This window comes from Pleurodeles waltl, chromosome 6, assembly GCF_031143425.1.
Source record: "Pleurodeles waltl isolate 20211129_DDA chromosome 6, aPleWal1.hap1.20221129, whole genome shotgun sequence".
NCBI lineage: Eukaryota > Metazoa > Chordata > Amphibia > Caudata > Salamandridae > Pleurodeles > Pleurodeles waltl.
This window is the reverse complement of record NC_090445.1, coordinates 603,971,543-604,039,360: the sequence shown is the minus strand read 5'-3', so window position 1 is coordinate 604,039,360 and position 67,818 is coordinate 603,971,543. Positions and strand designations below refer to the sequence as shown.

General features: G+C 43.8%; 1 protein-coding gene across 1 annotated transcript; it reads right to left on the bottom strand.

Moving 5' to 3' along the window:
• Window positions 1–7,101: 7,101 nt before the first annotated feature.
• TMEM167B (transmembrane protein 167B) lies at window positions 7,102–34,928 on the bottom strand. The gene is made up of 3 exons (XM_069238872.1): window positions 34,791–34,928; window positions 31,715–31,846; window positions 7,102–9,380 (listed from the first exon to the last, which is right to left on the bottom strand). Exons 1-3 carry the CDS (start codon window positions 34,798–34,800, stop codon window positions 9,298–9,300), a joined length of 225 nt encoding a protein of 74 aa, XP_069094973.1. The 5' UTR covers window positions 34,801–34,928; the 3' UTR covers window positions 7,102–9,297.
• Window positions 34,929–67,818: the final 32,890 nt, after the last annotated feature.

Below are 67,818 nucleotides of genomic sequence, written 5' to 3'. Positions count from 1 at the left end.
CTGACATCACAACAGCCATCCTCCTGGGAAACCTGGAGGGTGAAACACAATTATCTTCAATAAACACATTCACTGCTCCCTTACCAAACCAGACTTCAAGAAACTGCAACACCTGCCGTTGAAACTCAGCATCTCCAACACCACAACCCTAGGAGGAGCACTGCTCTACTGAACACCATGGCCAAGAGCCAAATTTAGAACTCCATTGTAGACATTGTTGACCCCCCCCCCCCCCCCACACCCCCTTCAGTTTTTAACTCTACTTCCTTCATCCTGCTCTTTGACCTCAATTTCCACCTGGAGAAACTCGCTGACCCAAACAACACCAACCTACTGGCCAACATGATCACAATCGGACTCTCCCAATGGGTGAAGGACACCATACACACCACCAGCTGTCTGCTACACCCAGTTATCATTAAATTTGTCAACATCTCATTAGACAACCCCATCCCGCTCACCTGGACCTACCATTCCCTAGACCTCTTCAATCTACACTTCAACCACCCACAAAGAACTGCCCCACTAAGACCACCATCCACAGCAAACAAACTTGATCATCATCATCTCTGGAAAAAAGCTGGTCCTCTGAACACCGCCCATTGCACCAAGATTACCTCGCCCATGCTATCAAAAACTTTAATCACTGAATCATTTACTGTGTAAACACCCTGGCACCTCTCAGAATGATGACCACCGCAACTACCAGAGCACAATCAAGCTGGTACAACAGTGATCTTCGATGTACCAAGCACCACTTCACACCCCAACTGAACCCCTCCTCTCGGGCAGCACTCCTTCAAGACAATGAAAGCTCTCCAGAACCCACCCTGACCTGCTCGCCTACCATCACAAACATGTGAACCACCACAGCCTTATGATCCATATTTTCAGGAGCCCCATCAGGCCCCTGCATCCACTTTGCTCTCGTAAGAGGACTCAAGACCATCTGCATTGCTTTCACCCTGATCCGCAATGGCTACCTTCCAGACTTCTGGAAACACACCACCATGCTTCCGCTACTGAAGAAACCCATTGAGCACCCGTCATCACCAGCTAATTACATACCCATCTCTCTGCTACACTACCCAGCTAAAGTCTTGGACAAACTCATCAACAAGAGACTAGCAAACAACCTGAATGACAACCACCTTCTGAACCCTTCCCAATCAGGCTTTAGATCAAACCAAAGCACTGAAACCAACCTAATCACCACCACTGACAACATCAAGACCATCATGGAACTAGGCGACACTGCGGTCAACATCCTCCTTAACATCTCTGCAGCATTCAATAGTCTCCCACCTGATCTTCATCCAACATCTCAACAAGTAAGGTATCCAAGGAACAGCTCGTCAATGGATCAGCTCCTTCACAGGACACACACAGAATGTCAGCCTAGCCCCGACACCTCAAACCCACTGAGCTGATCAGTGGTGTCCCCCAGGGATCATCACTCAAAAACAATGTTCTTTAATATCTACATGGCCTCATTCACCAACATCATGAAACTTACAGAATCAACATCTTCTCCTATGCTGATGACACGAAACTCAATAAATATGTACCCAGCTACCTCTGTATAAGGCTCTGGTACGCAGAGAATAATATTACCTTATGCAGGGTACAGATGTAATGATTTATGTATGTGGCATTTCTACAGTGCAAACCTAGCCAAATGCCATGAATTTGTCAGTTTGTTCTTTCTGTAACACTTCACTTCCACAATGTTGGATCTGCATGAAAAATTGTCTTAGCTAGATCATTATTATTTAGTTCTCTTTATTGGCATTTATGTATGAGCAAGACCTGAATTGGGCCACAGTAAGCATTGATTTTGTAATGGGTGCATACATTACTAGTAAGAAAAAATAGGGGCTTCAAAATAGTAAATGATATAACAGAAAAGGTATACCTTCTAATAGTGGTACAGGAAGTGCAGAGAAACATCCTTTTCAGTTGCAGTGATCAGAGGCAACCCAGCCCCACATCTCATTACACAGCCTTATCTTGGACTCCCCTCATGATCAGCCTTATTGTAAAGCATTCTACAACCCAATACCATGGATACATCAGTTCCCATAGTCCAGACCAGTGTGGGCGTTCTTCCTGAAAGACTAATTTGCTCATTCAGCTCTGTCCCAGTCGGTTTAACCACCCCCACCCCACACCCCCAATGTGTCCTCCCACTCCTGTGTACCTTCATGTTCTGGCTCCTCCAATGGCAGCTCATGCTCGTCTTCCCCTGAAATGTTCTCCCAACTCTACCGAGTATGCACACTCTGGGGGGGACTCCTCAAGTGACAAACTTTTCACTGCTCAGAGTCGTGTGAGCACCGTTACCCAGAATCCCTGTAACCTGGGACATTCCAAAGCCATGTGTAGGAAGGAAGCCCTTCTCCCTCTGCATCTTGGGCAGTCTGCACTCCTACCCTCACACATTTGACTAAGCTTAATTGGCGTTAGGTTTTTATTTTGCATTATTATTATTATTTTTTTTAATGATTTCAAGCCTCATCAAACAATACTGATAGCAATTTAGTCACTTCTGGCATCCTCTCAATCACCCAGTGTATTTCACTACAAACCTTGTAGCCAACTTTATAATGCCTTCATCTAAGGAAAGTTCAGATTATTAATGAATTGCATTCTTCAGTCATTTTTTGTAGAGGCACTAATAGTTATAGAGTATTTACTATTTGAAAATTACATTTATGTGTCAATGGATTTGGTTGCATATAATTTTGCTACAATAAAGCGATCTACGAAATTCTGTTTGTGCTGCACCCACCAAAAAGAAGTATGGACACCCAGTGAAAACTGATGTTGTCCCTGCAGGTAGAAACATTGGCCATCAAGGGCTTTAGAAATGTCCCTCCTCAGGTCAGTCAGATGCACCTTTTTTTGTGGTTGTGTATTTTGCATCAAACTGAGTTGGTGTCACAGCAACCAGCAGTCTTGTTCAGCAAGGGTTATTACTGCTTGTAGTGAAATGTGTGTTTTTGACCACTGACTTTGTGTTGCATCACTTTGCACCTGGATTATTGTTCAATGTTCACCAATCACAGATTACATTTTGTATTCAGTTTAGCTGCCTATTGAGTTTATTCTAGCATTAGACACTGCCATGTTAAAGGCTGCACATTGTAAACTGTGCTAGTTTTCGTATTCTTTCTCACCAAAGAGCTAGGACATATCATCGAACAAACTAAATACATATTATGGAGGAGGTAGGCAGTCAGCACAATAAGAATGTACCAGACTCATGTTTTTTAGTGCAAGCAGGGAACAGTTTGGCCTTGAGAGAGACAATTTGGGAGACTGGCCAGTTCCAACCTGTTTTTTTCAACTCTGACCTACATTAGCCAGCTGTTTGAATATTTCTTTTTATGGGAGGGGTTTTTCCAGAAACCCCTTCTCGGGTTCTTTAAGATATAAAAAGGTGGCCCTGCTCAGTAGCGGTGGAATTTCCAAGACCTTGGTCAGGATTAGACGTCAAATGCCTGACATTTATCCCGTGAGGGTGGATTTCTCTTTCTCTCAGTTCAACGGGGTCGTCATCTTGCTGGCATGAGAAAGATGAAGAGCTTGGCAGGCCCTACGGTGATTAATTTTTACTTTATTCTTTGCTTAAACATAACTACATATATTTGCTGTATACATTGCAGTTGAGAATCATTTTGGTATATTTTCCTTTCATTGCTGTGACTATTTTTAAACATGTGCTTTCGACCTACTAATCTACCTTTTTAGGAACCTCGTGGTGAAATCATAAATGTCTTCTTTGAACTGAGAAGTGCATTCCAGAGGTTTTTTCAGCTCAGTCATTAGTGAAAGCAAAACACTGCTCTGATGTAGTCTTGTGGCACTGCAAGACTCATGTAAATACCTTAAATAGCCTAAGATTTCTTTTTTTGTAAAGAAATATATTATTCACTTACCTGAAATTCTGGATTCTTCTAGTACTTTCACTGGACGTCAAGTGCAAGGCAGAGTTTTTACCCATATTAACCAAACTAAGGTGGAGTCATTCTTTGCCATCAATCAGGTATTCATAAATCCAGGATGGTACTTATTCACTCATGCCACATTCTGGCAAAATCATGTATGAAGTTTGACCACAAGAAAGATGTGTTGCATCGTATTCAAGAAACTATTTTTTGTTGTGTTCCTCTTCCCCCTTGTTTTTGTTTTCGGTCCCTATTTTCTCTCTTAAGGATTTTATCTTCTGTGGGAACCTGTTATAGATTTCTTTGTTCCAGTACTGCTCTTGGTTGTGCTATCCGGTCATCAACATTAGCCATCTTCTACCCTTCTGAAATAATCCATTCAATGAGGAGTTTTTTGTGCAATGAGGATTTCTCCTATTGTTAGCGCCTCCTTTTGAAAAACTACTGTTATCATTTAGGCATTCTGCTCAGGAGGTGACAGCCTTGACTACAGGAGAGAGTTGTTCATACATTTGGCAATCTAAGAAGGACAATATGGTCTATTACATCCAGCTCTTGTTAACTTCAACTTTGTTTCAGAAAACGTTTAGTTTGAAAATCAAAATGCAGTCCTCTGTGACATTCTTAAATAAATTCCATTTTTTTTTTTTTATAGATTGTTCTTTTTAAAAAGTTCTAACAGTTTTGTTAGGCAGGGACACGTAGAAATATTTGATACGTTTGTGTTCTTCTAATGGAAAAATACGTAGCTTGCAAGTGAAAAGTACATTTCTTACAACAGGATTGGCACAAATAACTTGGCAGTAGGGGCTCATGTTGTAAACGAGTTGGTAGATGCAATTTTCAGTTCTTCTTGAAACATGTTTTTGAACAATCAATATTTATGAACTAGAAATAAAAAAAAGGTCACTTTGAAGCCGCTCTAGGCAAGCAATTTCTTAACAGTGAAGCAAGGGTTTTCTGCTTAATAAATAGTGTATACTTAGTTCAGGCTTGTGTTTTAACAAATTTTTCCTTGTTTGCTTATTCTGATTCTGCTTTCAGAAACGTATTGTGTGCACATTCAGATATTTGTCCTCTCCATATTCTTCATTTACTTTCTTTAGTAATTCAGGACTAGCTGTCAATTTTTCTTGTGATGTTATGAATCCCGTTTTGTTGCAGCAGCAATGGGAATAGCTGAGGGTTTCATTTCTTTCAAACAACTTTGCTCGGCAGGATTACCATGTATTTTTTGTTATCAGGGAGTGTGCAGTTCTAGCAGAGTACTTTATGAGAAAAAGCCATTTTCCATTTACACCAGGATGCACAAATATTTTGAACGGCCATTTTGTTTTGCAAACTCAACATATAGCGTAATCTAATTATGTATTAACAAATATGTTGTACTAAATAAGCCACACCGTCTGGGGGATCTCATTCATACTCAACAATTCTAAAACCACTTTTCAAGGTAAAGAAGTTTAGTTTGGACTGCAGTGACTAGAAAGGTGTTCCAGGACCATAAGCATGCTTACTCCCTAACACCCATAGGTCTTCACATTGTAAGGGTGATGGGTACCAGGTTCTCACTAGCAAATCACAACTGCCAAGGCACATAGGCAATGATTTTGTCCCCAGGGTAGCATGGCAAAGATATATGCAGACTTCTGTAAACAACTCATGACCATTTCAAGAGGGCCTATAAATCCAGTGAAGGCGGCCCACCACCTAAGTGAGATAAGTTTGACAACTATTCTTAGACAGGCAAGGAGAAAGTAAATGTTTGCCACTAACAAAATGTTTGCCACTAACAAAACGTTTGCTACCACAGCTTTATCTAGTCTTATCTAGATAGACCCTAAGATTTTCAATTAAATATGCTAGAGTGATAGTGTGTTCAAAATTCAGAGGTGGCCAACAAATGATAACTTTTGCTCATTTACATTGGAGGCAGCTCTTATACTTCCATTATTCAATTTCCGACAAACATTTAAAATCCTATACAATCTGCCATCTGTTGTATCTTAACCAAGATCCGAGTATCAAAAGCATAAGGAAGAAAGTGAAATCCATGCCACAAAATTATATTCTTCAAATTCTTCAATATCTCCTTACATACGTTAAGGATGCTGAGGCGAGAAGGGAGTGTTGAGGCACAACATACCCAACTTAAAACCACTTGGACACAAAAGGGCTCAGTTTTACCTTGTGATCTCTCCTCCCAAGAAAGGGTTTAAATCAGGCCAGACTATCCAGTTACTAATGAATAAATGCCCATGGTCCACCATATCAAAACGCTGGAGAGATGCAGTAGGTCTCTTGCATCTAACAACTCCCTAAGTAAGGGATTTTTAGGATCCAGGAGATAAAACAACTATCGGGTGTACACTTTTGCCAGGAACTTAGTAAAAACCGGAATACCTGCAAGTAGTCCATAATGAGCCAGAATGCCACGACTCAATGAAGATGTTTTCGACAAAGGTATAACTAGGGCCCTTCTTCAAAAGATTGGTTAGGCACTGCTGAAAAATATGAATCAAATATTCGACTGTGAACCTTTTTTCAAAATTATTATGGCAATTTTATGTTACAAACATTATTGATATCGTCACTAGTCTGCATCATTCAAATATGTTTTAATACTCGATACACTGGAAGGATGGCGACGCCCTTTAAACTATACTTTATGTAGATTTCGTTTTAGCAACTTGTCATAATATTTGATGTTATTTTTCTTTATTACTTTTTCTTTAGCATTAAACGCTTTATAAATCAAATGCTTTACAATCCATGTTTAACCCCATTTTTTGCAGAACTCTGTGCTTTTCAACCTTTCAAACATAACAACTTCCTGGTTTCTGTTTCAGGTTACGGAAATCGTAAAAATGTTTTATGTAGGCACGTAATGCATTGCTCGCTCTAGTAGCTAGTTTACTAGGAAAAATATCGCCCACACAAATAACTAATTTAATTATCGGCAAAATTACCTCATTGAATATTAGACTTCCCTGGAAACACTCTGCGAACACGCTCGCCATAATCTTTGATGTCTGAGGAGACACAAACTCAACAAACAGAGACCCATGCAAAAGTATACATAGTTTATATTCAGAAAAAGACTGCATTTTTTAAAGCATTTTTATTGTACAAGTTTCCGAAAAAGCAGATATAAATTCTTCAAATAGTTTTATTTTTTTTAATTAAAGATCCCAAAAGTTTTTTTTACATCTGTAAACAAATAAACCAGCTGGCCATTCTAAGTATTTCATTTCAGGTGTGCTGGTAGTGGGGTCTTGGGCAAAATTGCAGTTGGAGATGCCACCGAACGAATGACAGAAAATCAGACTGATGATGAATTCTGTGTATGGTGGAATTACCCTGTTAAAGGGGCAGAGTCACACCACATAGCACACAAAGAAACCAAGCGTTTTGTGAAGGACTTCTAGAGGCCAGACAGCAGATCAAGAATTACTGATGGGTATTTTCAAGCAGTTCGAGTGCCCAAACTGCAGCCCATACCGATTTGTACTAGGACAGCTAATTATACTGCTTGAAACATTTTGTAGTTTCAGGAACTGCACTAGAACCAATTAGAATTAGCCACAAGGTTGAAGCCAATCAGATTTTCAGTGGCCACATCTGCATCCTACGCAGGAGGGAAAGTGGCCGTGTGTGGCACTACAAATATCAAATGCAGCATCACTTGGTTTCCATTGTGTCCGTCAAAAAAATGTAACAGGCATATTTCACGTCTTTTGCAGATCAGTGAGTCTTCAACCAACCCTACTTGGTAAGGCATCTAGTTAAATACCCCATATTGCAGTGTTCCATACTAACAGGTCTTTAAATATTAGACCACCAATAAATCATTCCATCCCACTTTTGGAAGCCAACAGCCCACAGAATATCATTGCAAACTAAGGTTCACATGAACCAGACCAGAATAGGGAAAGTGGGAGAAACCTTCAGCAGCATGGAAAACAGAATTGCTGCTTGCACCTTGAGGACTACACAAGACAAATAAGTGTTTAGCTCGAAAATCGCCCACTAGCTATAATTGGGAAGGAGTTCACTGTTACATTTGGAGATAGTAACCCCCAGTCTCTACACCAGTGTTTTAAATGAGCAGGTACTATCCGCTACTGAGTACATGCAATTCTTTAATTTGGAAGGCAGAATACCTGCACTTCTGCAATACATTTAATGGTGGACTACCAGTACTTCTCAGGAGCAAACAGGTAGTCGAAGGAGTACCTGCACTTCTATATTTCCATTTAAAGCACTGCTTTACACTATAGGGAAATGTCTGGTTTCAGTCCAGTGAAAGAACCTGGATGACTAGGACAATGTATAATGTCATCAATAACTTACGTTGGCAAGAGGTTTGTGTGTTTGAGGTGGGTACAGAACAGAATATTATGTTTAATAAACGTGCATTGTTGATTGAGAAATGTTTAAGTTAAATAGGTTTATGACTTACCCGTGGGTTGACATACTACACAAAACAAACTTGTGATTTCTGCACCACTTCCAAGGGATTCTGCTGTTTGACATAAGAGTATCTTTCAGAACATTCATTGGAGCAATACTGCTAGTCAAAATGATTGAGGCACCCCATTCTACCACGGGCTCGCTACAAAACCTCAATGTCAAAGAAATCGTAAATGTTTATATATGTTGAGGAGAGTGAAGCTGTCAACACGTACATGAAAGGATGAATCATACACACAGTTTTTATGGTAATTTATAGAACAGAACTGCCAAGTGATCACAGATTCCAGTTTATATCGTCAACTGTGCAATTTTCCACGAACGTATTACAACAATGGATGCTAAACTTGCACTGTAGATAGACCACACTTTTACTTATTTGTAACAAGTCATATTTATCTTTAGCTATTATATGTAGTGTTCATTTTGGGTCTTGTCGTCAACCTATACAGTCTGGTTAATAGGAAAGACTTAGTTATCACGGTGCATAACCGGCAAAAAGGAAAGAAGTCTCTATGTCTCGATGAAGAACTGGGGAAATGAAATAAGGCGGTGGACTGGTGCCAGAAACCCCAAGCTCATCCAGGTTCCAAAGACCTCATCAACAGACCCAGCATGGAAGACATTCAGAAATATCCAAATATCGAGGACAGGAGATGCTGCTGCTGAAGTGACAAAACCGGTCTTCGGACAATGGCAACGGAATCTTAGCAAGGAAGCGAGGAGAAGGAAAGCTACTGCTTAGGGCCTCATAGACGGCAGGTTGTCACTGTCTGACTCGAAGCAAGAATAATGCAGTTCCTTTGGCAGAATCCAACAGTTTTTCCTTTGTCCCATCCTTGGTCTTGCCATCATGCATTTTAAGTTTTTGGTTTTATTTTATAAACAAGACATAAAATGCCATCACAATGCATGAAACTGCCACAGCCAGGTGGAGCCTAGAACCGATGACTGCAGCTGGAAGGTAAAAAGACAGAAGCAAGTTAGATATCACATACAGGGAGTGCAGAATTATTAGGCAAATGAGTATTTTGACCACATCATCCTCTTTATGCATGTTGTCTTACTCCAAGCTGTATAGGCTCGAAAGCCTACTACCAATTAAGCATATTAGGTGATGTGCATCTCTGTAATGAGAAGGGGTGTGGTCTAATGACATCAACACCCTATATCAGGTGTGCATAATTATTAGGCAACTTCCTTTCCTTTGGCAAAATGGGTCAAAAGAAGGACTTGACAGGCTCAGAAAAGTCAAAAATAGTGAGATATCTTGCAGAGGGATGCAGCACTCTTAAAATTGCAAAGCTTCTGAAGCGTGATCATCGAACAATCAAGCGTTTCATTCAAAATAGTCAACAGGGTCGCAAAAAGCGTGTGGAAAAACCAACGCGCAAAATAACTGCCCATGAACTGAGAAAAGTCAAGCGTGCAGCTGCCACGATGCCACTTGCCACCAGTTTGGCCATATTTCAGAGCTGCAACATCACTGGAGTGCCCAAAAGCACAAGGTGTGCAATACTCAGAGACATGGCCAAGGTAAGAAAGGCTGAAAGATGACCACCACTGAACAAGACACACAAGCTGAAACGTCAAGACTGGGCCAAGAAATATCTCAAGACTGATTTTTCTAAGGTTTATGGACTGATGAAATGAGAGTGAGTCTTGATGGGCCAGATGGATGGGCCCGTGGCTGGATTGGTAAAGGGCAGAGAGCTCCAGTCCGACTCAGACGCCAGCAAGGTGGAGGTGGAGTACTGGTTTGGGCTGGTATCATCAAAGATGAGCTTGTGGGGCCTTTTCGGGTTGAGGATGGAGTCAAGCTCAACTCCCAGTCCTACTGCCAGTTCCTGGAAGACACCTTCTTCAAGCAGTGGTACAGGAAGAAGTCTGCATCCTTCAAGAAAAACATGATTTTCATGCAGGACAATGCTCCATCACACGCGTCCAAGTACTCCACAGCGTGGCTGGCAAGAAAGGGTATAAAAGAAGGAAATCTAATGACATGGCCTCCTTGTTCACCTGATCTGAACCCCATTGAGAACCTGTGGTCCATCATCAAATGTGAGATTTACAAGGAAGGAAAACAGTACACCTCTCTGAACAGTGTCTGGGAGGCTGTGGTTGCTGCTGCACGCAATGTTGATGGTGAACAGATCAAAACACTGACAGAATCCATGGATGGCAGGCTTTTGAGTGTCCTTGCAAAGAAAGGTGGCTATATTGGTCACTGATTTGTTTTTGTTTTGTTTTTGAATGTCAGAAATGTATATTTGTGAATGTTGAGATGTTATATTGGTTTCACTGGTAATAATAAGTAATTGAAATGGGTATATATTTTTTTTTGTTAAGTTGCCTAATAATTATGCACAGTGATAGTCACCTGCACACACAGATATCCCCCTAACATAGCTAAAACTAAAAACAAACTAAAAACTACTTCCAAAAATATTCAGCTTTGATATTAATGAGTTTTTTGGGTTCATTGAGAACATGGTTGTTGTTCAATAATAAAATTAATCCTCAAAAATACAACTTGCCTAATAATTCTGCACTCCCTGTATAGCGAGCAAAGTTGTATACAGTGAGTGATGCTACTAACTTAACCACGTTGTTTAGGCCCTTTTTACAAGTGGCCTCGTAATTCAGCTGGGGCTTGGTAACACAGTTTCCAGCCCCAAAAGAAGTATGAGATTTTTATTTTTTATTTCACCTGGTGTTGTATACTAGTGAAAGTCTTGTCCAAAATGAAGAGTTACCCGGGTGAATCCTCATTTCTCAGTAGCCTGCCGGGGTCTTAAAGGGCTGGATTTCCTCCAAATCCAGAATTACTAGTACTTAAACTATAGGTGACTCCAGGGGTGGGGAAAATCCAGAACATTACACGGGCCACTTTCAAGTAAGGCCTCTGTCTCAAGATCAGAGTTCATGAAAAGGAACGGATGCAGAACACGTTAAGAAGTGTTCAAATTACCAATTAGCACAGCCACTGGAATTAAGCTATTTTGTGGATGCAGTGCTTTCCCCGGAATTATGGATTTGCCGCATTTGGTACATAGTTCATCAACAGATGCATAATCTACAGATTTCCACAAAAATGTTTCTAGCTCACATGGATCAAGTGTCTACTAAAAGCGTGAGGACAGGTGTTGCTGCAAACTGGAAGGACTACACAAAGGGTTCCCTTTCTCATTCTTATTTCTGGATTTGGGCGTTAAAGTGTAGCTAATGAGGTGAGACCTTTGTCCAGATAGTGTTAACATATGTAAAAAATCCAAAATAATGATTTGATACTGAACACTAAATGTACCTTTTCTTGCCAATGTAGTAAGCGCTATATAAATACGATTACAATACAATACATAGCCCACCACATAATTTGGCCCTTCCGTGTTGCATAGTTCCAGTGCCCCTGCCAATAAGTGAAACATAGCACAGGCAGCATAAAATGTGCAGTGATCAACTCAAACCATATGCTATTCACATTCTGGCCTGAATTAATGTATTAAGAGAGCACTGATTATTTATCCCAAATGTCCCATTAATGCCGAAGCAGGCAACCGCCCATTTTGATCACAAGCCCCAATTATTTTCCCTTCATGAGTGTTGACTGGGGCCTCCATTTTCCTGCTTCTATTCATACTGCTCCCTATTCTAGTTTGTTTATTCGTCCAACCACCTCATATTATTTTTTTCTTTTTGGGATAGCTTGTCCCAGTGCAAACCACCGTTTCAGTGGCAATGCTCCAGTTCAAGTTGCAAGATCATTCTTTATGCAGCAGTGCTGTGCCAGGTCTTGTTTTACCCACCATGAGATGCAGGTTCTAGAAACGTTTCTGGTACAGATTAATGGGCTAGTTTCGACGTATCTCAAATATACGGGGGCGTTTCTAGCCTCGGCGTTTGTTCGATCACTACATCTGTTTATTTTAGGACTTCAAACCAATGTACATTAGTCTAGGGCAGAAGCAAAGCATGTGTGTATAAATGTCCCGCTCAATGAGCTGCCACATACCCATATCAAAGACGTACTCTGTATGTACGGTCTACGGGGCATTTCTAACTGGACCAGACTAAAACCTGACCTTGAAGATACATCTCTATTGTGTCAGGGCCTCTTACCAGTTCGCCTCTACGATTTACCCAACATCTGCCTATAATTGGGATTTCAAGCTTACACGTTCTCTTTCATGTCAACCTAGAAGCAAACAGTATATATCCCACGGCTGTTTTCAGTGATGTTCATCCCTTTTGCACTCCATGACCTTGGTGAATGGCGAAGCTCTATGCCTTTGAATGTGAGGAGCTGGCACCTCTTGACAGATGAAGATGCATCACGAAAGGGGCACCTCACACAGCCAATCACACGATCCTTTCACAAATATACATCACACAAAAGAGCATAGGCAGATCTCAACATGTGCACATGAGAACGTTTGGAGAAGTATCGGACCTTTGTCCGTCTCAATATACTCAATGTGCCTCGCAAGTCAAACAATCAGCATCAATAATCCATTCCAACAGAGCCGTGGATACACGTGAGGCATGTTACTGTGAATATAAAGGTGTCAAACTGACAGTTTTTTCTTCGGAGGCCCATCTCAGTTCCGAACACTTTCACATGCCCCTCGCCCATGCCAGGAAATGTCCGCAGTGCTATCGCAACACGATTAGTGCTCTCCGAGTGGGGTTTGAAGGTGATTGCCAATTCGTTGAAATCACAAAACGAATCCACTTCTAACTCACCTCACTGAGGTACACCACCACGCTCGTCACAAGTAAAACATGTACTGGCCAAGTCAGTCCTATTCGCTTTGCCAATATTTTTTAGCCATGTTGTACAGCACTGTGGCAGCTTTGAGCGAAGCTTTAAAAATAAAAATAAATTAAAAAGCACAATGACAAGCCATTGTCATTTGTAGGCGCTCATTTTATTTGTTTCTTTCTACTGATCTCAGATCGAGCAGTAAATAACAAAAACAGCCATGCGAATGCATTTCTTTTTTTGTTGGTTTTAAACAGTGAGAAACTGTGTAAAACAAATTAAGTATGAATGGTTTGCAGGAGTGGGTGGCGGGGTGCAAGGTGGGTGAGGGGAAAAGAAAAACACAGGGTGGAGAACACTGGGCACATGGAGGAACAAATGGGCGAAAGGGAGCAGCGAGGAGCACAGGAGGACAGAGCATACAGGTGAGAGAGCAACACAAGTGCAGACAGTGGTGATAGAAGCAGATGGGCGAGAGAAAGCAACACGGAGGGAGGAGCACTCACGGAGTGACAAAACAAACAGAAAAAAATATAGTTCCCCAAAAGAGAGCAGCGGAAACAAGCCAATCAGCGATGGTAAAGAGGCTCCTGGGATGGACAAACACAAGACTGTTAAGATGGGACACGAAAAGCCATCAAATAAGAATCAGAAAAAGCATTTGCAATGCAAATGGTCTCGCTTTTATATGAGTTAGAGCTATTGGCTGAGATTACTAGTGATCACACTTTTTTATAGCAATGTGAAACTGAAACTCGGTTATAACAAGCGCCATATATAAAAGCAAGCTATGGCAATTATTGTTACTTACACCTCCATTTCAAAAGCTCCAACTGCATTCCAGTGCCAAGACGCTGCCTATCAGAGCACAGCATTTCATTTACCACATTGCACTTTTGATGTAGTTTATCAGAGGCTTTGGAATCCACGTCTAATAATAGCTGGGCACCAAAGGGTTAACGAATATCAATCAATCAGCAACCGCGCAGTTTGCATCTTTGACACAAGGTCAACAGATAAACAGGAATTAATTGCAGGCGCTGACATCACTAAAGTTGTCGCCTCCTGCCGAGTTTAAGAATGCTGGAGTGCCTAGAAGGAGGGGTAGCGTACACGGGGTGACTAATTCTCAAATATATTGACAGAAAGCCCTAACTTGGGCAGGTGTGTGGATTAAAATGTTTCGTTGATTAAAAACCTTTGCATTGGCACGTAATAGGTGCATGTGTAATTTATAGATTGAGTAAACACCCAAGGACATTTTCCATTCACAGTAAAAGGAAAATATAGAGTTTTCATAAGACAAAAATATTTTCACTGGCACGTGATCTTTGCATGCAGTTAGTAAGGAAAATGTGGTTATGCAGAAAAAGTTAATGTACGCTTTTCTTTTTAAGCATATCAATTTATAGAGTGCAGCAGTTCACCCGAGGGTCTCCAGGTAGTGGCACACAAAAACAAGCATTTGTGATGTAATAGGTCTCACATTTTCTTGAGTTAGAGCTATTGGCATTGTAAATTCATAACTGAGCTGGATCTAAAAAGTATGTCTCCATCAAGTACAGACATTTGTAGAGAAACAGAAAAAGTGAATTTTAACACACAGACAGACAAGTGCCTCGATGCTAGTGAGCAGCACTACAACATTCTGTGTGCATCTGAAAAGTAATATCAAGTATCATATTAAAAAATCATGTACCTTCCCTCTTCTGCATCACTTTGGGTTGTTCCAGCAACAGAAAGGCAGTAAAAGTGCTGCTCAAGCTGCAACACAATGCCCACAGAAGAGTTACTAACTATATTGTCAGCTTATCATGAACCAAGACGCAGTTTCATGGCATCTGCCGTCTATGGTTAAATTGGTAACACAAACAAAATCCAGCCTTAAAGATGGGACTTTGTGTTTGACACAAGAATTGCAACCATGCGTGTAACATGCAGTATGGTGAATTAAGCTAAAAATAATGCTTCCCTTTGACTAACATGTACATACAATGTAACTAAAGTAGGCAGAAGGAAAAATGAATTTAAAAAGCAGTAAATATTTACCCCCCCACCCAAAGGAAAAAGGGAAAACAAAACAAAGTTTTACTGTTTTGCAAAGCCACAGTTGCACAGCAGCAGCCGAGCGTAGAAAAAAATTGTAACAAATCAGCCAGCTGTAAAAACGTTGCGGAATGTATTGAGCATTTTAAGAGGCGATCAATAATGTGCGTGAAATTATGTTAGGTGAACACATTTATTTATACAAAAAACGATGCAGTCCTAAAGAAATTGTGCATGTACTGGAAGGAAGCAGAGGTTCAAATTAATCTGATAAACCTCATCTGCAGCTCGTTTTATTGCTTGTTCTTGGCAGGTAGGGAATGGGGAAATGCGGCCACCCGTAATGAAAACGACCTCACAGACCAATGTAACTCATTTATAATGACAAACCGTCTTTTAAAACCATCCCAGTCTTCCTGAAAATGTGCAAAAACGTTTTTACAGCTAAGCATTTACGTGGCTGGACGTTTGTAAAAAAGTAAAGACTGTACATGGTTTACAAATGTGAAAGCAAATGTCATCAAACGCATATATTTTGAAATGCACCCAAACACAGCATTCATAAGTAAAACATGCCACATAACATTGTCGACCGGAGACCTGGATACAAGTTCTATTTATAGTAGAGGTGTGGGGAAGCTTAAAAAAAAAAAAGTTTCAGCGTGCTCTCCCCCTAAGAACCAAAACAAAATATAAACCAGAGACATACGCGGACTAAAACATTCCGTTTTCCAAATAAAAAGCGTCATACTCGGTTTACAAATAATAAAGTAAACACAGTCAGGCATATTTATTTGTAAAGGCACACAAACACAACATTCAGAAAACACGAGGAGACACCAGAACTAGCCCGGAATAAAAGTTACTGTGTGCCCTCCCAGTAAAAACAAAACAGTAGTGAAAACACAGAGACTTGACATGCCTAAAACACGCAGCAAATACTGCATGTGCTTTAGCTACAAGTCTGGTTCAGCCGCTTGCTGCTCCACGAGGCCCAGTGTCAAAAGAAAAAAATAGTGCACAAACGTAAGACAAATAGGCAGAAGTGAAAGGCAACAAGTAACAGGGCCAGTCCTCATGGGCATGAGCAACACACCAAAAGGAGGGACAAATGTAAGGAATTGCCCACAAGGCTTTTAAAAGGGCACACAAAGGAATAAATTACAAGACATGAGCGTGCTCTGAGCCCAGAGTTAAGCTACACCATGCCTCGAAGAGGCAGCGCACACGCTTCCTAGGCGAAACCTAAAAATGGAGGTGGGCGAGCCGAGCTGTGCAGAACGGAAGAAAGATGGGGCCGCCGTACATAAAAAAAAAAAAAAAAAAAAAAATAATAGTTTGACCCAACAACAGATGAAAAATGCAGGCGGAAGGAAACTGTAGTTGGGCTGTGCTCCTCTTCAAAAACGGAAGTGACGTATAGCTGCATTAACTACTTAGGAGGCAGCAAAGAAGAGCAACACTGGACTAAATCCATGGTAAGCAGCAGGCGGGACCAAAGTCCTTTATTCAATAAAACGGGTCTTTCAAACATTGCATGCGCGCTGCCTAGGCTCAACCTAAAAAGGAGTGTGACAGTAAAGCCAAACAATTTTAAGCAATGGGCAGGCTGCAGCCCATGTATATTCTTGGTAGACCCACAATATGTCTTTCTCAACCTGCCTGGACCTAAAGAACGACCTTAATACTGTTTAATAAAGATTACAATAATAGTGGTGCACCAAGAGTAATCAAACACAAAGTCCAATAGTATTCAGAATTCCTATATCTTCTTTAGTTCATTCCAAAACTTTTTTTCATTTACAACCAATTACAGCCACAGCCAATGCGTTTTGTTAAAAAATTAACTTCTTCAGGGCTTATCAGTTCAAATTAAATATGTATCCTCTGTGTATCCAAATAGAGGGACAATTTATGTCTAGCACAGTAACATCCTTCTTTTCATATCTCAATTTCTTAATCATAAGCCACTGGTCTACTTTTCAAAGCAGCCCGTGCCCCTTATCCTGGTAGGCACTCAGCGGCTTACCGCAATACACCTGCCAGGATAAGCGACATGGATTCTGGTGTCAACATGTGATATGTCAAATCCTGATTGTGATGAGTGAGGTGGGGAACACTATTTGCCCTATATGATACTGTTCCATATGAAGCTGCTTTGAAAAATATACACTGGGCAAACAAATAAGAAACTGATACGAAAATAAGGATGTGTTACAGGCTAAAGAAGTATTAGGCCTTACCAAAGGTAGCACCCATGTCTGTCACTCAAAATCTGGGCGCAGCAGAGAGCAGGCACCTCAGATCTAAGGCAGAGTCCAGACAAATAAAGCAACAGTCAGCCCCTCAAATATCTAGGTCCAATCTGATGCATTGTTTGATAAGTCAAAGCTGAGCCCATAAACTTGAATTGTGCTGCAATGGCAAACAATGTCAACAGACCCTGTTGACATTGTTTGCCCATTGCAGCACAAGAATGATGCACAGGAATGATGTAATCTCACGCATAGTCTGAAGATCGCCCCGAGTTCTGATTTTGCAGGCAGAAAGGCAATTTAAAGTGAGCTAAAATAATCCAATTTGAGCAGCTAAACAGCCATGCGAGAACCTCACAAGCTTGCGTGCCTATATCTGTGTAAAGGTTAAAAAAACAAAAAAAAACAATAGAGAATCAAATATGAACGAACGTTTCAGCACATTTGCCTTTGCACTGTACAATACAAACATAATTAAAAATGGTGGAAGCAAATATCCTAAAATATTTCATACATTAGTGTTTTGAACTAATAGTAATGTTGGTAGACATGGTCAATAAGTAGTAAATCATGGAATATAGAAGGTTGTATTGGTCACTTGGGAAGATGTGGATGAGAGGAGTAGGGATCAAGCAAGCTGTTTAGAAGCAGAACAAGACTTCAGAGTGTTGTGTAAGTAGATGACCATTATCAGTGCTTGAAAAGTAAACAACTACCATTAATCCTATAGGTTTAGTAACAACTTACTAGATCTATCAGGTCTCACTTGACCTTATTTTCTTAAGGTAGGCATAACATGCATATTCTAGGTAGGAGTTTTCGAATTTGTAAAAAATAAATAAAAAAAAACACCTTCATTAATCTGGGAGTGAATCCGCTGTAATGATCTGTGTTTGATCCCATGGGCACAGGTTTACATATCTCAGTGGGTCCACTCTGTGTTTCTTCCTTCAAAGGTTGATTAAAACGGATGCCGCTGATTTGGATAACAATGAGTTATTGGTCAATAGCACTAAGTACCCTTGTGGTGAAAGGGCACTCTAAAAGTACGGATTTTCATCATGGGATGGAACAGAGATGGGGCAGACATATGAAGGAGCTTTGGATGTGACTGACTCTGCTCAAACTACATTGATATTTGAGCCTCAAGGCAGATGTAGGAATGATGCTTGCCCAGCCAGAATTTCCCATACGGATCCTAACATGCAACTCATTGCGCCCAGCACTACAAATCATTGAATGACATGTGACTGAATTTAAATGAGCCTAATCAGGCTTTCAGAAGCAAAAAGGTCATGTACCAGACCTTTACTAGCCTCTTGGTATTTTACAGGTGCTCTTGGCATCTGGCCAAATGTTCCTCGGTCCTGTCAGTCTACCAATGAAAAGTAGACACGAAAGCAGTACTGTCAATTTGCTTTATGTAAGGTGCGAGAGTCTTAACTAGTGTAGGCCTTTGATGTATGGGATGCACAAGAGCAATCTAATACGCTCAATTGGAACCAAAGTGCATAAAATTACCAAACATCATTGGTTCATTCATTTGCATGGCGTAACAATTTTGTGCCAGCAATCTGAAGTCATAAATAACGCACTAAGTCTTCAGAATGTATCAACAATAGTCTTTAATCCTTTAAAACAATTATCGTCAAAACATATGCTACTGCCATGTATGTATTTACTCATATACAGTAGGAAATATGTGTTCAGTGTCCCCTGTGATCACACAAAGCATATAACAATGGTTGGTGTACAGACATGAAAACAATCGACCAAGATGAACACAATATTTACAAGCTAGGTGAAATATTCATGCTATTCACAGAGCATCTATTTCATTTAGCGCAAAGGAGCTGATTTTTTACGGTGTCTGACATTTCAAACCCGTTTCTAAATTCTAAGATCATCATCAGGACTGATTAAGAACAAGCACACACGTTTTTAAGGATGAAATCCCCCACAAAAAAAAAAACATACCCCAGTCTAAAGTAGAGATAAGGTGTCGCAAGCTATCCATTACTAAGGATCAAAATTATTACTTGCAGGTTGAGCATGCATAGTCACTGGGGTAAGCATAACTCTTATTGCCTGGAGGACTCATTATGATGTCACTTTTTTATTTGAACCGAGCTCTCATTGGCATGCCAGGCAGCGTTAGAAATTATACATTACTTGTGAAGTTCTATACCTCAAACATAAAATCAGTTACTCACTGGAGAGCAAACAAGGCACCATAAGCGTCCAGAGGGGGAATTAATAATGAGAAGCTTGAGTAACACTGCTCTGAGGGATTTGTGAATAGTTAATGCAAAGTTTTTCCACAAAGGAACCTAATACGTTATCCTTTGCTTGCGTTCCCAGGTGACCACTCCGAGCTTCGTGGATGCTGAAAGTTGCCAACTGCCACACAGGGATCAAATTCTTCATATCTAAAGGGTCTTTTTCTGGCCAGCATTTTCTAGACTGAAATCAGAGAAAACAAAAGAAGTTGTTTTCCCAGAACACTGCTTTCCCCTCACATTCGCAAACCTCAAACCCATCACAGAACCACCTTTGGTTGCTAACGCTCAGCATCCCAGCAGTAATCCTGTAGGCCAGCCAGAAGGGTGCCAGTTGCAACATGGTTGTCACACTTGGGATGTACAACTTTATTTATGTTAGCTATCAGTCTGTCTGCACATTCCTTGGGAGGAATTCTGAAAACCCTAATTTCTGTCCTTTTATGCAAACGGTCCAAAACCTTCATCATGGTGCCCAAATTGAATGGCTTCACTTGTGTAGGCTTTCCATTCCTTTCAGGTCAGCAAAGAGAAGTTAAACCTCACCTGACAGCATTTCAAAGCTCGCCGCCACTTCTTTCTAGGACTCATTGTTTCTTCTATAACAGCCAACTGCTCAGAATTTTTCGAGCTATGCCAAAAGTGTCTTCACGCCTATAGCAATTTCTCCCATTTTTTTTTTTAATGAAGGTCACCACATATGACAATGGATTGGAGTATGGCTTTCTCACTGCATGTTAATTCCACCTCCTTCAAGGTTCCTTCAGATGCTCTACATCAGTGATCTTGCGAGTCAGAGACCTGTAGGCACAGATGAACTGCTCCTGTACATATATGTGTGGTATTGGTATAGTATGATTATAGCCAAAGGCAGTGAACCACTGTACAAGGTCAAAAGCAGCAATGATAAAGTCAACAAGTGATTTGACAGGTAGCTGGTTTGCAAGCAGTCACTGAATCTGAATGTAGCGTTTGATAAAAAAGGTGTGACTTTCCTGATTTGGATAAAGGCTGGGCACTACTCGTGGATATGAGGATGTTGTTTCAGATCCTGGACGTGTGGACAGAAAAGGCCTGTTGCTTTGCTCCACCCCACCACCCCAGCCCCCCCCCCCTTTTTCTTTCTTAAACAGTTCTTGGTCTCCAGTCTGATGGCACTCTTGTTGCTTGGAGGGACGGGTGGGGGAAAAAATAAAAAATAAAAAAATAAATCACCACAGATGGCGAGTTTCTCATTCAGATAGGGGGATATTAGTCATGACTGGTTTTGTAAATGATGCAGCTGCCTCTAAAGACGGTGCGAACCAGCAAGAGGGTGATGTGGTTATAGCCACTATCCTACCCTCTCTCAGCAGGCCGACCGCTATGCAATAGCTAAATCCTCAGCTCCTCCCTGCAAGAAATGAAGGCTTTGGGTCATGTCCCCTTAAGTCTGGGAGACTGGCTTTCAGGCAGACATCAGCCCTGATAACACAGCAGGCCTACGAGTACTCTGTGGAGCCCTTCCTATCTTGGTCATGAAGAACCTGAAACTGAGAAAAACTGGGGCTGTTTGGACTGCACTTTAATATACGCTTTTACAAACAAGGAATGTGGAACCACTGCCTAATGTTTCAAAACCGTACATCTTTCAAATGTAATATTCAGCCTGCTCTCCAGACTCTGTGAAAAGTGGTGAAGTACAATGGGGCTGGCTCAAAGCAAAATGTACCCAAAACATAGGCACATCGCTGCCATCACCTTACTGAAGTAGTAATCAGTGACAAAAGGGCAGGACCTACCTAGAAAGTTCCTCACCATGAACAGCAGAAACTACTGCCCCACTATTCACCCTCAACATTTACCAAATAGTGGTATGCTTCAAGAACTAATTAGCAGTCCCCTAGCTATGCTCATCACATTTTTTGGATTTACAGTAATCTCGTATACCGATGACACCCAAATTGTGCTCTAAATATCCAGCAATCCGGATGAGACAGCTACCAGATTCAATAGCTGTATGAGGCATATTGACAACTGGATGAAAAGTAAAACTCAGGGAAAACTGAGGTATTTCTTGGCAACAACATTTCCTTCTGGACTCCCAGCTGGTGGGCACAAGAACTGGGTACGTTGCCAACTCCAGTGAGGAAAGTTATGAATCTGGAGACTCTATCTGATACCAAGCAGCCCTTTGAAAAGCAGGTTAATGCAGCTTTTTTTACTGTGAAGATTGTTAGGAATATATGTCCCTTTATTCCTTATGGACATTCAAAAATCTATAGTGACCTCATTTCTTATCCAAATTGGATTACTGCAATACTCAGTTTTTGAACATGCAGCAAAAACTCTTCCATAAACTGCAGATTCTGCGGAACACAGCAGCATGTCTGCTACTGGGGATCCCCAGACATCAATCAGCCTCTCAGGCTTTAGTCAAGCTCAATTGGCTGGCTATTAAAAAGCGCATTGAATTCCAGGCCTTTAAAGCCTTGCATAACTCGGGCCCTGAATACCTTAAATGAAAGTTTACCTGGTATACCCCTCCCAGAGCGAGCCAAGTACAGGGATGTGGAATTCCTATCGCCCAATGCCCCGGACATAATGCTTGGAGTCAAGGGCAACAAGGTTTAATGTTTCCTTTGTCCGTGGGACAAGTAGGCCCAACCTCCTGCAGCACAAACCCTTTGGGTGCCAGTTTACAGAGAAGCCAACTGTCTGCAGTTGAGATAAAGTGTGTCCATAATTTAATGCTGTTCAACTTGTATTTAAGGTTCATTAAGGAAAAGCCTTCATTACTAGTGTGAGCGCTGTGAATAAACCTTTTAAGGTCACATTACACGACAGAGTAGTTCCAGTTAAAAAAAAAAGTGTACATACATGTTTGAAAAGTTAAACAATATGAAGTATAATCAGGGCTGAGTTAGAGCTATTTTTAGGTTTCACTGGACCCTTCTGGAAGTGGACAAAAAGAGGTGTTCTGGTCAGTCAGAAACTGAATTAGCAATTAAGATGCCTCTAAATCTTATTCTTGTCACATTTGCTCTGTGTTCAGAGACAGAGGTCAAAAGTTAATTTGTCTTCTAGCAGTGCAAATACTTTTCCTTGTGACTGCAGAGTTCCAGGAATTTGTCAGGTGAGCTGTCTGACCTATGTGAAATGAAAGACTTTTGGTATCAGGTTTTTCCTAACACACAATGTTTATATAACTAAGTCAACTTCACAAACATTTCCAAATATATTTCAGTAGCTGTGAAAGACCATTTTTTGTACTTCTATGTGATGAAAAAATATTTTAATAGGGTGGAAAAAAAAAACAAAAAAACACTGGAACACTTTACTTGGTGATGTGCAAATGTTAAATGTTTTCGGAAACCCAATTTTCACAGATTATTGTTCATACACTATATAGTTTTATCAGTAAAACTGCACGTTAGGGGAAGGTTTTGGGACATTTCTTGGAAATTTACTGTCTGTAAATGACAGTGCGCTACCACATTAGGCTTTAGTATATATTTATTGAAAGTGAGGGTTTAAACATAAACTGACAAACACTCCTGCCCTGATGGCAAAGCTATTAGTAAACTAAGAGGCAAGTCATGCATGGATCACGTGTACCCTACATGTGGGCTAGATTTATTATACATTGAGCAAACGTTTAGTGTATTTAATCAAAACAAAAGAGGATTTTTTTTTTTTTTTTTTTTTAACACAGCAGAAATGCTGAACTCACATATTTGAAGGTGCACTCATGTGAGAATGAAGAAAGATGACTAAAATTCTGTATTTGCCTAGGATCACACAACTTGAGACCCGTTTCAGGGTCAAAAACATTATAGTTAGGTTGAGTAGATTATTCAAGCTACTCGACCTGTAGGTCTAGTAACATTTTTATGATTTCCGAGGCCTTATAATGCCCCCAGAATGCTCTCTGATTTGATGCAAATGTTTGCAGAAGCTTGTAAGCAAGAATGATGATTCTTTGCTCTCAAAATAAAATGTTCAGAAAAAAAATGTAGGAAACAAAACGTTTTGCTACTATGAACTTTTAGGTGCTATTACTTTGAAGCATCATTTAGTAAAATGCGTTGATGCATGCTAGTATTTCCAAAAAATATTCCTAATGGAAAATCAGTGTAACCATTTTCAACACGCTTATGAGAACCATGAAAATAAGCAAGCACTGGCAAAGCCAACCAATCCGAGATTTTTTGTGAGTCTTTTGGTTTTGTCAATGCACGTCTTCATTTGACATGTCTTTTGTAACACTTTATTGTTGTGGGAGCTGCCAGGTCCTCACCATTGTAACAAACACTGGCGAAAAGGAAAAAAATTAAGTTTTTGGTCTAAAAAAAAAAAAAAAAGCACACATTGCCACCAGTGGCGTAACAGAGGTCCTGCAGCCCCTCTCCAGGGTGGGTTTCCTCACACAACACCTGCCTTGAGAGAGTCTGGAGGGGGGGGGGTGGGTTCAGCCACTGATTGCCACAGTAGTTCCTGGCACTGAACAAAACTACTTTGTGTGCCAATATGTTGCCTGTAGAAGAGCAGAATGAGATCACTCACAGTAAAGCCAGCCGATCGATAGAGAAATGGAAGTTTAATAAAAACAAAATGTCTTTGTTAATGCCAGACCTAATTAGGGACCCAATTCTTTAAAAAAGTCAAAAAAGTGCACCTATGGTATATGTCTTTGGGTTAGTGTCTTTAATGAATTCACAAGAACTTACAGAATTAGACCAGGAAATCGTACTCCTAGAAAACATTTGTGAACTGTATTATAGCACAAGCAAATATGAATGTGTAGATTTGCTCATGTGAAAATCTATTGACCGTTTACAAGTTCACTTTCCCTTCAACCACTTTTTTTCCCAACGCTGGAAGAACTTCTACTTCTGCCATTGTCAGGAGTAAATTTCCAACCTTTCTCATTATGGGAAAAGATTAGAGGAGAGCTGGTGAAAATCCTTAAAACATGCAAGTTAGTAGGTTTGCAGACTCAAAGGCATTCCGGCCCTGCAACTATTGCTTACTGCTTCCGCCAGCCCCAGTATGTAGATCTGCTGAAGGGTGGCAAAATAAGGAAATTGCTATAGTAGGGATTGAAATTGCAAGTATTTAAGCCCTACTATAGTAGTAGCCCTGGCATAAACAGAGAGGCTATTATCAGAGTTCCTACATAATGAGATTGCTGCAATAATTTGTCACCGCACTACGTGGCACCAAAGAGATGAGTTTTTTTTTTTTTTTTTCCTTACAGGACAAGTAGATTTAAGAAGAAACCTGTCCCATGGACAAGCAGATATTTGATTAAATTCTGCACCCCTGCAAGTACATTGTCGTTCCCAAGTTTAGACGAGCTTCTTGGGGTGGCAGGAGGTTCATAATTGGTACAGCCAAATTAAGGAACTCATTTCACCTTGATTTAAAAGAAAGCTCAAATCTCCTCTCATTCAGAAAATTGTTAGAAACATGGCTCTTGTTAAGTAGCCCGATTTTCCAGCATGTCTTCATGCAGAAGAAGTGCCAAAACGCCTTCGTATAATTGAGCATGTTATAAATATACATTTCTTTTCGCTAACAGGGTCCAAACTGAATTTCTAAAGGTATCGCCGACACCATTCCCCTCCCTTCACCCACAGAATTCAGGCAATAAACTTGGCGGAACCTGTCCTGATCCTCCATCTTGTGCCATGCTACACCAGGGACATACAAAATGGATACCATTGGACCCGATACTCAGACACACCAGCTCCTATTACCTTACATGGCCTACATAGACACACGTACTAAGTTTCACATATCAGTTGAACTTTACATGACAGTAGACCGAGCTCACATTGACAGACAAAAAGGTTTAGTCACACTCCAAATTAACAAAAAACACTACACTGCCATGGCTGCTTTATGTGCTTCACCTAAGGCCTATACAAGTGTTCACTGTCTGTGAGGGCATGTTTGGTGCACTTTCCCAGCCAGAGGACAGGTTCTGGCCCTCATACTGAAAAGGCGCAGCCTGGGCCTCTGCACATACACTGTGGTGTTGAGGTGAACACATACCACCTTGGTTATTTCTTGTAGGATTTTTGGGGGGGCAAGGGTCTGAGGGAGCCCTGGATTTGATTTGAGCAATAAGCTTTGATCACTCCCTTCTTTAGTAAGAAAGGGGAAACTCACTGAACGCCTCTTTGCTAGACCCTATTAATTCATCTCCTATCGCTTAAGTTATTATTGCGACTCATGTCAAAATCTCCATACACTGGCTCAACTTTATCTTTAAAAAAAAACACGGCTGAATTGTCGCACAGCAACTCACCAGGAGACGCTGTGCTAGTTGCATTGTGGCTGGAAACCAGATTGATTGTTTTAAAAAGTTCTCGTCAAATGTTTTGCTAGGTTAATTTTATCATTAAAATACTGAGTTTTCTCTGACATAATTACATTTTTATAATCCTGAATAAATTGGTTGTATTTGCTTCTTTCAACTGGATTATAATTTCTTCTCCAAATCCTCTCTTGCCTACAACTTTTGTTTGTGTGCCATAAGATTCAGGGAAACCCAGGAAGCCATTGGCTTGGATTTATTACTTTTTGTGAGTTTGAGAAGGGCCAGCTTTGATACTGCTGCATTGATTCAATCAGCATACTTATCTGTATCAACATTTGTATCATTCGCCACAATGGGTTGGGTAACTGTCAAGATATCTGTAAGTTCAATTATACTGATTTTGTTCCATGGCTGTGTTTTTATGGCCTGCGCTGTTCTGCCAGGTAGGGAGTTCGGGGTAGGGATCTTTCATCTGAAGCACACAGCTTTATGGTTCGACCATGTTATTGTTAGTATGGCTTCAAGCCTGGATGACTTGTAAGAACTAAACCACCACAGAGAGAGAGAGAGCTATATCGGGGGAGACTATTATTGGAGAAACGTACCTGCCTCAGTCTATCACTTACACTGAAGAGGTGCGATCCCCAATATGTATGGTGTTTGAAACATTATTTCAAGTCACATGAGAGGAGAGGAAATCACTCAGTCTCATCTTATCCACCTCTTAATCCCTAGTCATGGATTTATGCCTTGAGGCACATAAGGGCCACTGAACCCAACGTTGTCCTCCATTTCTTAGTTTGATGTTTTTAATCATACCGAGGATACCACTTAATAAAGAGATATCTTGTGGTTTACCCTCAGATATTTTTAGTAATAGCTATCTGCAACCCAGGTAATTGTCCAGAAGATCTAATATTTAAGGAATCCCTCAAGTAAGACCAACCTGGGGTCGGGTCGGGTCCGCTCTGGTATTACTATCTTGCCAGGGTGGGATGAGTTTGGCTATGATGAAGCATGCCACAATACGTAAGCGAGCCTTCCTCATCCAATTTTTGGAACGGTCTAAATCAGTGGTTCCCAACCTGGGGGACCGCGACTGCTTAGAAAATTAAATGATATTAACAGATTAGGCCCACAGCTTTCAGTAATGACTCAGTGGGGGGTCCCTGGATTACAATAATGGTACAGTGGGGGTCCCTGGGTTCCAGTAATGATAAAGTGGGGGTCCACAGAAGTGAAAAAGGTTGGGAACCACTGGTCTAAATCCATGACTAGGGATTAGGAGGCCGATAAGATGAGATACCATGACTGATTTGATCTCCTTTCATGTAACTTGAAAAAAAATGCCATCTAAGACATGGCTAGCCTTATGTGTAGCAACATTCACCAGTTGTCTAAGATTGAAACAGCTCAGATTATCAATGAGTTGTTTTAATTCTTTGTTGGTGGGATCGTCCAAATGGAAGTTAAAGTCGCCTAAAATGGTATAATTTGAATATTGCAAGCTGAATTCAGTAAATTCACCTAAGGACATTAAAAAGTTAGCTTTAGGGTGCGGGCCTATAGATCAAAAGACTCTTAAGGGTTAAGATATTTGTCAATTTGCAACTTAAGGTGAGTGCCTCTCTGTCTATAATGCTTGTTGGTTTGCATAAAATCTCTAGATGATCTCAGTAGACGACCGCTAAGCTGCCTCTGCGTATGGAGACGCGGTCTACTCTAGCAATGGCATAGTCCACTGGGATGACAGCGGTTAAATCAGGATCTGAGGTCTCATCCGCCCAAGTATCAGTTAAAAAAAAGCTAGGTGTAGGGCGCAGATGGCTAAATGGTAAAAAAAAAAAAAAAAAAAAGAAGTCATATTTAAGTTTGATGACTGATCGTGTAATAATCAATACACAATTCATTGTCAGTGTGTCAGCAGCTGGAAGAGAAACTGGGTAATTTTCTATATTTCCAACTAAAATGACTAAATGCAGATTTTGCATTTATTATCGAAACTTGGTTCAAATCCCATTCAAAGTTTGGCATTGAAACAGACATGCCCATGCATCATTGCAGTGTCTCAGTGGTCCCCAGACTGATCATCAAAGTAATTACTCTCCCCAGGGCTCCCCTTTACCCTGACCCTCAGCCCCTAATGGTAGAAGTATAGGCAGACATTGGGTCAAGCTTTCCTTAATCAGCAACTTCTACATCACTTCAAAAATTATCTCCAAACTCGGATATGGTCACTCTTTCACAATTAGCACGGGCGGCTCCTCCGCTAAGGTTTGTTGGGCCGGCCAAACGGACATGCTCACTTTGCATTACTCCACCAGCTGTATTTCACACCTGGTAGGAGAAAGTGCACAGGGTGTCACCCCCTCTGTGAGCACCAAAGCAGGGGGTTCACACCAATCACGACACTGCTGTCGTACTAGTGACAGCAGCGCCGTGATTGGCTGAGGGGAGTCTGGAAGCCTGTGCACTTCTGGACGATAAGGAAGACTGAGAAGACAAGCGCGTCTCCGACCTCAACAGGTAAGTGGCTTTTAAAAAAAAAATTCTTGTTTTTTTTCCTCATTCCCACCCTGCCACCCCAGTTTAGTGGCAGCTGCCAATGAATTGGCATATCCAAGCCTATGATGAACCCCTACCCAAAAAGAAACTATCAAATTTAAACATACCCACCAATCATTACCTAGTTTTCTGCTGAACTTAAGGAAAGTAAACTAACATGTAATGACTCAAACATACCTGGAGAACATCCTACCATCCTTTAGTCAAAATCAACTATCGGCAGGCTCTGGTAAACACAGGAGTGTTTGCTCTGCCAAATCTAACCTTGGTGGTCTCATTATTACTCAGGCCCCCAGGTAACAGTATGGCACTTTTTATGTATTTAGGTCTCTCTCTAAAAATGCAATTGTTGTTGCTTTATCTGCTCTCCATCTCAAACTCTCTGCGACAATATATCAATTTTTTCAAAAATATTTTTACATTTTTTAAGGTTAACTCCTTACAGGTACCGCTATCGGAAACTTTGTCAACAGACTTGCTTCAACGTGACAATTTTGTTCGTAGTGAGGACTCTTCTGTTCACAGCAAAGTGTCCTCACCTAAATCAGGCTGCCCTTTGGAGCCTTATTCCACCAAACTCCTTCAACTATGGTCACCACACAATGTTCCTGTGTTCACCTCTCTTTAAACTCTGTTTTCTGGAACAGTTCGGGAAATTTGGAAGCAGGCATTAGTTGTCCCTCTCATGAAAAAACCCTCTACCATGAACTTCACCTATTTCTCATATGCTGCGGAAACCAAATTGATCATCAGACTTGGGGGTGATTTTTTCACCCTCAAATATGGGGGTCAAACACTGTATGGTGGAAAACACTCACTGTATAAAAGACAATTCCATGGTGCGGAATTCCTCCAAAACCTAGGTGATGGTTTTTGGTAATTCGCTCATCTGGGACTCTGAATGGTGGTCATATTCACTGGGGACCTTCATCTACACCTTGTCTTCCTATAATCTTGGCATTCTTTTTGACAACTCACTTTCAACAACAAATCATCAAACTCATCTCTACAATGTTGAAAATCCAACAATTTAAAAAAAAGTTTTCCTTTTGATCAATGATTTTTAATTCAATCTACCATCCTATCCAGACTAGAATATTATAATTCTTTATACCCTGGTCTTCTTCAAAAACAGCTCTATAGACTCCAATATATCAAGAATGCAGCCACTCGTCTCTTACTCAGCATATAGAAATATAGACCTACGCTGATCCATCTTTGCACATTACATTGGCTTCCTTTAGAAAAAAAAGTTGCATGTCTGAAGTTTTTTTTATTTTTTTTATAAAGGCAATAGAGTGAACGGGCCAACATACATCAATAAACTTTTTCTGCTTTAGGCACCCTCTTGCTCGACTAGATCTTAATCTGCCAATTTTATTCAAGTCCCCTGCATCAAGAAATCCAGAAAAGCCAGAACCTCCTTTCGGTTCCTTACAGCCTCTATGGAATAAGCTTCCTTTGTCTCGACCATGTGCTTGTCCCATCTAAAATGCAGGAAACATCTGAAATCATCCCTCTTCTAGGTCCCACTCTGCTCCACTTTCTCAGCATTTTCAATTACAGTGACTAGATACCACTTGTTGGTAGCAGCGCGCTCTATAAAACACCCACTGATTTATTCAACTCAGGAAAGCTACCCTACTGTTTGCAAGGGAGTTTTGCTTCAACTTAACGTCTGCTCTGCCACGAAAATATCCGGTTGGGCCACATTACTGGCCTGTTCTATTGATTCTAAGCAGATGTAGGAAGGCAGATGAGACACCTTCAAAGAACCACCAAGCCTGTTTGGCTACATCTCTGATATACTAGGAAAGGGCAGCAGGGCAAAATCAAAAATGTGTTAAACCAGATGTGTTTTTAAGCTTTTTTTCTGTAACTTATTTGTGTTCTACAAGATGTCTGCAAAGGAATGGAGTTATTTATTCATGTATAACCCACATATTCATATAGATATACTTCCACCTATACTTACAGAATAGCGTATAGTAAACTGCTGTAAAACAACTTAAAAAAATTACGGAATGAAAAGAAAGGTTTAAAAAGGCATACCTTTTCATGTTATTATCCATATTTTATATTGAACAAACTGATGTTGGAGATGCATTAACATTACCATATATATATAACATTGTATATCAGTTTTGTAATAATTTGCTTTATTAGTGCTCTGGAGGAAGTGCCTAAACTCTATATTAAGTATAACAACACATGGAAATGCAAAAAAAAATATTTGATCTCATTTTCAGCCGCTGTAAAAAACACCTGCATCTTTAAAATTCAGAGGCAGTGATTTGCTTAGAAATTAAAGTGTACGCATTTTAAAACAATCTGGAAGTTCCTTTCACAGGCACTAACTTAATAAATGTGATGCTTGAATGTCTTAGAAAGATAAGTGCAGATAACATTTAGGTAAGAGTAAGTGATGCTTATGGATCACAGTCATATGTGCCTTGATCGCCCCATTTAAAAACTTAATATCAGAATAGTGCAATTCGGGTGTTTTAAAGGGTTTTCAGTGATTAAGGGTGTTCACACCTTAGTTTCTGCTGCCTCTTGTTAATGTGAATTTCCTGCCTAATACAACACAACTTCTGATGGAATTGTGCAGATCACAAATACACATTAACCCCTTAAACCTTTAAGAAGAGAGATAACCGCCTATAGCATTTATAGTTAGGTTATCTATGATGCAGCAATCTATCGAGTAGAATAATTGGCGACTATTTCCTAACAGAACACATGAATGTAACTGCAATCAAGGCCTTGAAAGTGTACAAAACAACTCGAATTAATTTTTTTTACAACAATTAAATATTTAAGGTTAAACAAGTTAACAAAACTCGTTATGGTCAGTATCACTAGGGATTATTTTTCAGGTATATGCTCAATTGTATAAGGCAGACTATGATTTCAAAGTCACTTCTAAGTTAAAGGCATATACTGTAAAATATCTGAGCAAGTGTGATCGGACTACAGAATCTATAAGAAAAGAAAAAAAATCACATTTTATATTACATGAACATATTATCCGTTTTTCAATAGAAGCATAATTTATTTTGTAGTTTACATCTTACCTTTGTAAAACACGCCCCATACACCCTTTTTCTCAGAAAGCAGCCAACTTTTCAGACGAGGCACCTTCTTGAAGTAGGCACATGTGCATACGAAGAGCAGACCAAAAACTAGTATTCCATCTAAGGAGTATACTAATGGGGAAAAGGGAAAAAAAAAATATCAGCAAAGCCCTCCGTGGGGCAGCACCGAACAACAATTCAGACCTGCAACGGCATGTTCCATTAAATCCATAACCAACCCATAACTACGTAAAAGCAGAAATAAACTCTTCCCACTACACTGCCTCTACTGACTGGGAGGGCAGAACAAATAACGGATCCAAATCCTACCAGGGCATGGACCATCTGCACAAATGCCACAACAAGGACTAGCACATTGTCATGATAAAAGACAAAGACCCTCATTGAAGGCCTCACTACTGTACTGCACAACTAGATCACATGCTAACAAACCAACATACCTTTCATTGTCAAAAGATACGACAAAGACTCCTACCAACAAATCTCATCTCCAGCAATCACAATGGGGACTCCACCAAGGCCCGGCTGCTAATGGTTTCAAAAGAAGCCTGCACTCCAACACCCCCCTTCCTGATCTGAATCCAAACAAAGGCCAGATCATCATGCTAATAATGTATTTATTAATAGTGGCATTTGAGAATTGTTCACTATCACAGGACACAACAGTGTGTGTGCTCCCAGTTTCACAGACCATAAGAAACCTCTTGTACAAACTTCTTACCAACAGGGGTCACAAGAATGTACCCCAACCTCTGTTGTGACAACAGCCCCTACTCTACCACTTAACATAAACTTGTTCTCCATGACCATCTACAAAACAACAATATCTAGTAAATTACAAACTGTGTGACTACACATAAAATGGGAGGATCCTCATGAAAGGCAATGAAAATAATAATAACCTCCTACAAACGTGCTGCTGCTGGAGAGCATAAGAAACTCCACTGATCAATAAACATGAAATGGTAACCCACTATGAACGGAGCATGGCCAGGGATGCTATGAAGGAACATGAAAATTACACCCACATCACAGCCAGGGAACGTACCACAAATTCCCAACTAAAAGAGAACACAGTTGGAATATTCACTGTGACATCCTTAGAACAGAGTTGCCACCGAACATGACAAGTGCATTCCACGGCGATTAAAAGTGACAGGGAAGCTCCTCTAAGAGGGAACGCAACAGGGCAATGCCACCTACCTCAAAGACAGATAACCTGGTACTCTTACAAATTCCATATCCGCCCCTAACACACATTGTGGAATTTACCATTTTGTCTGTTCAACATTTACCTTATTCTCTTACTGGACCAGATAAGATCATTCATCCTACTTGAACAACTATACAGATGATACCTTCATATTTAAAAAAAAATGAGTGGCCCAGGAGAACTCTACAGGTCAAGGCTTGACCGCTGTATCCCTGCCATACATGATGACGCCATACACAGAATAGACAGTAACCCCAATTCCAATCTAGCACGGGGAGAAGATTGCCTGAGACTAAATAACTTCTTTACCCAGTTACATACAATAATGCTTAGTCTCTTTAAATAATGCTTAGTCTCTTTAAAGAAGCAGAATTCAAACAAAATCATCTGCACAGGCCAAAAACGGTATACTACAATGGCCCGTTTCGGACTGTACTTCTCCTTGTTATTTAAAGTTCAAAATAAAGTAGCAAAGTATAATGAAAATAACAACAGAGACGCCACAGTCTCGAGGGTCGTTGTGCAGCAAGCTAATATGAAGCCCAATTTTGATAAAACATGGTAGAAGTGCTAGATACCTAGTGGTAGGTGACTGGGTTATGATTGAAAATCTTGTCAGGAATAAGAAAGGTAAATCGAAGTTTGGTACACCTGTACAAGTAGAAAGAGTAATTAAATGTGCTGCACTGGTGTTTGGAAAAGGGTGGCGGAAAACAGACATTTAGTGAAAATTATTCCAGAACAAGTGAGTGTCATGCGTAAAAGAAAAGGTTATGTTCAAGATACTGACTGGGCACAGTGGTTAAAACCTACAAATGCACGTGTTGAAACAGGTAACTATGCAGATGGGAATTCGGTGCGTGCAGGCGTGACTTCACAGGAAGATGTTAATTCTACCCTAAACACGTCAGCAATGAGTTCAGTGGGTACTCCTATTAGAAGAATGCCCAAAAGGTTTAATGATTTTGTACTCTCATAAGTTTTTGATGATACTGTTGTTGGTTCATGTAATTATTTAATTGCAACGCATTAGTATACATTTTTATTTTATAAGGGGGAAGGTGATGTAATGGTGTACTGATCAAATGTGTTTATATTTGAAGTGTTCTCTGCATGCATCACTGTTGTGATTGTACTGTTCCAAGTGCCGCACGGCTGGACAGTGATGACAGGTAGTTAGTTGCTCGGATATAAACTGACCGGACGTATCGCGTCATGGGTGTGGACACTAGATAAACTCAAATTCCCATTCATCTATAACCTTTGTCGGATAGTTTGCATTGACGCTTACTACAAACCCTCAGCAGATAAATATGAAAAAAGCCATACCATGAAGTTATATTATTGTGACCGTGTGCAAGGGACCACAACAAAAATCCAAAATCATAGAACACACTGCGCAGACCCCACTGCCCATAATCATGAAATGACCTTAGCTACCAGAAAAATGGGAACAAGTCTTCAATGTGAGTGAACGTTATAGGAAGCCCTGCTAGAAATAAAATGGCATAAACCGCACTGGGAGGACTATGTAAGTAGCCATATCAACATACGAAAACGTGTATGCTCCCCATCGCCAATAGTCACCTACATGGCACCAGTGGAACAATGCAAAACGCTCAGAAGGACACGACAGAAATCCCTCTCTCTCGCCAACACTAGGCGCATACCACATCCAATACTAATCTGCTCCAGTCCCAGCTGGCAATGAATACGACAAGGTCCAACCCTCTGTCCAAATTCTTGATAGTTAACAGTAGAGACTGAGCACAAAAGTGCTCTCGATTTTACAGCAAGGACCACACTGAAACCCAACCAAGGAGCCCTCGCACTGCCCCTTACCGTTGGTCATGGCGGCTCCGTCCCGTGAGCAGCGCCCACCGGACTACAGAGCCGGAATTTTAGGCCTGTCGCGCACCTCTCGGTACCAAACTCTCCCTCACTTCCGGGTCCAGTTGGCAGGAGGCGGAGTCACGCAGGCACGGACGCCACTAGACGCACGATCGAGGTTTTTGCCTCGATTTAGACCCCAGAGCAACGCGTGCTCGGATTGGGCGCGAGTCTGCCTTCACCCATTGGATACTGCACACAGTATGAAGACGCCACCGGCGCACCGCTTTTCTGATTTCGGAAGTTCATGAGTAAGCAAGTGGTCGGCGCTTACTGTTTCTGGGGCGCAGTTATGCCCATAATTCGAGGAGAATGGGCTGGGTGTAGGGTTACTTATTTGCCGTTTTTTACCGTCATGACAATTATTTTAATGTCTCGACCACTGCAACAAGAACGTCACCTACAGCCGTTTTTTTATGACCAGTGCATACTTAAAATAGCAAACCTAAGAGGAAAGCACTAGGTGCCATGACTAATAGCTTAAGTAAACATATCCATGCTGAAAATTAATAGGTACGATTTTATTTAAAGTTCTATTTTAATATCATAGCCAGGTCTTTGTAGAATCTTAAAACATATCAAAATCGTAAATATTTATATTTGGGAAAGGGGGCCACCTAGTGGTGTGGATTGGGGTGTTAGATGGGGGGGCTCAAACAGTTTGAATATTGGAAGCATGAGTCAGATTCATACTAGGGAGTCATTTTTCTGAAGAGTATGTGATCAGTGATGTAGTTTAAAGCAATTTGGGCCAATAAAATTGCCTTTAAGCATAATATTCTTTATGGGGATTAAGGCAGAAATGAGTAACGAAAAGTGTGGGAACTGTGATCCTGATTACAGAGGGTGAGGTGCGAAACATAGCTAAATTCAATTCTAAGGTTTTTATTGAGCGCATAGCTACCTGAAACTGATTCCCTGCGCTTACAGCCCTGGCTTAAGTCGTGAGCTATTAGACAAATAAATGTGTTTTGAGTTGGTCACTAAAACTTAAAAGGTTGTCATTTGTCCTAAGGCTGGTAGTTAGGGACCACCAGAGTTTTGGGGCAAGATAAGAGAACGTGCGGCCTCCGGCTCTCTTGATTTTGGGGATGGCGAGGAGAGATAAGTGGTTTGACCTCAGTTCTCTGTTAGTGCTGTCGGGGTTTATGAGGTGATGGAGAATCTGCGTGCCGACCTTGTGTTTTTCCCGATGCGCAATGCAGCATGCTTTGAATTGTATTCTTTTATTTACTCGTCACCAGTGCGGGCATGTCCAGCCTTCTATTTCTTTGTAAGGTAACACGTATAGGGTAATCATCAATTACCCTTAGAGGTCGACATGACTCTTTGGACTCGGATAGGAGTAAGATATCATCCTAAAAGTCAACATCAACAAGATCAAATCAATAAACATCACTTTCAATATTCCTGTCGGTAATTTTATGTACAATTACCTAAGTGGCCATGAATCACCATACCGGCTTAGTAAAGCTCAAACATTTATTGCCCTTTAGATCAACAATACTAAGATCACGTAAAATGATAAAAAATATAGGAATAATACAGATTGGTCAAACCTTTGAAAAAATCTTAACCTGGACAGAATGTCTATCATTAAACGTTCAAGAACCACCATGCAGAATTACAACAATAACACATGAATGATAGAGACGGAATACGTTTAGTTATCGTAGATGACATTATTTACATTCAATTTATATGACAGTCGAATTTAGAATTTGGTATCCTTAACTATTACTCTAATTCGATAAGCATGTTTGGACTTCATGAAAAAAAATAAAGGAGACAAAAATGAATTTGGAAAATATCTGACTATGGTGCTAACCAAAAATAGTGCTTGGATTTTCTAAAGAGAGAAAGCATAAAAATCTGCAAGAAAGACAACTGCACATTTGGTTATACCTCTCCTAAATTGATCAGCAAGCAGCGATGTCTGCATCAGTGAGCATCTTCTGGTCTTCTTCATTGGGCAATGACATCATAGGGAACAGTTCAGTATTGTTTGGCCTTAATTCATCTGAACTGACAGAATCATAGATAAAAAGCTAAGGTACAGGAACACATCAATTCACTAGCTGAGAAAAGGAAAATCTGCACTTACATCACTTCAGTTTTGCTATATTAAATCAGTAGAAAGCAACTAACTAAGCTTCTATTGGTCAGACTATGGGGCGGTTTAGATCAGAACCAGGAAGGCAGACAAATGTTACAACATAAAAACATAACTTTCCCACAGTGTACAAGCTACACATGATATTGAAATATTATTTGAGGTCAGCATTATGTGAATAATGAACATTAAGCTTCTAGAAATTGCAGAGATAGAAAACATTGCACAAGCTTTTAAAATGTACAATTAGCTTTAGGCCTTTTTTGTAGGCCCACATTTAATAAACATATAATTCATATTTTATATCAAATAATCATTTAATTAATTTACATTGGCATTCATATTAATGTGGATTAATATAGCCTTAGAGCCCACCGTAGCGGCCTCTAACGGCCATTACAGGGCCCGCTTCAGCGTTAAAGGCCCGATTAAGATCCCTCGGGCTCCGTGAGGACTTTGTTCACAGCTGTTGCTGTGAACAAAGAGAACATTGGAATGTTGATGCTCGAGCTTTTATTGGCCAGTAAAAGACCAGAGCACTCCATTGTCTGCAATGGAGCTCCCAACATTCCAATGTTCTAATATAACCTTAGAGCCCACCGCAGTGGGTTCTACCGGGCATTAAAGGGCTGCTCCAGCTTTAAAGGACCGAGCTAAAGGCGAGGGCTTCTGAAAAGGGAGCGGGTCTTAAATTGCTGGTAGAGCCCGCTATGGCGGGCTCTAAGGCTATTAGAAGATTCTGCCACTAGAGGGCAGAATGTTCTAATAAATAAAACAAAGTCCTCACGGAGCCCGAGGGAATTAAAATCCCTTCGGGCTCCATGAGGCTTTTGTTCACAGCTATTGCTGTGAACAAAGAGAACTGTGGAATGTTGATGCTTGGGCTTTTATGGGCCAGTAAAAGCTCAGAGCACTCGAGGAGTGGGCTTTTAATTGCCGGTAGAGCCCGCTATGGCGGGCTCTAAGGCTATATTAGAACATTGGAATGGAGCTTCTAACATTCCAATGTTCTAATATATTATAAAACATTTCAACGTTAATCATCGTTATTCATTGTTAAACGTACACGGTTTATGGTGTTCGCCATCTTTGCCACTTTACATGTTGCACATTTTAAACACACATTTATTTCAACACAGATTTTGAATACACACTTTATTCTTTTCATTAGTAGTTTAATACTTTACATTTTTTTATGAATTAACTTGCTCTCTAACAATCTCTCCTCTGACGACTGTAGCCCTCATTATGACATTGGCGGGTGGCAGAGGCCGCCTGCCAATGCCATACCACCATCAGGCCGAACCTCGCCGGCCCTATTATGGTTTCCCCGCTGGGCCAGCGGGCGTAAACAGTGTTTCTGCTCACCGGCCAGAGGGGAACAGGGCCTTAGCATTGTAATGTGGCGTGCAGTAGAATGCGCAATAATGCTGTGCATGGGGGCCCCTGTACTGCCCATGCCATGTGCAGCCCCCGAGTTTCCCATACCGCCAGACTTTCAGTTGGCAGTGTTTACCGCCATGGACAGGCTGGTGGATGGGTACTCGTAATCCCTAGGGCAGCACTGCTTGTAGCGCTGCCCTGGCGGATTACAACCGCCGGGAACGCTAGGCTGCATGCTGGCGGCAGCTTGGAGGTTGGACCGTGGTGGCTCCGCCACAGTCATAATGTCGCGGTCATGTCGCCACTTTGGCGGCAGTCCGACTGTGACCCCGGCTGGGTTGTCACAAAATATACTTATTAATACTTGGCAGTCAGTTTAAAATGTAGTTTGTCTAAAATATCTGTTGTTTCTCCGTTTTCTCCAGTTTTCAGTTTTTCTTAAATCATGAAAGTATCTGCTTCTCATTTTTTCCTCCTCTGTTCATTTTTCACCCTTTGTCTTTTTATCAGTATGTTCAGTTTGTAAAATCCGATTATAAAAATGACACATACAACCACAATTAATAATGGTTTCAATGTTTTTCCCACAATACCCTGACCAAGATTACCCAGCCAATTTTTCACTTCAGTAACACCTTTACCAATATTTTCCCATATCCCTGGCTCTTTCAGATCTTTTAAATCTGAATTTGAATCTGCCAGTTTCTTATTAAAATGTCTAATTCCTTTACTATTGTCAGGTATTTATGTACAACAATGTTTTGCTTTCAGCAAAAAGTCCCATGTAGTCTTAAAAACAAATACATGTATGCACTCACTCGTTCCCACAAACTTAGAATCAGTTCTGGATTGATATCTATATGTGCAACGCTTTCCTACATGTTGAAAATCTAAAGCAAGCTTACCTTGCATTTTAGTCACACTAAATGCATAATAATTTCTAAATGTCCTCTTCACTAACCCTTTCTCTATTTTCTCCTTCAATGCTTTTCTCCTGTCATCAGTTTGATCTAGAAAAGATTTTTAAATTGGTGAAAGCAAGCACGTGAAGTTCTTCCTATGAGCAAAAGCAGTACCAAATGTTGGTGTAGGCTCAAATAAACCACGAACAATATGAATATTTCTCTCTTTAGCTGTCTTACTCAAGTGTTGGTTAATTGGAAAAAAAGAAAACACTACATCAGAGTTAGAGTAGAAATATTGTATGTACTCTTGATTATAAAGCCTTGTTAGTAAAAAAACTGCAACTAATTCCATATGTTAATGGCAAGCTATGATATGTAATTCCTTCCTGCACTGATGAAGGAATCTGCGTGCAAACATAACATTTTGTCACATTCACTGTCTCAACATATTCATACAGAAAGCAATAGAAAACATTAGAAGAACATCAAAGGCAGAGACACTAAACCAAACAGTGTATATGTAAAATGATTACGAAAGAGGAGGCGTGAGACTTACACTTTGTGAAACTGAAGTTGATCATAATTGTGTAATAACTCAACACAAGTTCAGCCTTTTACAACCAGGACTGTGACCCGAAGGTTGCCCAGTGTCCCATGTGTGCTTAGGGAACATCACTCAAGCATGCAACCTTCTGCCTACCCCAAGACCAGTGGATTCTGTGAGGTACAGGAGAGAGCTAGGAGGAAGCAAGGTCTAGAAGAAACCCTGTTGCAAGAGTCTGAGGGGCGGAGTTTGAAATTAGGATGCATCCGGACCGCAGCACCGATCGGACTGCCTGTTCACGTTCAAGAGACATAATCCCTTTACTATAGAAGGGGGGCCATGGAATTTAAGGGCCTTCACCCTATGACAATGCTTCAGTAGAGACCATAGCAGTGCTATGGCCTGAAGTGGGACACTGCCTTAAGTGAGAGACACAACCACTGCACAGCAGGGCAGCAACAGGAACTTAAGAACCGTCACTGGTGCAGCAATGTGGAAAAAATAGGGCAGTAGCTGTGACCCCCAAGCAGGTTACCTCCTAAGGTGAGTAACACAACCGCAGTATGACAGGAAGGGGCTGCGGGGATGCAAGGGCGATCGCCTTGGTACAGTGCTGCTGGAGAAGACAGGTTTGTCCACCTAAGCAGTGGTGTAACCAGAATTGCACCTTCACCTAGAGTGCATGAAAGCGACCTCAGATTTGTAAGAGGAAGCCTTGAGCACCAGCGTGGATCGAGACTCACAGAGTAAGTGGAACTTGTATGTGCAGAGCTGTTACAACTATATCAGAACCCAAGGGACTTTACTGTCAACTTGGAGTAGCAGCGTGAAAATCCAAGTCAAGAGCTGGTTACAAATAGGCTGCTGTTCCTTGCCAACACCAGCCACTGCAGATTTCGGCACCAGACTACTGAATGTTTCTGGAGCTGCCGCTAGGTCTCCCATGGCATGGGTAAGATCAACCTTTGTGGTGCAGAGTCCATGGTTGCCAGCTGGTCCAACTTTAGCACTGAGGGCACTAGGACACATTGCCCTTATCCAGATTATTGTGGGACTTTAAAGACTCATATTCACTAGTAGGATTTTGAGTGGAAATCACCTCACTAGAATGGGGAATAACCTCTTTGTATAACAGAGGGAGGGAGACAAGGGAGCCACACAAACACAGGTGGACTGCAGTCCTCAAAAAGACTGTATTATTTTGTGCGTTCCATATTCTACCTTGTGTATGAAGCCAAATACACATTACATTCAATACGAGTATTTGAATGGACGTTGCTCTTTCTGTTGGTGTGGCACAGCATCACACGCTGCAAACCACCAAAGTTGTTAGGTGAGTGCGGGGCAGGTGTTTTCCCGTGGTAGGTGGTGGGCACCTGTGCCTCCAGCTCACCTGATATTCCTGCAGGAGTGAGCTGGAGTGCGAGTCCCCACTGCACCACCGGGCACAAACCCGACCTAGAAACAGTCAAAGCAACCCTTGCCCAATGGGAAACAAGGGGAATGGGAAGAGAAAAATAACACTGCCTCTGCCTCTAGGTTCTCTGGATTCCATTTAACATTGTGTTCAGGAATTTTCATTCTGCTGCTATTCCCTATGAGACAGAGATACTTGGGTTAGTCTTATACGTGCAAATGATGTTCTCCTCCCTAAACCCCAAAGTAATGTATGGTACTCTTGTAATCCCTCTTCCTTGCTTGCACTTGATATCTCAGTAAGTGTTCTGTTAGAGTGCAGGAATAAGTAGCAACAGAAACTCTGGAAGTGGCAATCCTTGATGACCATAAATACAAGTGGATATTAAACCTTAACACAGGTATGCAAATATTTACAACACTGATGTAGGTAATGTTTTAAATGGAATGAAATGCACCATTTAAGTAAAGTGGTCAACTACTACCAATATAGTGGTATTGCCTTTCAAGGTTTTTGGGAGGTCTACTTTGAAGTCTAAAGAGACTGTGTGCTATGGGGCAGGAGGAACAGGCAAAGGAGTAAAACCTGCTGGGGCTTGATGTGACCTTGTGCTTTGAGGACAAATGGCACAATTCTGGATGAAAGTCATGTCTGCAGAGATGGTTGTTTCTTTTAACCTGGGTGCCCTGCCATTGATGATGTGTGACACTATTCTAAAGCCTGTTTCTGTAACATGACAGTGGGAACATATAATGCACCTTGTGTGTACACTGACTCATTGATAGACTGGACTTGATGCATGTGACTTATGGTCTTAGCTTCTTCGTTTTCTTGTTCTACTGAAACTTGTTGTAGAACGTTTTGGCCTGTGTATCCAAGGGAATGATGTTTGAGAGCTTGTGGCTGACCTATGTAATCATGTCCTAAACGTGATAGAGCATCTACCTTGCCTTGCCTGTAACCAAGTTGGACGTGTATTACAAATTCATAATCATTAAAAAATGGCGTCTACCGAAATTGCCTTGTAGACAAGGCATGAGCAGACTTGCGCAATTTCAGATTTCTGTGATCTGTCAGAATAGTAACAGTATGAAGACTTCCTAACAGGTAGTGCCTCCACTCCTCAAAAGCTTTTTTGATTGCCAACAACTCTATCACCTACTGCACATTTTGCTTCTGCAGCATAAATTTGTGTGAAAAGTAGGCAGCTGGGTGTAATTCTCCTATAGCTCTGTTTCTTTGTGAAATAACTCCTCCCTCTGCCACTTGTGAAGCATCTGCCTATACAATGTAATATTGATTAGAATCTGGATGTCGTAAAATGGGTGCCAGAATGAAACATCTTTTAAGTTGTTGAAAAGCATTTTCCACCTGCATGTCCCATTGAAACTTAACACATTTTTCTAGCAATTTAGAAGTGGATAAACCAATGTGGAAAAATGATCAATGAATCTCTGATAAAAACTGATGAAGCCAAAAAAACTTTGAACGTCGTTTAAACTTTGAGGAGCTCTCCATTGTACTATGGCTGCAACTTTTTGTGGGTCTATTTCAGTCCCTTGTGAGGATATTACATATCCTAGAAAATTTCCTTTGTGCACTTGAAACTCACCTTTTTTCCAATTTAATGTATAAATTGTTTTCACACAATTTCTGGAGAACATTTTTTACATGTTGTACATGTTCAGTGATATTGTCAGAGTAAATCAGAAGATCATCAAAATAAGCCACTTCATAGTAATCCAGACATTCTCTCAGTACTTTATTAAGGAAGTACTGAAGTGCAGTGCGTGTATTGCACAGCCGGAAGTGCATGACCAAGTATTATATAGACCAAATTTAGTGTGAAATGCAGTCTTCCACTCATACCCTTCTCTGACATGCACTAGATGGTAAGCACACCTTGTCTAACTTGGTGACTATTTTTGCTGTCTTAATATGATCCAGAAGGGTTATCAATGGTAATATTTTTTTTATTATTATTGTTACCGGGTTTAATGCTCAGTAGTCTATATATGCGTGGTTAATGCTCGGTAGTCTTTATACACTCCGAGTTCACCCCATTTCTTAGAACAAAAAATAATGGAGAACGGCAGGGGACCAAGATGGTCTAATGAAACCTATTTCCAGCATTTCATCTAGATATTGCCATAGGTGACAGTTTTCTTTCTCAGTCAAAGGCATATATCCTACTTCAAGGGATTTGTGCACCAGGTTGTAAATCAAAACAACAATAGTAGGGTCAATGAGGAGATATAGTTGTTCCCTTTTTCCTACATCCTCAAACTACCGGTAACAAGGAGGTAAACTACTTGGCTTGTCTGCATTGCCTCAATAGTACCTAACACTGTGGTGTCTTTTATTACTGATTTCTTACAGTGAATATCACAATAGTCATAACAGAAGGTGAGAGTTTGTTTAACCCAGTCAATGGTTGGATTATGAGATTGAATCCAAGGAATACCTAATATGGTTTGAAGTTGTGGTGCTTTTATTATGTCAAAGCAATTCTTCTCTACATGCCTTCCTTGTAACGTCAGAGTCAGATCTTCGGTACAGTGAGTTAAAGAACCGGTAGTCAGCTCACTCCCGTCAATGGTTTTCACCACCTCGATGTTTTTCCTAGGGGGAATAGGAACACTGTGACTGTTATCTAAATCAATAGCTAAAAAATTATCAGTGGCTCCTGAATCTTTCAAAATGCGTAATGTCATTTATGTGGAACCCCATTTCAACTATGCAGTTATGTAAAAATGTTGATACTCCTGATCTGAACTTGTCCGAGCCACTGTCTTGGAGACTACGGGCCTCATTACAAGTTTGGCGGTCTCAGGACCGCCATGTTTGCGGTTGTACTGCCAACAGTCTGGCGGAGAAGACTGACAAATCATGACTACGGCGGTGTTCCCAACAGAATACAGCCAAAGCACTGCCGGCACCACAACTGCGGTCAGACCGCCATGGAGGACGGAAGGCACCTGCAAGGCAACAGAAAACATTTTTCCACCGGGCAGATTACGAGGTTGTACACCGCCAAGGTTTCCGCCGCGGTGCACCACCACTGAAACCCTGGCAGAAACGAACTGCATAAAAGGAGACACTCACTTTCAGGACGCCATACTCGTCCAGAGCTGCCATGGAACCACAACTAGACGTCATCCCGCTGCTCCTGCTCGCCCAAAGCCTTTGGAATATTCGCCGACGACGACGACAGCAACCATAAGAACACACACTTGCCTGTTACTGTTGTATATTGTCAATGTTTGTACATTCACACAACATACCATTGGGAAGGGGGTGAGAGGCGACACTCACAAGTAACTTTACATTGACGTGCACACCAACATACAGCCACACACACCCACACATACACAGTACACACACTACGCCCACCACACACACACACACACACTTCAAAAACATACACGCACGGAAACACCTCACAGGCCCAGTCACACATAATACCACACAACACATCACAACCACACCATCTTCAATACATTGGCCAGCACTCACAATAGTCTCTACCTAGGGACACATCACATATACAACACAACATACAAGCAACAGGGAATGAACACACACAGTCACACAACCATAGAACTTACCAATCGGTATACACTTCACACACACAGCACATTGTATCTATCATACCATGCACTAAACATTTACACAGCTAAAGCACACAAAGCCACACAGCACAGCAACAAACACATGTCAACACAAACACCACTTTCCAACATACACATGCCCATCACACAACACACACCCTATCACTGAGGGACAAAAGCACCGCACACAACCTCACATACTGCCCAAACAGTACAGGTAGCACAAGTACCACACACACACAATTACTGACACAACCAATGTCAGCCAGGAACAACTCTACCCGAGGAAAAAAATACAGGACAAGATGTAACCTCGAAACCAACAACTGGTTGGTTAGATTATATTTAGAAATAATCAGTGTAAAAGTCAAAGGCCGTAGGCCAGTCCATAGGTGTAAGTTTTTGTACACACAATGCACATATGGGTGCCCCGAACTTGACTCCTGACTGCCATGTAACCTTCACAGGTAGAGGCATTAAGGGAGCAGGCAAACACCTCAGGGATTATCTTGGGAGGGATGCAGGGGGAGTTTGGGTTTAGGCTTGGGAGGGTGCCTTTGGGATGCGGCTTGGGAGGGTGGGGTTTAAGTTTAGACTTAGAGGAGGGTTGGGTTTTCTTGGGAGGGGGTTGACTTCTTGGCAGGGGGAGGGACATGGCTACTTGCAGGGGGTAGGAGAGGCCTTGGAGATGGAAGGGATGGACTCGGGGAAGGAAAATTAACATTTAGGGGTCTCATTGGGGGAGAGGAGCAGGGAAAAGGGCAAACTCCGAAAGGAAAGCTTTCTTACACCCACGGGGATGGTCATAGCAAAAGGGTTTGGGTATAGAGGGAGAGGGAGTGGTTGTCTAAGGTGCTGGTGTGAATGTCTTGGGTGCATGTTTGTGGGAGGTATGCTTGTGGGTACTGGGTGTCTGTTGGGTGGGTATTGAGGACGTTTATGTCTTGGGATGAGGGGCGGTGTAGGTGCTGGGGGATGCCGTGGTGGGGTGGTGACTGCAGGTGAGGTGGATGTGCTGCATGTAGCAGTGTCAGTGGTTGTGGTGTCAGCAGGTGGAGGGACTGGGGTGGATGTCTGAGGGTCTGCTGTGGTGCTGTCTGTGGATAGGATAGGTGTAGTGGCTGGATCTGTGAATGTTGGTGTGTCAGGTGTGCTGTCTGTGAAGCTGGGGGTAGTAGGGGTGTCAGGGCAGATTGTCACTGTTGCTTCTGAATGTTGCTTGTGTGTATGACGGTGGTGTGTCTTGTGGTGCTTATGTTTGTCTTAGCTACCCTTGGATGTTGAGGTGGATGCATGCCTGTCTGTTTATGTGCTTTGGCTGGGTTGGGGAAGAGGGGTTTGGGATTGGGAAGAGGAAGGTGTAGGGGAGATGGTAAACAAAGGGTGACTGGCTGCCCTCAGTGTGGAGGCTAGAGCCTGAAAGGATCTCTGTAGGCCAACCAGTGTACCATGAATGCCCTCCAGGAACACATTACTCTGTTGGGTTTGAGTTGCCAGTCCGTGGCTGGCATTCACAATGGTCGACTGACCCACAGAGTTGGACCGCAGGAGGTCAATAGACTCCTCACTGAGGGAAGCAGGGCTAACAGGGGCTCGGGCAAAGGAGATGTCCACCCTCTTGGGTGAATGGGCACAGCCAACTGGGTGGGAAGCTACAAGGAGAGCGGTGGTAAAAAGGGGGTGGCGGACAGAGATGGTGCTGGGGTGGTCCCAGATGGGTCCGCCACTGCCAGGGAGTGTCCACTGGAGGAGGATTCAGAAGATGATGGCATGGATCCTGTCTCCCCTGTGACAATCCCCTCGCCCTCTGGGCCACTGAGTCCCTCGATGTCAGTATTCTCATGACTGGAGGTCCCGTAGCCAGCAGCTTCCCCACTCGGCTGTTCCTGCTGATGATGGAAAACAGAGAGAGAGGTAGGGTCATCACATTATTTTCATACACTCACATCACACTATACACATCCCTAACATTACATCTAGGTGTACTACACCCCCAGGTAGAACCAATTTGGTGTCAACATCATGTCACAAAAATATATAATCCACACCCCTATATAACAACTATGACACACACCACATAAGCCACGTATCTCACAACAAAATACCATCCTATCAGTACAGCTATCACACTAACCATTCCATCACAAGCTGACTTGGCAACATGATTTTGGGTCCCTATCCACAGCAACATTGTAAAACAACAACTAAGCTATGGGAAATAGTGGTAACTTTGATGTCCACACAACACAGATACCGAATCTACACGTACCCATAACATGACTTGATGTCATGTTTCAGAAAATGAACCTCATCAAATGCTTAACACAAGACCGCATGTTGCATACAAGCCAAAATCATTTCATATCACAGTGTTTACAACCTACACAATTGAAATTGCTCACATGCACCTACTCTATTTGGCATATCCAAATTTGGAGTATGAGAGTCTAAATCCATGTCACTACCACATGTACCAAGAGTGTTGTGGAAAATAATTATACAGACTTTGTGGACCAACTTATCTTAGTCATTCTCCACCTGAAACAAAGTCATGTACACTTATAGGGGCCTACATAGCTCACAGGATTTATCCACAGACAACCACAGGTAGCATACCAGCACCTTAAATACAATGGACACCTGTTATGTGCATAAAGGCCACTAACAGTTCAACTAATCACGAGTGGGAACATCAATAGCCCGTTATTTAAGTGGCAACATCACTATCCACACTTCAGACATGAGTAATCTTACATCTGTATAGGAAAATTTCAGTCCCATAAAGCACTTCTGAGATTACCATGATAGAGACATACGCCTTGAGGCAAGGCAAATAACTGACTACACATACCATTCCACCAACATGTGAATGTGAACTACCATACCTACAACACAATTGAGTCAGTGAAAACAATAGGATTCCATACAAAAAGCCTTCAAAACATATTCACAATAGCACAAGTAAGTATGTTTTTGTTGCACCACAATGTTGATATATGGTGGAACCTAACAATATACAAATTGTGTTGGCAAAAGTGTAGATTGTACCTATTCATAAGATGTCTTGGCCTATTTAGCATGCCCACAACACATTGGATTAGGAAATTCCTGTGTAGCCACCTACCATCCAAAGAACACACATGGTAGTAAAATGGGGCTCTAATATTAATGATATGGGTTGAATTAGGAGTCTAGTTATACCACCATGGTTTCCAACATGTCGGATGTTCATTCTGATAAAACATTACAGGTGCCAATGTAAAGTCCTCACTTATCAATGGGGACACCTCCTAACAGGTATGAGTAAGTGTAGCAAGTGTGGCATGTGAAATGTCAGATTGAGATCACAGCCTCACAATAAGTTGACACTCATTTGAAACCTCAGAAATAGTAGGACTGGTTTTAACTTGTCAGACTCTATGTTGCACATAGAGAAGGATCAAGGGGCATTGGAATGGACAGAGGGCAAAGACTAGGACAACTTACCATCAGGAATCTGTAGGTCGCGAGGATCAACCGGCAGGGTATATAGAGCAGTATAGTGGTACACATATGACACAGTCATATGTACTTCCATATGTGCTGTTGTACAGAAGGAATAACATAGGTGAGTAATATGTCCCTATACACAATACTATGTGCTCACCTGTGTACCAATGTTGAGGTCTGTACAGCTAGGTGTTCCTAGGAGATCTTTTACCTTTTGCACTTACCACATTGTCACATCTTAGATTCTTTCACATCGTACACTGACCTGGTGGCAGAGGGATGTAAATGAGTGTAGTCAGTACTTACCCCCTTGTGGCTGCTGTGCTGCCCTCAAACGCCCATCCAACTCAGGGTAGGCCACTGCCAATGCGCAGGCTATTAGGGGGGTCAAGATCCGATAGGCACCCTTTCCTGCCTGGGAGGACATCCCCAGCTGGGCCTCTACGGTCTTCCGGGCCCAGCATCTCAGGTCTTCCCACCACTTCCTACAGTGGGTTCTCTGCTGGCTGTGGAGCCCCCAGGGTCTGCACTTTCTTGGCGATCGCATGCCAGATCCCCTTTTCTGATGGGTGTTGACGTTCATAGATGACACGGAGAAGAGGAGAAAGTCATGTTCAAATGCTCCATCCCAAAACAAGCAGGGTGAAATCATAAGTTAGTGCAAGTAGGCAAACATACCCTTCCTCACATTTCAACCTCTTTTTCAACTTACCATCTGCAGTCAGGCCATGGGTGAAGTGGAGTCAGCCATAGAACATGCATAACCAGTACCAGGTGTTGGCTAGAAACATATAACCAGACCACTAGACTGTCCGTAAAATTGTATATCTTAACAACTATTTGTCACACCACCATTAATGTTAATGCTGTAATGTATTTTTGTGGATCAGGGTACATACATCACACACTACCTACTACGTATCAGGGGTAATAATCTTTCGGTGCACATGTTCACATGTCTATCTATACACACATAATAGCTCATCCCTAGTTCCTGCACATTTCATCTACATCATCATACACTCTACCATTTACCCATTAGTATTGCATTGGACTCACCTGCGCCTCTGGTGTACCATACAGCTGTTCATACAGGGGTAGGACCTTCTCCACAAGCTTGTACAGCTCTTCTGGAGAGAAGGCATGGCCCTATCACCTGCAGGACATGATATGATTGCTCTCAGAGGTAGTACATAGCAGCTCAGGTCATGGAGGTCTTGCTGGCAGCAGTGTCAGGAGTCAAAGGTTCTGTAGAAGATGGCGGTCACGTCCGCCATGTACAGGACCGTCACGGCTGGCGGACATCTCCATTGGCCCAAGTCCACCAAAGGCAGCAATGTATTCCAGTGGCAATGCACACAATGGTTGTAACCGCCTACCACCATGACGACATCCGCCAGCGGAGTCAAGTCACTTCCTGATGTCCATTACAGTAGGTCAGACAGCTGCCATTTTAGGGCTCATATATGTATATTGAAGTAATGAAAGGTGTGTCATTTTCTTAAAACTCATATCTATGATCATGTGTTGAGTGCTGGCTTTATGTTTACAAGTATCAGTGTGCATGTCATTAGTAGAGGATGTGAAAACGAGGTATTTTGGGTAATTTACATGAAACAGTGTTTATCCAAACACAAAGCTCCCTTTATTGATAATTCAATATGTTACCTAAAAATGTGTCTTGCTGGCACTCCTGTATCGTATCCAACATATAATATGGTTATTGTATTTATAGCCGCGTTTAAACCTTTCCTATAATGATAATCACACCTCTTAGACCCTTTTCTTATTTTTTCTAAACGTTGTCTTTTATTTATATATTCACAAATTCGATAAATATACACATATTTATACAATCCCCTCTAGGCGTATGTTCCTAATTGAATCTTTTTCAAAAACCTTTTATACAAATGACACTAAAAAGTCTTTTTTTCAAGATTGTCAAAGATATTCTTAAAAAATTGTTATACAATCATTAATATCAATAACCCTCCTACTATCAAAATTCTTCTTTAAAAATGTGTTAACACAGTGTTTCGGTGGATTCTTCAATGGTTCACCCCACCTTCTTCAGGACAAAATATTCTTTAAAAGCAACAAATCTCTAAGGGGAATACAAAAATTGTTTTTCAGTATTATAACTCATATCTTATAGTACTACGGTTTAACTTCAGTTGCTCAGAAAACTGTATTCTTTAATATTACCTCTTTCTGACAATTACACTAAACAAAAATTCAGCATCACTAAAAATTTATAAAGATTTTTATTTTTCAAATTTAATAAAAAAATACATGTCATAATCTATTTTGAGTGCCAGCAACCCACTATAGCTATCCATACAATATCATCACACTTACTGATTCATTATATTAATGGTGGGCTTGATTTTCCAAATTATACTTTGACATCCATCTTTCGTATATATTTTTTATGCTCTACAGGGGAAGAAAAAATCTATATTTTCATTATTTTTAATCTCATTTTTGATGCCCCGATGTTTTTAGTTACTGACAAAAACTTATAAAAACGTATCAATTTCCTACCAATTGGTTCGTATGTTTATATTTTTCTTTTCTACCATATGGGGTTCTTTTATTTCATTTCAATACCTTAAATCGTTTCACAGATGCGTTTATTGTGGTTTCTCCTCTTTTTTTTTGACGCTATATTAACGCCGTATATTTTTGATCTTCAGTGTAACATACAGACTCTACAAAGAGAGAAATGGGGGACCTTTTACTTTCAATTACCTCACCCTATCCTTATTATCTGCCTTGTAAATAAACTTGCATAACAATCCTTTTTTTAGACTTTGGGTACTGTCGAGTAGGAGAAATACCTTTCTGTGCGTAAAAGTGGCATTCTCCCGCCTTTCACATGTCCTTTTTCCTCGCTTTTTGCAGTGCCGCTATCTTTTTCATCCTATTTATATCTCACGTTGCCTATGTGAGCGCCCATTGTCTCTCCCTTCCAGTCTCGCCATTATTACTCCTGGTTGTCTACATCAGGGAACGATTTCTGTTTGTTTAAAGCGGGGATAATTCCCTGAGCAGATAATTTGAAATGCTATAATTAAAATTCAGATTTTACAGGATTTAGGCCCTCATTACAACCCTGGTGGTCAGTGATAAAGTGGCGGTAATACCACCAACAGGCCGGCGGTAATAAATATGAAATTATGACCACAGCGGAAACCGCTCAGACAAACAGCCACTTTAACACACCGACCACCAGGGCGACACCAACAGGCACCACACCGGTAACCGTCAACAGCCAGGCGGAAGACAATATACCGCCCACCCTATAATGACAGTCCAATCCGCCACCTTTTCTGGGGAGGTACCAACGACATCAAAAGCCTGGCGGAAACACTGCACAGAAGGGAAACGACTCACCTCTGGACACTCAAGGAAGAACCATGCCACCATGGAGTCCAAGTTGCATGTCTTCCCCATGCTCTTCTACCTTCTGCTCCACTACGAACACCAACACCGGCGAAGACGACCACAGTGAGTACTTCCACCTAGCACACAGGGGAGGAGGAGGAGAGAGTGACACACACCCGCAACACACAACACCCCTATCCCCAATACCATACACACAAGCAGATGCAGTAATATTACATATTCACCCCGTAACCCTCAGGAATAATGGAAGGACAACTACTGTAGTGCAAAAAGGCTGTAATCAGATAAATATAGGTTCAATTTGTGCATCCAAATCAAAAAGTATTTAACATATTTACAATGCAAGGGACACTGCCCAGTAAAACTGTAAACTTCGTACTTGTATAGCGCACTACTCCCCCGTTAGGGTCTCAAGGTGCTGTACGCATACCACTGTGGAACCCCTCCTGGCTTTTCCCTGTGAGGTGCCCACTCCTGGGCAACCTCCAAGGTGAAGCCAGGCATCCCAGCGCTGTTGGGGCCATTGTGGAGATTAAGCAAGCTATTGCCCAGAGTTACAGAGTGGGACCCATGAATTAGATTAGGCACCGATGCAAGAATTATTAGGTCCGAGGAAATTGAGCCCAAGACCCGCTGAGGTGGGAATTGAACCCTGGTCCCAGGCCAGATTTCTGCATCAAGGTCTGCCACTCTAACCATTGAGCCACAATTCTCCTCAATGTCTGTGGGCCACATCACCAAGTCCAAAGCCCAACCTCACTCCTACAACAACACGGAGAGAACACTGCAGGGGCATCAGGTCAAAAATAGACAGGCACCTCAGGGGGAGGGGGAATATGGGACACCTCAGCCGGAAGATGGAACACCACTGGTCCTGGAGGGGGCAACATGCCCTGTGCTTGGTCCTGGAGAGTGCAAGGCCACAGTCTCTCAAGTGGGTGATTTACCCACATGCTCTGGAGGGGGCAACATGCCCTGTGCTTGGTCCTGGGGAGTGCAAGGCCGCAGTCTCGCTAGTGGGTGATTTGCCCACATGCTCTGGAGGGGTCAACATGTCATGTGCTTGGTCCTGGGGAGTGCAAGGCCACAGTCTCTCAAGTGGTTGATTTGCCCACTGACTTGTCCTGGGGAGTGCAAGGCCACAGTCTCTCTAGTGAGTGACGACTTCCACTGGTTCTGGAGGGGGCATTGTGGTCAGTGTGCTTCATCCTGGGAAGGATGGGGTGAGTGGATGGCTTCTCCACTGGTTCTGGAGGGGGCATTGTGCCCAGTGAGCTTCATCCTGTGGAGGATGGGGTGAGTGGATGGCTTCTTCCACTGGTTCTGGAGGGGGCATTGTGCCCAGTGAGCTTCATCCTGGGAAGGATGGGGTGAGTGTTTGGCTTCTCCACTGGTTCTGGAGGGGGCATTGTGCCCAGTGAGCTTCATCCCGTGGAGGATGGGGTGAGTGGATGGCTTCTTCCACTGGCTCTTGAGGAGGCATTGTGCCCAGTGAGCTTCATCCTGGAAAGGATGGCGTGAGTGGATGGCCTCTTCCACTGGTTCTGGAGGGGGCATTGTGCCCAGAGAGCTTCATCCTATGGAGGATGGGGTGAGTGGATGGCTTCTTCCACTGGTTATGGAGGGGGCATTGTGCCCAGTGAGCAATGGGGTGAGTGGATGGCTTCTACACCTGTTCTGGAGGGGGCATTGTGCCCAGTGAGCTTCATCCTGTGGAGGATGAGGTGAGTGGATGGCTTCTTCCACTGGTTCTGGAGGCGGCATTGTGCCCAGTGTGCATCATCCTGTGGAGGATGGGGTGAATGGATGGTCTCTTCCAATGGTTCTGGAGGGGGCATTGTGCCCAGTGAGCTTCATCCTGTTGAGGATGGGGTGAGTGGATGGCTTCTTCCACTGGTTCTGGAGGGTGCATTGTGCCCAATGAGCTTCATCCTGTGGAGGATGGGGTGAGTGAATGGCTTCTCCACTGGTTCTGGAGGAGGCATTGTGCCATGTGATGCAGATCTTGGGGAGTGCAAGGTCGCAGTCTCTCACCTGGGTGTCAGACCCACAGGATTTGCAGGGGCCATGCCGCACAACTGCCAATGGATGCAGGACTACACACTGTCCGCCGGCGGTGATAGCTGCTCAGTGGTGGCAGTGGCGGTGCTGGTGTCGGTGCTGGCAGTGGTGGGGGAAGGCTCCATCCCTTCCCCTGCAGCCTCGGACGGCTGCCCACTGGGGCTGCTGCTGCTTGCAGTGGTGTTGGTGGCAGTGCTAGCAGTGGTGGGGGGAGGTTCCAGCCCATCCCCTGCAGCCTCAGACGGCAGCACCACCATGGTTGGTGGTAGGGGCTCTGACTGAGTCCCCGCACCAGGCCTCATGTCCTTTTTGCCTGCTGGTGCAGGCCCCTTGCCCTTTCTGCCAGCAGCTGGGGATGGCTCCTTACTCCTTTTGGCAGCAGCCAGGAATTGCTCCTCGCCCTTCCTTTTACCAGCTGGGGGTGCCTCCTTGCCCTTCTTCTCAACAGCTGGGGGTGCCTCCTTGCTCTTCTTTGCAGCAGCTGGGGGTACCTCATTGCCCTTCTTTGCAGCAATTGGGGGTGCCTCCTTGCCCTTCCTTACAGCACTTGGTGCAGGCACCCTATGAGTGTGGCTGCCTGGTGCCCGGGATCCTCTCCCACCTGGTGTAGCCGTGGACACTACTGTGCACCTGGACTGGGTGGCTGAGGTGCTTGGCTGGGTTTTGACCACGTGGCCTGCTGTTGTGAGGTGGATGGCTGTTGGGTATCTGAGTGCTTGCGTTTGTGTACTTTGGGAGGAGGGGCACAGACACAGTGGGAGAGGACACTGGAGACGTGTGCATGGAAGTGGGACTGGTGACTGAATGTAGTGCAGTGTAGACGAAACTGGGAGGGAGGTGGACGACGAGGAAGAGGGGGCCACAGTGGAGGCAGTGGATGTTGGTATGTCTGCATCTGGATGGTGTTTGTGTGAGTGCCTGTGGGATGAAGTGTGGTGCATGTGTTTGCCATGTCCACTCTTGTGTGTTGTCCTGGGTGCCTGCTCGTCAGCCTGTGTGCTTGGGATAGGTTGGGGTTGAGGAGAATGGCATTGGGTAGAGGAAGTTGAAGGGGGAGGCTAGAAACAGGGACAATGGCTGCCATCAGAGAGGAGGCCGGAGCCTGGATTGATCTACGTTGGGCCGCCATGCCAGTGTGAATGCCCTCCAGGAATGCATTTGTCTGTTGCATTTGGTCTGCCAGCCTCTGGATGGCATTCACAATGGTTGACTGCCCAACAGAGATGGATCGCAGGAGGTCATTAGCCTCCTCACTCAGGGCAGCAGGGCTCACTGGGGCAAGGCTTGAGGTGTCTGGGGCAAAGGAGATGACCACCCTCCTCGGTGAGCGGGCACGGGAAACACGCTGAGGGGCTACTGGGAGGGTGGTGCTGGTATGGGGGATGGCGGCTGTACCTGTAGCTGGGGTGGGCACTGTGTTGTACGCCACCGCCAGGGAGCTTCCATCAGAGGAGGAATCCGTGTCCGAACTGTCCTCTCCTGTCTCTGCCGTGGTGCTCCCCTCACCCTCCGTCCCACTGGTGCCCTCACCGTCGGTGGATTCGGCCTCCTGGGCCCTGTGGGATGCAGCTTCCTCAGTCACCGGTGCCTTAGCTCCTCCACCAGATGATGCTAATGCACATAAGGACAGGGTGACCAAACAAAAAGGGGGGGAGGGACAAAGGATACACTTGGTCAATGGCGGCAACAACACCACCGTTGGCGTACACCACACACACACACACACACAGGCAACAGCCCTACGCATTAGGCAATGCACTCTCGGTCACAATGCTAGTCACCAGGCCATGGATAGGGACACCTAACACCAATTGCAGCATACCTGAGACCCACAGACCCCTGCCCAGTAGTGGATGCCTACTGATTTGGTTGGAGGTATTTCACATCAGAACCCTGCCCAACATGGGACCTACTCTGTAATGTCAGTCCTGGCCTAGGGGCACCCCCAGGCCCACATCCCCCACCCGGATACCACCCCATATTATATTGGGCACTGTACTCACCCCCTTGTTGCTGCTGTGATGTCCCCAAGCGCCCATCCAGCTCTGGATAGGCCATTGCCAATATGCAGGCCATAAGTGGGGTCAGGGTTCGACGGGCACCCCTTCCTCGTTGGGAGGCCATCCCCAGCTGGGCCTCCGCCATCTTCCGTGCCCAGCATCTCAGGTCCTCCCACCGTTTGCGACAGTGGGTGATCCGCCTGCCGTTGACCCTCTGGGTCCGCACGTCCTTGGCCATAGCATGCCATATTCCCTTTTTCTGATGGGCACTGACCTGCAGAAAAATGGACACAGGGAAAGGTATTAGTCCAACCGTCCTGCCTGTTACACCCATAACCCACTATGCCCCTTCCCATTAGCACAGTCATGGCCCACCATACATGCAGCACGCTGCCCAGGGCCAATCCACCATCCCCCCCACACGAGGCCTTCACACACAGCACTCCATGCATTCACGCCCCATGCATCGTACTCATGGTGTACCCACCTGTTGGTCTGGACTCCCATACAGCATTCGGTACTGGGGCAGGACCCCATCCACCAGTCGCTCCAACTCCGCTGAGGTGAAGGCAGGGGCCCTTTCCCCAGTGACACGAGCCATGGTCAGTTCCAGACACAGGTCACAGCAGCACTTGCAGTGTAGGTCCTCTCCTGTTGAAGGTCAGGTAGCAAGTGACTGAACAGATAGAAAATGGTGGTGACGTCCGCGGCGGTGCATACCGTCACCGCCAGAGTACATCACCATTGGCCCCTGTACCCCATAGGGCCCAATGTTAACCAATGAGGAGTTGCATGGCGGTTTTTGACTGCCTCCCGCAATGGCACACAACGTCAGCGGAATTACCTCATTTCCACCTGTCCCTCCACACAGGACAGGCAGATGCCATTTCAAGGGGGGTGCAGGCCATGGCTCTTAACTGCGTCACAGTACACATATGCACCATTTGGACCTCTCCAAAATAATACTGTTACAATCACGACATGCATTGAAGTGTAGTGGTTGGAAATAAGAGATTCTGACCAGCTGCTCACCATTTTGCCCCATAGATGGCAACCGCTGCAGATGAATAGGAGATGGAGACATCTACCCGTGTACATACCCATAGTGGACTTGGCAACAATGGAGCACAGGCACATTATTCTCAACTATAGACTGGACAGGGCCACAATCACAGAGCTGTGTGCCCAATTGGAGCCTGACCTAATCTCTGCTATCCGTCACCCCACCGGGATCCCCCTCTTGTTCAAGTGCTATCAGTGCTCCATTTCCTGGCAACTGGCTCTTTCCAAGTGACAGTGGGCTTGGCAGCAGGAATGTCTCAGCCAATGTTCTCTATAGTGCTGACCAGAGTGTTGTCTGCCCTGATTAAACACATGCGCAGCTACAACGTTTTCCCCCAAGTGGAGGATTTGGCCACAGTGAAAGCTGATTTCTATGCAATGGGACGTATCCCCAACATTATTGGGGCAATTGATGGTACACATATAGCTTTCCCCATGGCGAAATGAACAGGTGTTCAAAAATCGAAAGAGCTTTCACTTGATGAATGTGCAGATGGTGTGCCTGGCGGACCAGTACATCTCACACATCAATGCAAAATATCCTGGGTCTGTGCATGATGCCTTTATCCTGAGGAATAGCAGCATCCCATATGTGATGGCTCAACTCCAGAGGAACAGGGTGTGGCTAATAGGTGAGCCCTGGTTCCCACCCAGTGGATGTTGGTGTATGGGTATGGTGTGAGCCCTAAGGCTTGGTGTGTGGCTAACAGTTGTCCTTCGATATTTGCAGGTGACTCTGGTTACTCTAACCTCCCATGGCTACTGAGGAATCCCAGGACAAGGGCAGAGGAACGTTACAATGAGGCACATGGGCAAACAAGAAGGATTATAGAGAGGACCTTTGGCCTCCTGAAGGACAGGTTTCGTTGCCACATTTTCCCAGGGGCCAAAAGATGTGGTCTGTTATGTTTCCGAGGGCCGCATTGATGTCAGCGGGGTGTGGTTGGGGTGGGGGTATTGCGGGGGCATTGGTTGTAAGGTGGGTGTAGATGAAACAAAGCATAGATATGTAGTTGCTGAATTGCACAATGTGAAACCAGAAAACCTTGGATTAATCCCGGCTTCCCCACTTTACCAAATTGTGTGATCCTAAGCAATAGTTTTATTTCTCTTCCCTTCATTATCAAATAAACAGGACCTAAAAAATACATGACTTCATGATGTCCACTGTACAAAATCTTCTCCTATGTTTGATTTAAAAAAACTATAACGTTTAACTTGTATAATAGGAAGCCAGGTCACTCAAAGAGCGCACATAACAACCTACTTGGCACATTTTACTGTTGGCATTGTCAGGGTAGGGGGAAGAATTGATGTTTCTAACTTCATGTTTGAAAACTATCACTTTTAAAATAATACTTCTCAATCCGCAGTTATAATCTGATGTACTGAAGTGAAAAGGTTCTGCATGTAAATTGAATACACTGTTTGAATTTTGAGACTTTATCATATGTTTGCACTTCGCTGCAAGATTACTTTAAAGTGAAGGTGCTCCTAAAGTTAAATGATGCAGGACTTAACAGTTACCTTCTTTTTTTAACACTAATAATGCCTTAAATAAATGCTTGCCTGTTTCTTTAACATCTTTTTTATTGTTAGCATCTATTAGTGTAAACATTAGCAGAGTGCTGCTGTGCACCAGGGGGCCACATGTCAAGGTCGAGAGGGCTGCATGCGGCCCCCGGGCCGTACTTTGAGTATCACTGATCTAACATGTGGATCCCTCTACTACTCACTCAAGAAGATCTGCCAGATCATTGTGGCATGCTGTATGTTGCACAACCTTGCCTTACGTCGGCAGGTTCCTTTTCTGCAGGAGGATGAGGCTGGATATGGCCGTGTGGCAGCAGTGGATCCTGTGGACAGTGAAGATGAGGAGGATGAGGATGAGGACAACAGAAGTGTAATAATTAGTCAATATTTCCAATGACACACAGGTAAGACAGTGTAACTTCACATTTAATTGACAGTTTTGTGTTGACATTGTCACTGGCAGACTGATTTTCCCACTTCTATGGCCACTCACTGTAGCCTTTGGCATCTCTATTTGCAGATAATTGTGCCTCACTATTGCTCCTGGTGTGTTGACAGCAGCCAACTACAGGTCATTCCTATATATACATTTCTGTGCAGTTGATTTTCAATGTTTCAACCTTGTTAAACGAATGCATACTTAAATCATTTGACATACTCCATACTTGTATTTTTTCAAAGGGTGTTCAGTGCTAAGAGGTAGAAGGGAATGTGTGATGGGCTCTGGGGATGATGGAGGAAAGTCCAGGTTGGAGTCCAGTCTATTTGTATCACAGGTGCATAGGAAGGGGAGCAATGGCAGTTCAAGTTGGACAGGGTGACAGTTTGGCACACAAGGGTGACAATCAGGAGAATCTTATTTCCTGGCAGGGGTCTTGGCAATAGTCTCTGGCTTCTGCCTGGAACGCAGGGAACGTTTGCGGGTGGTTCATCTTCTGCAGGGGGAGGGATGCTGGTGGCCTCTTGGTCTTGTGGCGGGGCCTCCTGTCCACTAGCAGCAGCGGAGGTGGAGGGCTGTTCATCTGTTTGGCTAGTGGCAGAGGCCCTCATAGTGTTGGCCATGTCTGCCAGAACCCCTGCAATGGAGACCAGGGTGGTGTTGATGTCCTTCAAGTCCTCCCTGATCCCCAGATACTGTCCCTCCTGCAGCCGCATATTGTCCTGCAACTTGTCCAGTATCTGGCCCATCATCTCCTGGGAATAGTGGTAGGCTCCCAGGATCGCAGTGAGTGCCTCCTGGAGAGTAGGTTCCCTGGGCCTGTCCTCACCCAGTCGCACAGCAGTCCTCCCAGCTTCCCTGTTGTCCTGTGCCTCTGTCCCCTGAACTGTGTGCCCAGTGCCACTGACCCCAGGTCCCTGATCGTCCTGTGTTTGTGGGGTGGCCTGGGGTCCCTGCAGTGGTGGACACACTGCTGATTGACGTGTCCTGGGAACAGAGGTATGGGCCCGCTGGGTGGGTGCTGTGGTGGTGTTTCCTGAGGGGGGAGGCTCTGTGGTGGTGTGAGAGTGTGCCTCGGTAACCAAATGTCTGGAGATCCCTGATGGGCCAGGTTGGCCATCCAGATCCAGGCGAGCAGAGCTGCTGTCATCACTGTGGGCCTCTTCTGGGGGGGGACTGGATGTTGCTGGCACCTCTTCTCTGGTGACATTGGCTGGGGGACCTGTGGGGATGTAATTTCATTGTTATTGTTTCTGCATGTGACATCATGTGCATGGGTGTGTTGCCCTCAATGGTTGTTGTTGCCTCTGTCCCCTGAACTGTGTGCCCACTGCCACTGACCCCAGGTCCCTGATCGTCCTGTGTTTGTGGGGTGGCCTGGGGTCCCTGCAGTGGTGGACACACTGCTGATTGACGTGTCCTGGGAACAGAGGTATGGGCCCGCTGGGTGGGTGCTGTGGTGGTGTTTCCTGAGGGGGGAGGCTCTGTGGTGGTGTGAGAGTGTGCCTCGGTAACCAAATGTCTGGAGATCCCTGATGGGCCAGGTTGGCCATCCAGATCCAGGCGAGCAGAGCTGCTGTCATCACTGTGGGCCTCTTCTGGGGGGGACTGGATGTTGCTGGCACCTCTTCTCTGGTGACATTGGCTGGGGGACCTGTGGGGATGCAATTTCATTGTTATTGTTTCTGCATGTGACATCATGTGCATGGGTGTGTGGCCCTCAATGGTTGTTGTTGCCCTGGCAGATTTGCCTTTGAGTGAGTAGCTATTTGGTGGGCTAGGTGATTCTCTCCAGAGTGCATGCAGTGGTGATAGGTGTCCATGCAGGTCTGTGAGGGGTGTCCATGCATTGGTGTTACATGCAGGGCTTGGTATTGGGATGAGTGGGTTGTGATGGTGGGGCATGTGGGAGGTGATGAAGTGATGGGAGTGAGGGTACGGGTAGGGGTTTGTGATGGCATGCAGGTACGGGGGTGATAGTAATAGAGATTTGACTTACCTGAGTCCAGTCCTCCTCCTACTCCTGCCAGGCCCTCAGGATGCATGATTGCCAAGACTTGCTCCTCCCATGTTGTTAGTTGTGGGGGTCCACCGCCAGTCCTCTGTACAGCTAGTTGGTGTCTTGCTGCTGTGGAACGTACCTTCCCCCGTAGGTCGTTATACCTTTTCCTGATGTCGTCCCTTGTTCTGGGGTGCTGTCCTACGGCGTTGATCCTGTCCACAATTCTCCGCCTTAGCTCCATCTTCCTAGCAATAGATATCTGCTGCACCTGTGATCCAAATATCTGTGGCTCTACCTGGATGATTTCCTCCACCATGACCCTCAGCTCCTTGTCAGAGAATCTGAGGGGTCGTTGTGGTGCCATGGGTGTAGTGTGAGTGGTGTGGGTGAGGGTGTGTGGGGTGATGTGTTGGAGTATGTGATGAAAGGCGCGTGGATAGTGTATAGGTGATGTTGTCATGTGGCTCTGGTTGTGTGTGTGCTCTTGCTGTCTCTCTGGTGGCAGTTCTTGTGTGGGTGTGTGTTTTATAGTGGTATGGGTGTGTGCGTGTGGTATGTGTATGGGTGTCAGGTGTGTGTGGTTTGAATTGACCAATGTAGTGTTGTTTTGTTCGTGTTTGTGTATTTTGAGTGCTGCGTTATGTACCGCAAGTGGTTTACCGCCATTGAATGTCCGCTGCTGTGATTCGTGGGTCATAATGCTGTGGGCGTAGTTCTGTTGGCGTAATGGTGTGGGTTTTGCTACCACCAGTTTATTGCTGACCTTTTGGGCTGGCGGACTTGTGTGTGTGCTGTATAGTGACGGATTGGTATGTGTGTGTCATAATATGTTTCTCGGTTATTGGCGTTATGTTGGCGGCAGTCGGCATGGCGGTAAGCAGGATTTACCGCCAATGTCATAATGAGGGCCTTAATCTTCACCTCTTCAACATAACAAATCTACTTTATTAAGACTTCTAATTTCATCGTAATGACGGCTCTTACTTCCAGTCTCGCCATTATTACTCATGGCAGACCAGGATAGTGGGTTATTTCCATTCTCAATGCAACCAATACATATCTGCACACATAATATGTTGAAAGAATACCCTTAATCTCTCTTTTTAATGTTTTGTATCTTTCATGAGAGTCTTTTTCTAACCACAACCTCCTATGGTCAGGAAAAGACTCTCATGAGGAATTTGGAGATATGATTATCCATATTTTTAAAAAAATCATAAAACTGGTATCCATGTATAATAACACCCATTACATCGAATATAGGATAAATTGCCGATGATATGGATCAAATACAAAACATTAAGAAGAGAGATTAAGGGTATACTTTCAACATAATATATGTATTGGTTGCGTTGACTGACATACGTGAGTGGCAACATTACAGATACCTCACCATGGTAAGTGGAATGTTCCATGACTGGGGAGATTAGTACTGACCTCTGTCTGTTTCATGGGGTATGATCATTTGGAAGCTACGGTATGGGTACGTGATAAGGTTTTAGCTGATGATACATTGAACCAATCTGTCTTCCTCCTGGGATGGTGAAAGACCGACATGTCCCTAACATTGGTATTCTGTGGGTTGTAGTGAATGACTTGTAAGCTGGTACACTGAAATCCACAGCAGTACTTCATTCTGTGCTGATTGCCATTCTCCAAATAAATATGTGATGATGAACAATAGAGGTGATTTGTGTCATGTCTATGTTACAATCCCAATGCAATATGTATCCTTGTTATCCAGTACATGCGTGATGACCATTACAAAGGTTTAACATTGGAGAGGAACATTTTGCTACAATAGTTGTCATACATGACAGTTATATATGGTTGACACATCACACTTACACAGTATCTGTGATTAGGTGGCATTTATTGGGGAGTGCACAACAAATTGAATTATTTGAAACAGAAATAACACAAAGTAAACAGTGAAGGGTTCAGTCATGGTGGATGAAATCATCAGGGTAACTGCTACATGTTAGAAATGGGGTCTTTGGTTGGCAGTCAGGTTACCCACTGTCCAAGCAAGGACCCTCACTCTAGACAGGGTAAGTCACACACAATCTAAATTATCCTGTGTCCACCCTCTGGTAGTTTGGCACTGAGCAGTCAGACTTAACTTAGAAGGCAATGTGTAAAGTATTTGTGCAATAAATCATGCAATAACACAATATAACACTACACAAATACACCACACAGTGTTTAGAAAAATATAGAATGTTTATCTGGTTAAATGCAGGTCAAAATGATCAAGATTTGATAAGTACACATTGAAATATCACTTTAGAGAATTATAAATAGTGTCTTATGTTGTTAAAAAGTAATGTGTCTCTTGCAAGCACAAAGTACCTGGTTTGCATCTAAATTATCTGCAAGGGACCGCAGAGGAGGAGATGCATAGAAAATGGGGATGTGTGCATTGGTTTCTCCGGGCGCACACAGACAATGCGTCGATATTTTTCCACGCAGTCAGGGCCTTGCGTTGTTTTCTGGCTCAAAGACTTGGATCCTCTTTGGGTTGCGGGGCATTTGGATGCCCCGGGGACGATGCAGAGAAATCCTTGGCATGCAGGATGAAGTCACAGGAGGTGTGTTGATCCGGTGGACGATGCAGGAAATTTCTGTTCCACGGCAGGCACTGCTTCGATTCTTCTCACTGGAAGTCGGGTTGCGTCGTTCCGGCTCAGCTATAGGGCAATCCAGTGGGCCGTGCATCAAAGTTCCAGTCGCTATACTGACGCTGCGTCGATCTCCTCTCGGGGAGCCGGGCTGCATCGTTCCGGTTCGGCGTGTGGTGATTTTCTCACTGAGATGCAGGCTGTGCAGCATTTCTGGCAGGCTGTGCGTCGAATTTTCACTGCACAAGGAGTTCTTTGCAGGATTAAGTCTTTTTGGCCCTGAGACTTCAAGGAACAGGAGGCAAGCATGGCAGCAGGACAACAGCAGGGCAGCAGTCCTTTGCAGAAAAGCAGTCAGGTGAGTCCTTTGGGCAGCCAGGCAGTTCCTCTTGGCAGGTTGCAGGGTCTGGTGCAGAGTTTCTTCACCAGTGGTATCTTGTCCAGAAGTGTCTGAGTTGGCAGGGTCAGAGGCCCTGTTTAAATACCCAAATGTGCCTTTGAAGTGGGGGAGACTTCAAAGAGTGGCTTAGAAGTGCACCAGGTCCCCTTTTAGTTCCATCCTGTCTGCCAGGGTCCCAGTAGGGGGTTTGGCAGTCCATTGTGTGAGGGCAGACCACTGTCCTTTCAAATGTAAGTGTCAGGCCCTCCACCCTCCCAGCCCAGGAAGACCCATTCAGTATGCAGATGTGTGCAGGTGTGACTGAGCATCCTGTGTTTGGGGTTGTCTGAGTGAAATGCACAAGGGAGCTGTGAAGTAACCTAGCCAGATGTGGATTGTCAGGCACAGAAGGATTTAAGTGCAGAGAAATGCTCACTTTCTAAAAGTGGCATTTCTAAAATAGTAATATTAAATCCAACTTCACCAGTCAGCAGGATTTTGTATTACCATTCTGGCCATACTGTATGACCTTGTTACTCCTTTCAGGTGAGAATCTATCACTTAAACACTATGGCCCTCATTACAACCCTGGCGGTCGGTGTTAAAGCGGCGGTAATACAGCCAACAGGCCGGCAGAAAAAAAAATGGAATCACGACCATGGCGGAAACCGCCAACATAGACAGCCACTTTAACACTCCGACTGCCAGGGCGGTAGAAACAAACACCGCGGCGGTAACCGCAAACAGACAGGCGGAGGACAAAGTACTGCCCACCCTATCACAACAGGCCTATCCGCCACCTTTTCTGTGGTGGAACCAACACTATCAAAAGCACGGCGGAAGCAGTACACAGAAGGGAAACCACTCACCTCTCGACACCCAACGAGGAACCAGGACGCCATGGAGCCCGAACTACAGGTCCTGCCTATGCTGTTCTTCCTCCTGCTCTATCAGGAGCAGGACAAACGCCGTCGACGACCACGGTGAGTACTGCACCTACAACACAGGGGAGGGGGGGAGGGAAAAGAGAGTGACACACACAAGCAACACGCAATACACCTACCCCCACCCTCACCCACAACAACATACACACAAATACATGCAGCAACATTACATATACACCCCCCCAACCCCAGGAAGAGCGCAAGGACAAAATTAAATGATTGTAATCATGAAAAAGCTGATAATCAAAATTCAAAATTCAGTATATACAAATATGTACACCAACTACACAAGTCCAGATAGTGTACCAATCATTGTCTGTGGACCACTGGTCCCAAAATGCATGGGCAAAGCCCACACAAGATACCTGACTAAAAACGGAGAGAACACTACCGGGGCATCAGATCGAAAATAAACAGGCACCTTAGGGGGAAGGGGAGGGGGGGGCACCTCAGCCAGATGAATGCACGACGCCACTGCTGCACGAGGGGGCTCCATGCCCATTTCTGTATCCTGGGGAGTGCAAAGCCACAGTCTCTCAAGTCTTTCCAGTGGGTGGTTTGCCCACTGCTTTATCCTGGGGAGTGCAAAGCCACAGTCTCTCAAGTCTCTCGAGTGGGTGGTTTGCCCACTGCTTTATCCTGGGGAGTGCAAAGCCACAGTCTCTCAAGTCTCTCCAGTGGGTGGTTTGCCCACGGCTTTATCCTGGGGAGTGCAAAGCCACAGTCTCTCAAGTGGATGTCATTCTCCACTGGTTCTGGAGGGGGCCTGGTGCCCAGAGTGCTTCATCCTGCCAAGGACTGAGGTAGTGGATGTCATTCTCCACTGGTTCTGGAGGGGGCATGGTGCCCTGAAGGCTCCATGTGCAGTGTGGCCGGTACCATTCCCTCACCTGGGTGTGTGTGCCATGAGATTGCCGAGGAACAGGTAGCATGATACGCCATGGAGGCAGCGACATACCCCACACTGCTGCGGCTTCGCCTTCCACCTGCAGGTGCAAACAGTGATGGGAGTCATGCCTCATGGAAGCTGGCCAGGCTCCAGGAAGTCTCCTCCAGCCACGGACGACTGACCACTGGGGATGGCAGCCATGTCAGGGGTGGTGCCACTGTCCGAGCACGTCGCAGGGCTGGTGGCGGTGCTCGCGGTGGTGTCTGTGGCGGTGGTGCTGGCGGTGCTGGCAGTGGTGCATGGGTCAGCACCTGCTGAGGGACACAGCAGGACATCTCCTGCAGCCTCGGATGGCTGCCCACTGGTGAAGATGCTGGGGACTGTCGCTGAGGCTGCAGACATGCCGGTGGTTGTGCAGGTGGCGGTGCTGGTGGGAGGGCAGCTTGCAGTGTTCGCTGCCATACAGGTTGGTGTTGTCGTGGACAGAAGGGGTGACACTGGTCCCCCAGTTGGTGCCACCGTGCCCTGTCCTGACCTGCTCTTCTGCTTTTGTCCCTTCCCCACCTTTGATGGTGACGCAGGTGTCTTGCCACTATTCCCTTTTGTTTTTGTGGAACCCTTGGTGGCTGGTAGGTGCGGCTTCTCCCTCCGGGATGCGGGCACCTTCTTCACCTTGGCAGGTGGCGGAATGTCCTTACCGTCGCTACGTGGCACACTGGCAGCCCTGATGGGTGGCGCACTCGATGACCCCGCAATTGCTGGCACCACTGTGCCTGGGGATTTGGTGGCTGAGGTGCTGGGCTGGGACCTGGAAAGCCTGGCCCTAGGGGAAGGACGGGGGGTGAAGGGAAGAGGTCAAAGTTTGCCAGGAAAAGTTTTTTAGACACACTGGGACGGGAAGATGGAGTGGGTTTGGGAGTGGTTGTAGGAGGTGTACGTTTGCTGAATTTGGGTGAAGGTGCATGGGCCGGAGGCTGTTGTGAGGTGGATGGCTGTTGGGTGGGTGTGTGCCTGCATTTGTGTACTTTGGGAGGAGGGCTCACAGACACACTGGGAGAGGACACTGGGGATGTGTGCATGGTAGTGGGGGTGGTGAGTGCACGTGAGTAGTGTGTGGTGATGGGCGTACTGGTGATGGAGGTAGTGGCTGAGGATGTAGTGCATGCAGGTGTGAGTGGACACGAGACAGGGAGGGAGGAGGAGGATGTGGAGGAGGGGGACACAGTGGAGGCAGTGGCTGTTGCTGTGTCTGCATGGGGATGGTGCTTGTGTGAGTGCTTGTGGGATGTGTGGTGCTTATGTTTGCCATGTCCACTCTTGTGTGTTGATGAGTGTGCATGCTGGTCTGATGGTGTGCTTGGGATAGGCTGAGGTACAGGGGATTGGGTCTGGGTAGTGGAAGTTGGAGGGGGTAGGCTGGACACAGGGACAATGGCTGCCATCAGTGCTGAGGCCAGAGCCTGAAATGCTCTCTGTTGGGCCGCCTGCCCAGAATTAATGCCCTCCAGGTATGCATTTGTTTGTTGCAAATGCCTCTCAACACCCTGGATGGCATTCAAAATGGTAGATTGCCCAACACTGAGGGATCTGAGGAGGTCAATAGCCTCTTCACTGAGGGCAGCAGGGCTGACTGGGTGTCAACATCAGGGCAGTACACGCTCTACGGGCGACTAAAATGCAAAAACCCATCCTTTATGCAAGGACCTAATTCATGCATTGTATTTATATGCAGTATGTTAACCTTTTGCATTGCAGACTTTAACCTTGAAAAACACTATTGTATTGGTGATCTTTGAGCAGGACGGTAAGATGGAGGTCGGGCTGGGCCCCCGTCCCCGTTTTCAAAGGCATTCGAGTTTTTGGGCCTAGTTTTCATGTTGAAAGATTTTTCCTTGTGCATGTGAATGTGCTAGTGGGTTCTGGCATTTACATGTTGATATTCGAATCGGCAAGACGCACGATTCATTCTTGGCATTTGACTTTTGAGATTCGGGTCGGCTACAGTGTGCGCAACCATTTCTCGACATTTGCATATTGACTTTCGAATCGGCAAGACGCGCGATTCATTCCTTGCATTTAATTCTTGATATTCATTGTGCGCTACCATTTCTTGGCATTTGTATGGTGGCATTCGAATCGGCAAGACACGCAATTCATTCCTTGCATTTAACTCTTGATAA

Bases quoted from the DNA above. Each gene is read 5' to 3' on its own strand.
- TMEM167B (XM_069238872.1), bottom strand. The intron at 9,381-31,714 runs GTAAGATGTAAA...TTTACCTTCCAG, and splicing joins ATGGGGCGTGTTTTACAAAG to CTGCAGTCATCGGTTCTAGG.